The 66,135-nt window shown below is 42.3% G+C and overlaps 1 protein-coding gene across 2 annotated transcripts; it reads left to right on the top strand.

Annotated features, from left to right (window-relative positions):
• Positions 1-14,239: 14,239 nt before the first annotated feature.
• Positions 14,240-63,670, top strand: LOC146972758 (collagen alpha-6(VI) chain-like). Of its 2 annotated transcripts, XM_085803170.1 has the most exons (39): positions 14,240-14,333; positions 17,882-17,986; positions 18,434-19,003; positions 19,365-19,925; positions 21,210-21,824; positions 22,215-22,787; positions 24,952-25,503; positions 25,938-26,516; positions 28,955-29,524; positions 29,628-29,983; positions 30,413-30,488; positions 30,686-30,831; positions 31,020-31,112; positions 31,219-31,272; positions 32,515-32,586; positions 32,699-32,725; positions 32,821-32,865; positions 33,466-33,519; positions 33,650-33,712; positions 35,340-35,405; positions 35,510-35,563; positions 37,901-37,936; positions 38,021-38,083; positions 48,604-48,666; positions 52,330-52,392; positions 52,802-52,864; positions 52,951-53,001; positions 53,086-53,121; positions 53,377-53,439; positions 53,541-53,603; positions 54,315-54,350; positions 54,443-54,476; positions 56,455-56,963; positions 58,657-58,747; positions 59,858-60,502; positions 60,584-60,671; positions 62,441-62,556; positions 63,025-63,072; positions 63,149-63,670. In XM_085803170.1, exons 2-39 carry the CDS (start codon positions 17,896-17,898, stop codon positions 63,409-63,411), a joined length of 7,548 nt encoding a protein of 2,515 aa, XP_085659296.1. In that variant the 5' UTR covers positions 14,240-14,333; positions 17,882-17,895; the 3' UTR covers positions 63,412-63,670. The 2 variants fall into 2 exon arrangements, with proteins under 2 accessions (XP_085659296.1, XP_085659297.1); XM_085803171.1 differs by lacking the exon at positions 63,025-63,072.
• Positions 63,671-66,135: the final 2,465 nt, after the last annotated feature.

Here is a 66,135-nt window from a genome sequence, read left to right as displayed (position 1 = left end):
TATTATTTTAAAAAGAACGACTGAGCCTTTTACCGATACTAGTCCAACACCACGGACGGATTGGATTGTGTTTATTGATTCCGTTGTCATTTTTCGTACGTTTGACACAACTTCGTTTTAAACTTATTCCAAGATTGTGGGGTGCCTTCATGTGCTATGGTAATTATGGTAAATACCAAAAGGCGACGTGAAAAGTGCACATGAACACCCTCTCATGTGGTATTTTCCACTGGGCAACTCGTAGAATTTTTTGATGCCCGAGCTCCCGAGATGAGAATAACCTTTGACCTTTTCAACATGGCTGAGAACAATGCAAGATTCGTTAATGGTAAGCAAGGCAAGCCTTTAGAAAACAGTTAGCAGCTATTCACTTTATGTATGTGTGCATACACAGTAAAAAAAAAAAACGCTTTTAAAAAGCTAGCCAAATAGCCAGTGCTAAATCTCCATGAATATTAATATTTACCGTTTGAGTTTTGATAATTCATCTTCTTGCTGTAAGAGATGAACTAGGCAATCCAAGATTGTTTTACCCCATAGATATATACATGTAGATGCCGCACGTGTCATATATCTATGGTTTTACCCAAGTAACAAGTCCGAATCTGTGTGTCCACCATCTTTATTTTCTCTGTACAACAACAAAAGCACATGAACACAACGCACTGGTAAATACCAGGTCACCATCTGTACCATAGCACATGAAGGCGCATAACTACGAGTTTTAACCCGGAAAAAAGCCGTTTCCCTCCTCCCGCCATAAGGGGCGGCACTGCAGCCACCGCCTTCCTTCCTCCTCCTTCCTGCTGATGCTCCAACAAGATGGCGGAAACTCACCTGGACATCGTTCTCGCAGGTGAGGTTTAGGCCGCGTTAATTGGAGAGTTTTTAAGCCGTGTTTTTGCTTTACATGCGAAAATACTTAAAGGTGTTCAGAAATGGCTGTTGGTCCTGTTTGTCGCGCCTTCTTCCACGAGTTTCCAAGAGTTGCCGCACAAGTTTACCCAAGTTAGGAAAACAAAATTGACTGGGCTTTATCGAGCAGGCGGGATTTTCAATGTTTGGGGCGAGACTGAGTTCGGTGTGTGTATGACTGTGTGTGTGTGTGTGAGCTTGTTTAGCTAACGTAGCTAACTGTTAGCTAGTAGGCTGGCTACGTTATAGCTTGCTAACTATAGGCTAATAGTTAAAGGGACAACGAGGAGTTTCTCAGCAGAACGAAAAATTCCGCGACAATAAAAAAGTCTCATTAATGTGGATGAATCTACGTTACCCACACTTGTTTGGGCCCATTTTCGATATGGTTTTGTCTCTATGGTTATTTTGTTATTATTAGTGGTGGCGGAAATGCTGGGCGAGCCGACCAGCGTTTCCTTACTTTCGGTTTCGCGGACGCTGCCCGTGGTTCATGAGAATAACGCCACCGAATCGCCGTTTATGGTGGGAACTAGATTGGTATCTGATCGTCTTTGAACCTCTGACTTTAATTCTTGATGAATGAAAACATGAGTCTGTCTTGAGCCGGTCAAAGAATTTCACGGTGCGGAGGCTCATAAATGTAGTGTGAAAATGCTTCGCTTTTCCAAAACTCCTCGTTTTCCCTTTAATAAAGTTTTTAAAAAGTGGTTGCGCTGCTGCTCTTTTGCATAAAGTTGAGCCTCTGTCAACTTTTGTCGCTCAAGTCGCTCCCATCGCGTCGCTCCTGTCACTAGCGTACATTGAAAATGAATGGCAGCCGGTCGCTGCGGTCCCTCAAGTCGCTTTTGGTGTGAACGCACAGTAAGTCGTGCGTCTGCATTACTCAATGTGAAAAAAAAACTGCCCCCCCCCCCCCGGATATTCTCAAAAATAGAATTTTGCACATAGTTTGGGCTACATCGTCTGATAGACGAGTGATTACATTAATGTTAGGACCCATAGTGGGCTCAGATTCAATTTTCTTTTAAGAATACCTTTAACAAATGCCCTAAGAAATTAACATTGTTCACTGGAGTGTAACATAAGTACATAAAAAGTTATTAAAGCGTCCGGAAAACCGAAACTAGGAAATGCTGGGCATGTTGACCACTAAATAATAATATCAAAATAACTATAAAGACAAACCCACAAGACCCATTAAAGTCCCACTCCTGCGACCCTTTTTGGTCATTTTAAAACCAGCTAATTAGCCATGCACATTAGCAATGCACCTCTGGGGTGTCTCATGGTGCAAGCTAGCTGCTCTACCAGGTGAGCTATACCTGTTATACCTTGACAGCTACACCGAGCTGTCCAGCCTTTCAGCTCTGAGCCAGATGCAGAGCGGGGCGGGAGCTTGTAGCACTAGTGCCCTCCCCTGGAGCTGTGACACGTCAGCTCCAGTCTTCCAGTCTTCCTGAAACTGCCAGTTTGCGTCTGCCATTGGTTCACAGCAGTTTGAAGGCAGAAAAACTCAGAAATGCAATTTTGCACTTCCTTTTCTGCTGATATGTGCTCTAACACAAGAAAAATGCCACAGGAACATGTGAAAAGCTCAAAAAACACGATTTTCACGGGAGTGGGTCTTTAACAAGTGGGTAATGTAGATTCATCCACATTAATATGAGACTCTTTAGAACCAAAATCAAACTTCTCAGGGTTTAATACTGATACATAATTGTGTAGTTTGTTGGTGCAGCTGCTCTCAGTTTGTGCGGTCGTAATCAAACTTGAGGTTGAACCCCTCCACAGGGGCACCAGAGAGGGGTCATGTAGTAATGATTAATGATTACAGACCAGGAGAAACGCAAAGTACTGCTGCAGTAGGCTATTAGTTACAAATCTAATCAGTGTGTGTGTAGTGTTGTTTTCCTGTTTGTATTAAGGGGATGTCTCCATTTGGATGCTGCATTGTGTTTTCCATCCAAACATCTGGAAGTTTTAGAGCTGACAGCTACTTTAAAAAAAACATCTGAAATGCAGATTTCCAATGAACATATAATAATAATATTCCTCGGTGAAATAAAAGTATAACTATGTGAGTTATTTGGCGTAATTACTCTCCAAATACATGGTTTGGCTTAGACTTTTCTTTCTCTACCCACTGTTATTATAGAGATGGGGGATGATTGACATTTATGTGCTACAGTGCTAATTGTAAAATGAAAAATGGCTTTTGTTGTGTTAAAAAAGATAATGTGCTTGCAGCTGTGGCAGGATGTTAACTTACCGAGGAAGACACGTTACACATGTTCTTATTCCTGATAGATGACAGTTGGCAGACGACAGGAGTTCTCAGATAAAGAGCTTAAACGCCCGGCGAACAGCCCATAATGCTTTTCCTGTAGAAAATAAAGACAGTCACAGACACACACAGATTCCAACTGAGCGAGCCAATAAAGCTCAAGTGTTGGCTCGAGAGAAGATTAACAGTTAAGCCCACGGTAGGTCTACCAAGGAAATGAAAGAACCTCCCACACACAGATCCATCTGAGGCCGTTTAACAGTGGAGTAAAGTGTCTAAACCCTCACGGCACACAGTATAAAGTTAAGTGTTTTTCAGAAAGAGAGAAGTAACTTGAGAAAACATTTTGGATTTTTTAAAATATTGGTCGGCTAAATGTTCTTAAAATACATCTGTATTATATGAAACACGTGCTAACCACAAAAGTGCAACAGCTGCCAAACGCTGAAGCTATAAAAATCAATGCACCGTTTTATAAGCTGTCACTCTATATACTGTCTGTAACAAAAATACTGTGATATACTCTATGTTTTAGAGCCTCTTGGTAGATTAAACTTTTTTCTTTCTTTTTTCTTTTGGTTACAAGTGATCCATTTAATTTTGTGTGATTTGGATGCTGTTATTCTTGGCAATTTTATAAATCATAAAAAAAAAAGAAATATTCACTGTTGTATTGTGATGTTGAGGAAGCAGGAGTGTGCACAGTGTTAATTACAGACACACAAGCAAAAAAAAAAAAACCTTAAAGATCCTGTCAATCGGGGATAGGTAGGTTATTTCAAAAGGGATTTTGAGGGACACTGCAAATAGTAAAATAAAAAAACCTGAATTAAAAACATTTAAATAAAAAATGTATCCAAAATCCAGTTGATTAGACGGTGCCTATGTTGTCTACCAAGAAATCCTTTTACAAATTAGATAATATCAAAACAAATAAGAAGATGGAAAAAAATTGAATAAAATAAACTAAAATAATGGCTGCAGACCAGCTATCAGCTCATCATCCTTAGTATCACAAAACTAGAAGAAATAGAATTTGATTTCGATTTTATGACATTGAGATGGGTGCACCACATTTAGCACAGAGCTAATTTCAGTCCATAAAACATGTATGCATGTTTTGTACATTACCACACTCATCACGTAATATACACCATCCTACATATAGGCCTATGTATTTTAAAAAGAACTACTAATTGCATGTGCTAATAGCATCAAAATTTCACTGAAGAATAGTAGAGTAATTAAGATGTGTATGAAAGTTAAAATGTGACATAAATCATACAAAGTCCCTGTGTAATATGCATGTGCTATCTAACCTTCAACAGACAACATCAATTTACACAAAAACAAGAAGCACAAACAGGAGGATAAGACAAAACGTTAGTTAAAGACTAGCAACGTACACAAAAGGACAAGAAACAGACGGGAAAAAAAGTGTGTTGGTGTTGTGAAATGCTGAGATGGAACAGGAGGAGAGTTCACCACTAAAAGCCTCTTCAGCATTTTTCAGCTCCAAAAACAACTGGATCCACTGATAATTTATGAACCATCCTCCTCCTCCCAGATTCTCCACCTGAGTGGAGGGCGAGGCCGCGGCCGGAGAGGAACCAGGCAGTCGGCTGCTCGGGCTCTGCTGGGTGAAGGTTTTAAAGGGACAACGAGGAGTTTCTCCATCGGCAGAACGAAAAATTCTGCGACAATAAAAAAGTCTCATATTAATGTGGATGAATCTACGTTACCAGCACTTGTTAATGGTCCATTTTCTATAAATATATGGTTTTGTCTCTATGGTTATTTTGTTATTATTAGTGGTGGTGGAAATGCTGGGCGAGCCGACCAGCGTTTCTTTACTTTCGGTTTCGTGGCGAGTCATGAGAATAACGCCACCGAATGAATCTCCGTTTATGGTGGGAACTACGACGGTATGTGATCGTCTTCCAACCTCTGACTTTAATTCTTGATGAATGAAAACATGAGTCTGTCTTGCGCCGGTCAAAGAATTTCACGGTGCGGAGGCTCATAAATGTAGTGTGGAAACACTTTGCTTTAACAAAACTCCTTTTTAACCTTTAAGCCAGGAACACACTGGCCCGACCGTCGGGCATCGGAGACAGTCGGACGTCTGTTTGGTGTGTTCAGCTCCGTCGGGCCGGATTCGACATGCACAGTCGGGGAGCGTCAGCCATTGCGGGATTAGACTCGTCTTCAGGTACTCTGATTGGCTGTGTGCTAGCTTTGGCGATTCTGATTGGCGGTGCCCTACATAGACTGTAAAAAGAATGGACGTAGCGTCCGTGACGTCACCCATTGGTTTTGGGGAGTCGTTTTTGTGACTCCAACATGGCGGCCTGAACAGCGCCATGTTGGATTGGCCGGCCGAGAACCCGCCCACTGGCCTCGAAGCAGCTGTCCACGGAGCTGCTCGGACCTGTCACTCAACGTTTCCGCGCCCTAATTGGCCAGAGTTTTAACCTAATAACAGTAAAACGGTAGAGTTAAAAAAAACACCCCCCTCAGAGTGTGTGCGGGGGTAGAAACTATCGATTGAGACCAAAAAACGTTCTGACACCAGGCTTTGATCATGTTTATTGAGGATGTAAAGTCGGTGATTTTAACATGGGGGTCTATGGAGAATGCTGCTTTCTGACACCAGCCCCCAGAGGAAGCCGAGGGGATTGCAGTTTTTTGAACGTGGAACTGACCTTCACTTCTCAGACCCACAACTGCCCCCTTGGTGCCCTAGCGAAGTAAACAAACGGTGCGGTCTCTCCTTACTTTTTCAATCCTGCGATGTCTTCGGGCAGTAACGAGCCTGAGAGCAGACAACGCGACCATCAGCTCAGCCAAGGGCGATCATTTTGCTGCCGAGCTTTGTTTTCCAAAACGTCCAAAACGTCTTTTCAAAACTAATAACAAGCTAATGTTGTGTGCACTTTGTTTTTAATCTCCATGGTTTCTTCTGTGGTTTCTCCGTTACACCATTTCCTGTTTTCATGTTTCAGATTACTGGCACGAGACTAGCGCCGCCCGCTGTTAGCGACACTTTGCATGTCGCGCAAACGCAGAACATACAGGCTGCTGTGTGGTCGGCAGTAGGCAAGGCGGTGAGTTTCACTGCTTCCTTTCTCTGTGTCCGACGAGAGGCGACGTAGTCGTCGGATTAAGACCATCGGAGCGGAGTGTGGGGGCCTTTAGCATGACAGCGATGGGGAACATGCTAACCCTCCTCTCCTCCATGTGCATTTGTTTTCAACGACGCCGGTGAGACATCAATCCATGGAGCGGTGGATAACGTTATTTATACCATCATCCTGACGCTGGAGTCTGTGAACACACAAACGGTAAGAAGTGCACTGGCCTTCTGAAATAATAGTTTGTGTCACATAACATTTAAGCCGTCACCTCACCTCCCTTCACTGTTCAACTATCAAGATTGAGAGGTATTAAATAGTCCGCTTTTTATCGCCGACGAGAGATATTAAAGAGTCCGCTCAGCCTCTTATTGTGAAAAACGTATGATTTTAACGGTAAAAAGAACATAAAAGTATTAGTAATTGATTTAATACTTATTTATTTCGTAAGTGACCATAAGCGGGATAATGCCCTTCGAGATGTCAGATTGTCAGTAAATAATGGACTTCGTGGGAGTTCCAGTGTAACTGGATTGCATCCTCAGTTATCGGTTTCTTGATTTAAACTCACTAGTCAGTGATCGGCGACCCCAGACATCCTGATCGTGTGAAGTCTCATATTTTTATTTAGTTAAATTTTACAGTGTGTTGTTTTATGCCTCATTTTTCAGTTGATATTTTTCTGCTTTACAGGATCTTGGGTGTCGCCAGAGAGGAAAGGTCACAGGGTCACTGTAATCTTTTTTTGAGAAGGAAGAAGACGTATACAAAACAAACTGGCAGTCGGAGCCAGATGTAGAAAATTCAACATTTCGCTGGACTTCATCCCATCTCCTCGTCCAAGAAAGATAAGAGGTTTTCTTGCAGCGTATCCCAGCAGACGGAGGTACAGTAACAACTCCATCCAGAACCAGCTGCCAGAACACACAGCGCAGGGCTCTTGTTAAATCAGCAGCATATGGTTGCTAGCCATCCTCCGTCTGAGAGTGTTACTATAAAATAAAAACGGTTTACTCTCTGTCTCTAAGTTTAGGCCCAGTAAATTCAGATCATTGATCCTCTTCCATTGATGCAGAAAGGGTTTTTCCAAAGCAGAGTTTTGTGTTTTGTGTTTCGCACTGGGCAGACAGCCCTGGGTTTTCAGCTTGCAGTGATTTGTAGCTCTGCAGAGCTCAAACCACATGTTGTAAAACCTGTATCAGTGTGTGAATAAAGAAGAGAAACAGGAGGTATGTGCAGAAAAAACAAGGGAAAGAGGAGGGGAGTGTTTCCAGCTCAGCTCAAACACAGTTTTTTTTTAAACTGGACGCACAATTTATCGTAACAAGCCAAATGAGGCGATAAAAGGGATAATTTAATGTTAACCCCAGAGCCAGGTAGTGTAAATTACTGGTAATTACCTGATTGTAAAACTCTGCATCGCTTTATTGACCACAGTGTTGTGATTCGGCTTCTGATAAAACTGCAAACTGGAGCCTGACAAGGTCTGAGTCCTTTCAGATTCAGATAGAAGAATAAGAGAAAGCTCCATACAGTATAAAGGTAGATGTTTGTGTTAAAGCTCCGTACAGTATAAAGGTAGATGTTTGTGTTAAAGCAGATATCATCGGCACGGCCGTTTCGGCTAATGCTGTGTTCAAGGCAGGCTTTTGAAACCGTAAGTTACAGCTTCAAGTCACAACTACGACTTGGTAGCGTTCCAGGTAACCCGTAGCTCGTGTTTTTACCGTCCTGTTGTCTGTGAAAGTTCCCTATAACGGCCACTCGTAACTTCCGACCCGTGAACTCGTACCAGATCGAACTGGTATGACTTCACAGGAAGGAAAAACACAAAGTACGAGTTTCCTTGAACGCACCATGAGTTAGCAGCCCCCGCCCTTGTCAGGCATCAATTGGTCCTCGTGCTACGTCACCACATTCACGCGCATCCCTTGGCTGCACACACAGCCCTTCATGCCGTTCTCTCCCCTCATTGGATAACACTTGTATCCCACAAGGAAAATTTTCTCCTCGGGTTACAGCAGAGCAGAGTGACGGAGAGACTCGTGTTTAGGCTGAAATACTTCATGTAAGTGATTGCTGACGGAAAATAGGACTATTTAGGACTTATATTAACAAAAACATTCCACTGATATCTGCTTTAAAGCTCCATACAGTATAAAGGTAGATGTCCATGTGTAGTGTGATTATAAAGCAGCTCTAGGTTCTATATTAACACTGTGAAAGTATCAAAGCCCAGTCCCTGCAGGATTTCGCGGGCTTTTTTTGTGATTGTTGCGGCCTAAAATGCCTGATTTTGCGGCCACATTTTGAAAAAATTGCGGTGCATGTTGCGATGTTTTAATCGCTTATGTTGCGATTAAATTGCAGGAGACAGCGAAAGTTGCTAAAAAAAAAGTTGCAGTTTTGTTCTGAATAATTAAAAATCAAAGGAAAATTGAAAATTTTGAAATGTCACAAAATAATATGAGGTCCTGTTATACCAGCAATTTCCCACTTGTTAAGAAAGGCACAGGAAAATTACATAGAGTTGAAAGTTGTTTTACTTTTAATTAAAATGTCTGTTTAAAAATCGTGGTAAAAGAACTGTTTTAAAATGCCATTAAAACAGTCCAGTCTTTGAATAAAAAGGGGAGGGTGGCTACTCAAGTCCAGGGCCAGGGCCTTAGGATGGGGGAGGGGGCACCTGGCCGCCGGCTGCTCCGCTCCGGCCCTGCAGTGGCGCACTCACTGGATTCCCCCTCGGCGAGTGCTGCGGGGTTGACACAGCCTCGGGTGGTCAACCAGGACAACTCACACACTCAACACGTTCAACTCAGCTTGTGTTCCTTTACTTATCACTTTGTGCACGTTGTATCAAGTTTCTTGCCGTCAGCCCAGCCACGCTGTTCCTCCGTGGACTCACTTTCAACCACCGCTCCGTCCAGACTCGCACTCTCTGCTGTGTAACTCGCGGAAAGCACCGACAATTGGTCCAATTTGCGGAAAGGTTGCGGTGATTGTACAAAATTGCAAGATCGCAAACATTTGCGGGGATTGGCTGAATTTGCGTTAATTGTTGCGATCGCAACATCGCGAATTCCTGGAGGGACTGAAAGCCTCAGTCCACAGAGAAACGCACACAGCCTGTATTCAGAAACTGAGCCTTAAAACCACCGTCAGGACTTCCTGTCACTTTGTGATGTCACAACAAAGCCCCGCCCCCTCACCACCTGGACAACACCATCCATCCAATAACAACTTTGCAGAATTTGGTTTCTCTGAGTGTTTTATTCTGAAATCTGCTCTATTTTTTTTTAAGTTGAGCAACTTTACTGACTGTTTTCTGAGTGATCTGAGTTCACAGCAGTGACCTGTGGATAGTGGAGGATAAACAACGGCAAACTAGAGGCTTCTTCATGGAGAAGGAGAAAGTCTGTAGTCGGTTGTTTGAACTCCACTCCTCCACATTCGATATGTTTCTACTCTTGGCCCTTAAATCTGTTCTTCCCGCTGTGATCTTGAAGCTTCTGGAAGTCGACACGAGCTCCGCTGCCTTTGTGACCGGGCCAACATCCACTGCAGCTCTGACAGTGCAGGACTCAATACACAACATCATCATCGTCATCGTCGTCGCCGTCTGCGCCCCGGGCAGTGACTATAGGAAAACTTGGCCGGAGCATCACAGATGTTTTGTCAGTGATGTAAGAAGAAACCTCTGGCTCTGACTCTGAACTCTGTGGGAAATCTCCCCTCAACTTCACTGGAAATCAGAACCACACGGGTCTACAGCAGGTCACAGATTCCTCCAGAGCAGACTGCGATTTTTATACTCTGCTGCGAAGAGTTGCACATACAGGAGAACGAGCTCCTCGCCGCTCTGGGATATCATACCACCGTGCTGTGGTTCATTTCATATTCAATTCATGGTTTTCATGCATTAGCCTACATAATTGCACACATTACATAACACGATAAATGGAAAAGGAGCAGGATGAAGAAAAACGTATGATACCTTCCCCTTTCTATTGTTATAAATGCATTGGCTTAGATACCAAGTGTAGTGACCTTTCTCCTCCTCAAAGCAACGAAAGAAAGTCACTCACTGTTGCTGATGTTTAGCTTAATTGACGCGTGCATGGTGCGATCAAACCAACTGCCAAAACTAAGGTTTACCATAAAAAAGGGATTTATTTGTACAAAAACAATACAACAATACCTTCCTGGCACGGCACACTTGTCACGGTCAAAGAATTGTTTGCTTCCAATCAGCAACACCTGCCGATAGCTCAGCTCAGTTTAAATAAGCCCCCGTGATCCTATGCCCCACCTCACTTCCTGTGTGAGCGGAAGTTACAAAATAAAACACTAAAATACATACCAAAATAAAAGCCCAGAATGGCTCCTACACCAAGCATTAACACCAAAACCACACACTATTTCAGAGAATTAAAGATGAGTAAACGTATAATAATAGCAACAAGAAAAACAAACAAAAAAGTAGCAGTGAACACAACTCGTCTATCTATCTTTTCTTTTGTTTCCCTTTTCTTTCTCTTTCTTCTTTTTCATAGGCACTTAGTTTTTCTTCTTAAACTGAGATCTGCTTGTACAACTTTCCAGTTCCTTGCTTTGTGAATGACACAGTTTTACACCTGCAACAGAAATACAGATTTGTTTTAAAGTTAGCCTAGCAAATGCATGTTTTAAAATCAAGCTTTAATCAGTTATCCCCTTCCTCCAGCTTGAACATGTTCTGCAAAATGTTGTGGTGAAGTCTGACGATCTATTAGCTAGATCTTTAGCTGATATACTGTAAAGTTAGCCGTCTCATTTAGCTTGTAAACATGCTGAGGATAATTAGAGCTAAACACAAACACATCTAGTGCGAACTAGATAATGAAAATAACCGACATTGGTAGTGTAGCCCAGGGGTTCCTAAACCTCTCAGCCTGCGACCACCAAAGTAACAGAGCAAATAAATGATATAAAACAAACATATTAAAACAAAGGAGAGAGAGATAAAATACATTCTGTACAGTTATGTGCTAAATTCTTTCAAGAATAATTATTATGATATGAATTAAAATATCTTTATTATGATTTTTCACAACCATGTCTGGTCAAGTTTATAAAAGTAAACTTATAAAAAGTTCTATACATATTTTGTTCCCCTATTTATTGTCCACATTAGTGTTGACGTATAGTATTATATTGACAGCCTTTTGCATGGATATATTTATATAACATAAACATACATGTTTGTATGGGCAGAGACATGTCAATATGTAGAATTGTTCCAGATTCAATGTATTTTATTATTTTGCCTTTATTTAACCACGTAAATAAAATAAAAACTCGTTGAGATTTAAAGACCTCTTTTATAAGAGCGACCTGGCTAAGAGAGCAGCGCACAAACAACTCTAGATTTACACAAACAACATAAGAATTACAATTAACAGATTACATTGGGCAAATTACAAATTATATTGGGCAATCACAATCACAAGAGTCGATGGATCTCCTTTCTGAATTCCCCAAGGCTACTGAAATCAGTCAGGTAAGTATATATTTCATACTTTTTATACTGTATGTCAGTATATGTCCATGTGTCCATGTGAGTGAGGGAAAACGCTGAGTGTGTGTTGTAATCTTATAGTCCAGTTAAGTAATTGCCGACAGTGCAGCGACTTTGGTTAAAAATAACTTGATTATCTTGATGGTTGCAGTGGAGAAGTCAAGTAAAAGGAGACATCTGAGAAGCTGTGGCACTGCAGCAGAGTTTGCACCGTCATTGTTAAACTATGTTTTGTGGCAGGAGGAGTTGTTTGGGTTGAGCCGCTTCCAGACGTCCAATAGTCTACACTGTTTCATATGTTTCAGTGTAAATGGAGGGGGTGGGGGGCTCATGGGAGTTTCAGATCCAGCACTGAGGTGTTATCAAGTTTAAAATCATCTCCTTGAACAATGCAGACAGTTTGGCTGAATCTGTAGAGAGTCAATGCGGCTATTACTATAACTATTGTTTCAGTGTGTGGGTTTATTTCTCCAACATGTTCAGTGCGACAGCAGAGCTGAATGTGCAGCTGACAGCGTGCAGCTCTCTGTTATTCATGTTGCTGGGTGGAGTTTTACAACAAGCAAACTGAGTGGTCTGGTCAATGTTGTAAATGTTCAGCGATAATTAACAACGAGCCAATAAAGTCTGTGTGTGATGGGTGATGAAATGTACAAGAAGTTCTGTTGCTGCTCGATGAAGAACACTGAGGAGAGAGCAGAGATGTTCAAGATGTTCAACACTGAAAATGCTCACACATTGAAGATGGTCTTCACAGTGAAGATATTCAAACCACTGACAATGTTCTACTCTGAAAATGTTCAACACTGTGAAGATGTTCTTCACCGTGAAGATGCTCTACATCTTCACCATGATGATGCTCTACACTGTGAAGACGTTCATCACCGTGAAGATGCTCTACACTGTGAAGATGTTCTTCACCGTGAAGATGCTCTACACTGTGAAGATGTTCTTCACCGTGAAGATGCTCTAAACTGTGAAGACGTTCTTCACCGTGACGATGCTCTACACTGTGAAGATGTTCTTCACCATGAATATGCTCTACACTGCGAATATGCTCTACATCTTCACTGTGAATATGCTCTACAATCTAATCTACATCTTCACCATAAAGATTCTGTACACTGTGAAGATGTTCATCACCGTGAAGATGCTCTAAACTGTGAAGATGCTCTAAACTGTGAAGATGCTCTACACTGTGAAGATATTCTTCACCATGAAGATGCTCTACACTGCGAATATGCTCTACATCTTCACCATAAAGATGCTCTACACTGTGAAGATGTTCATCACCGCGACGATGCTCTACACTGTGAAGATGTTAATCACCGTGAAGATGCTCTAGGCAAGGCAAGGTAAGGCAAGCCATTTTTACGAACAGTTTGTCTCAAAGGGCTTTAGCATCATAACAACAGCTTCTAACCTTAGACCCTCACAAAAACTTCCAAGAAAACCCTTTTAACAAGGAAAAAAGTAGAGTGTAGATGTTCTAGAAGTTCTACACAGTGAAGGTGATGCTGATGTAAGATCTACACTTTTGCACTTTTATCAGTTTGTTGAATCTTGGCCCAAAACTATAAAAGGAAGAAGAAACCATTAGATTGTGGAGAACTTCTCCACGGAGACAAGTTTGACTGACGACAAATCTCACGCTTGTCTGACTTTTGAGAGAATTTCCAGAAAAGGTTCCTCCCTCTCTCCTCGGACTGAGCTGCTGCCACACACTTACATAAACCTTTTTCCTAAGAAATCACTGGGATTCCAGTGTTCTGAGGCCAAACTGAGCTCCTTCCAACAGAAAGCCCTGTGTCCATCTTCACACACACTCTCATAGATTTGTGCAGAGCCACAGCTCAACATCTGGTTTAGTCCTTCAACCCAGAGTTGAAGGTGGAGGATGCCAGCACATTTACATCATTACACATTTACAGTTCTTTGGAATTATTTTATGAGACAATAAAACGTGTTGTACATGAGTGTAGTACTATCCATGCTGTCATTTAACTCCCACTGTCCCCAGAACACCCAGTTTAGGTATTTTAGGTAACACCTCAGAGATGATTGACACCTCAAACATGAGGCCAAATTAAAACTGAGAGATGTTAACTGATTGAAAGTCGGCAGCCAGCTATAAAAGGACAAAGGCTTCTGGTCCAGAGCCCTGAGATGGTGAGAAAAGTCTGCTCTAGTGCACTAATAAAAAAAAGAAAAAGTGATGGATTACAGTTCATCAGCCTCTCCTGCAGAATGTGGTGGGAGGAGGAGGAGGAGTTCGATGGCCGGGTCTCCTTCCCCCTCCTCCTCCTCCTCCACTTCTTATCATCCTCCTTTTCTTTATCATCGTCCAGAGGGAAACCTGCACTCGCTCTGTCACATAGCGACTCGTGTGTTTGGATGCAGAGGGAGCTGATGCAGCAGCAGCAGCAGCAGCAGCAGATCTGTAAGTTACTCTGAACATCTCTTCACTTATGCAGAGTTTAACAGTTTAACATTTCAATGTGCACGGTTCAGGCAGCATGCAGATGTCTTTTAAAGTGCAGCAATGTTTTTTGGGGATGACACAAAGTGTGACAGGAATGTCTCGGCACTGAGGTTAGTTTGCAGCCAAACAGCTGATCTGCACATGTTACCAATTCAAAACCTTTTTCCCACAACCAGCCAGTTCTTCCCCAGAAAACCTGAACCCCCTCACTGTTGCTCGGTGTCTTCACTCGGCAACAGATCACAGGACATGTAGATGGATGTACATTTGTTTCCAGCAACCTTAAACTCTTTAAAGAGGAATGCAGGATTTCCATCTTAACTCTGCTCCATCTTTCCCTTAATGAAGCAGCTCCAGAGTCCTAGTGCTGGTTAAATCAATGACTTGTAACTAGTTCCAGCGAGAATGGAGGCTCTCTGCCTTCCACCTAGCGTCTCTTGGCTGAAAACCAACCTTGTAAGATCAGAGCCGCCACACTAACGTAACGCGCCCTGTAACCCGTAATCTCTTGTTGATGACAGATAAGACTACACAAATATACACACTGTAACATTAAACAAATGCTCACGGCCGGGAGGAGGGAGAGCAAAACTGAGGAAAAGAGACTGGACTTGTAATAGTTCCCCTTTATTTCTTCCAGTGATCTTAGTAACTGACCCGCAGAAACATTATATATGAAATACACGTTTCTATATCCAGTGTTGCAGTGTTTGTTACCCATATTATTATAACTTATCGAATATAAACATCCTCTGGATATATGAGTATCTGCAGATGTTGTAAACATATACTACGTTAACAATATATTCAATACTTTGTGAATTGTTCCACTTTCTAACAGGTTCAATGTTGAAATTTCAAATATATGATTTTATTTTAAATATGTCATACAGAGATTTTTAATATACATATACATGTCCTACAAAATAAAAGCATGAAATGGCCCAAAAATAACAGTAAAATGTACAAGTATGTAATTTACCCACTTGGCATCACAGGTTAATGTCAGTCAGTCGGTCGGTCGGTCTGTATTGCACAGTGTTAAGGCCTGTGTCCCAAATGTGAACTAACCAGGTCGTTACCACACACCCTCGGCTCAGTGTAATAATGTTTTGGATCTGTTCATGCATCTTTAATGATTCTACCTACCAACAGTAGTCACAGCCGTGTCAACAATATATAAAAACATATCTGTTCCTTTGGAAAATCTACCTACCTACCTATCTAAAGTTGCCTGTGTCACAGACTGTAAATGTGATTGTGCTGTGATCAACCAGTGGGTGGATCAATAGTGTCAAATAAAGTACCAACAGCTGAGCATGAGCAGCTTTTTATAATCCATACACCACTATGGTTTTATTTGTCTTTAGATGTGTTTTGGTTATGTATTTGGTTTAGAATATGCAAAAAGACGCTGTTTCTCCTAGACCGGAAGACAAACATGAACAACAGGGGTTAGATAATTTCCTTGCTGTGATTGTGAAACAGTTTCAGTTCACGCTCTATTGTGATCACATCAACAAAATCAAACTCAGATTAAAGCCACGGGGGCTGTGAGGCGAGGCCAGAGCTCAGACTTTACTGTAATTCATGGCTCATATAATCTGCTACAGTGATTGATAGGAGTCATTAATATCAGCTGTATCACACCCAAAAACAATACAGGTCTCCAAATGGATGAAACACCTCAATTTAACCATTCACAAAAAGAAAACACAATGGGCACACAGTACAGTTATGAAGTAAACTGGTGTCCGGTAACATATTGGCAGAACAGCAGGGGATAGACATTAAGAAACGATGCTCCACACAGAGTGTTGGACAGCCTGGAGCTGAGTGAACATCTCAGTCATTTTCTTTTTATTCCTATTAATGCAATGTCATGTTTTATATTCTGTGGTTTTTCAGTCTGCTTCCTGTATGTCCTTAAAGCAGAAGTAAGTGATATATTTGTGTTAATATAAGTCTTAAATAGTTATATCTTCCAACAGCAATCACTTACATAGAGTGTTTGGACTGAAACACGGGTCTGTCAGTCACTCTGCTCTGCTCTGAGCCCAGGAGAAAACATTTATCGTATCCTACAGTTTTTATCCAATGAGGAGAGAGGACGGCATGCAGGGCTGTGTGTGCAGCCAAGGGACGCCGTGAATGTGGCGACGTAGGGACGAGGACTGTTATGGTGCGTTCAAGGAAACTCGTATTTTTCCGACCGTGAAGTCGTACCAGTTCGATCTGGTACGACTTCACCGGTCGCCCGGTCAGAAGTTACGAGTGGCCGTTATAGTGACTTTCACCGGTAAAACAGGTCGGAAAAACAAGAGTGGGTTGCCTGGAACGCTACAAAGTCGTAAGTTGTGACTTGAAGCTGTAATTTACGATTTCAAAAGCCTGACCGGACCACTTACTTCTGCTTTAATACAAAAGCACCATTAGAGTTTGATTTTTTGCATGAGGACAATAAAGATCTCCAGGTCTTGCACATGAGCTTGATTCGGCTCAGTGTTTCTTTAAATCATTTATTTCTTTGGTCTTTAAGTGAAGTTTTGTCCAAATTCAACAGCAAATCCCAAATTACTCTGCGCTTGTTTTGATGGTTGATTTGACCATGAACCACCCAGGTGCCCTCACTGAACTCTGGGAAACAGCTTGTAGTGTTTTTCTCATGTCCAACTGTTTACAAATGTTCTTGGTTGAGGATTTTTTTTTTGTTGTTATGGTAAAATGGTTCACTTAGGAAATGGTGGTAATTATCAGGGCTTTAGCAGTGTTTTTTGCAAATGTCCACTTTTATTTCATGCCAAGTGTTAGCTACAGTGATGTTCAGCGTGGAAAATAAGTATTGAACACATCTTGCATGGTGAGTGTGTGCATGGTGGTTGAGTCGTTCCTCATTGTTTACCTGCTGATTTCAGGTAGGTCTAAAGCTCTCTGTGAGGACAACTCTTGTGTTTTCTTTGGAAGCTGTCAGAAATCTTGCAGCAGCACCTGGTTGGGGACGCTTTATGGTCAAAAGATGTTTCCCTTTTCACTTCTGGCCCCAACGGTGCATTCAGGGGTATAGAAACATGTCTGTAACCTGTAACACCATCAGTCAGTGTGTTTTCATCAACATGAGGTTGTGAAGATCTGGAGAGAGCTCTTTGCTCTGAGTCACGATGATGCTTCTGTGATGAGAAACCTTTTTATAGGCATTGATTAGGACTAATTGATGGACTGCTTTATTTTCTTTCATTCCTTTTTGCACCTCCACCTTTTCCTTTTCATGCGTTCAATACTTATTCAATTTATTCCACATCACTTCACATATGGACATATATGTTTGGATTTCTTTGTATGCATGGATTACTTGGGCTGTTACTGATATCTGGTGAAAATTCCATGCCAACAGCCCAATACATTTACTGAAGAAAATGGTGATGCGTTCAGTACTCAATTTCCCTGCTGTACATGATGGGGACTTATAGATGACAGGCTTCAACCCAGCTCTTACGTCTGTTTTACAGGAGAAGAGAAGCTGATGAACGTTTTCAGAATGAAGGGAAGCGCAGGTCTTCTCTTCAGCCTCATCGTAGCAGCGTGTTGCTATGGTGTCGCTGCTCAGATGAAAGGTAAGCTCTGCTTTATGAAATGAGACATGTACAAGTACACATTTCAACATAATGTTTATGAGTTAAAGAAGTAAATAAAACAAAGTATAAAATATGTTAAGAATTTTTTAAAATAATGTTTTTGCATTTTAGTGCACATTGCAGCCATGCTAAACAAACAGTTCAATTAGTTTTGTTTATTGTTTACACTTAAATAAAATATCACAAACAAGGAGTATAACACATGGAAGAAAGAAAATATACAATAGATATTATAAGATAAACTACAATGAAACAGTGCTGGAGAGGTTAGAAACCCTGGGAGGGCTTATCGTAGTCATAGTTTGGTCAGCCCATAGCAATTTTGGGAGGTTCTGACCAATAACGTTACTGTGGCTGTTTCTAACATTTCTTCCAGAATGCTATTGTGGGATATGTGATGCTGACGTTTTTTCTTCTATCATCCAGATTGTGAAAATGCAACTGTGGCCGACATCGTCTTCCTTGTCGATGGCTCCGGCAGCATTTCAGCCGAAAACTTTCAGCAGGTCAAGACTTTTCTCCACAACGTCATCCGGGCCCTAGACATTGGCCCCAATAAAGTTCGGATCGGCGTAGCGCAGTACAGTAATGATCCTCAAATGGAGTTCCTCCTGAAGGCTCACCCTGATAGGAAGTCACTGGTGGGTGCAGTGGACAAAATCATCCAAAAAGATGGGGGGACAGAAACGGGCAAGGCCATCAACTTCATCCGGACAGAGTTCTTCACCCTTGCAGCAGGGAGCCGATTCCTCCAGGGAGTTCCTCAGATTGCTGTGGTCATCACCGATGGGGAGTCAACAGACGACGTGATTAAACCAGCACAGGAACTGAGGGATCAGGGAGTCATTGTGTTTGCTATCGGTGTGGGAGAAGCAAAAGAGAAACAGCTCCAGGACATCGCCAACCTCCACGAATATGTGGTCCACGTCACGGATTTCACTGCTCTGGAGGCCATGAGGGGGACGCTGCTGCAAAGTGTCTGCAAATCTGTGGAGGGTTAGGAACCAGTTTGGCAATTTCCCCATTAAATATGAAAATGACCATGTCTGCAGATGTGTAGAAAAGAATGAGTGAGAGCATTTGAGGTTACTAGTAAGATTTCTGTAATGTCGTCTGTGTTTGTTAGTCCTACAAGATTTTTAATAAAATTCAGATTTGCAGTCCTCCTGCAGTTATTTAGTGAAATAGTTCAACTGATTACTGTAATATTAGATTGGTTTGCAGGCATGTAGATCTATGAGTTGAAAAGCTGAATTCTGCTGAGCACTCTGCCTTTGTTTGAAGCAGATTAATCACCCTTAGCATGATAACCATATCATACTACACGATAATAAAATGCAATATTTTTCTTTTCCAGCTTTGGCGGACAAGTTTGCAGATATTTTCTTCTTGGTGGACGGCGAAATGGCCCAAGGACCATACTCCATGTTTAGATCAGAGCTCCTCAAATTGATCAAGCAAATGAACGTTGGACCGTCTGCCTTCCGTATTGGTTTGGCTCAGTATGTTGAAGAAACCAAGGTTGAATTCTTTCTCAATTCCTCTTATACCAAGCAAGCAACATCCAATGCTGTTCAACGTTTCCGTCTACGACCGCAACCTGGCAGACAACATAACCTGGCTGGAGCTCTTGAGTATGCAAGGACTCACTTTTTCACCAAAGAGGCAGGGGGTCGTGCACACCAGGGCTCACGACAGTTCCTGGTTGTCGTGCCTGGAGGAGACTCAGTCGGTCCTGTGGATAGGGAGGCTTATTCGATCTATGCAGACGGGATACAGCTTGTGGCAATGAGTGCAGGTGCAGATAGGAGTCTTATGGATGATCTTGCCAGCTATTCTGTATATGCATTTGATAGTCCCAAAGTAAGTCTTCTGAAACAATTCCTTGTGACTCCACCAAAGAAGAACGTTACTGAAGGTAAGAAAGTTTTTACTGACTCTTCTATATCAACAGTATCTCTTTTTCTGCATCAGTTATTGTTTTCTTTTTATACAGTGACTAGTATGCTATTACTATTTCAAACAAGGCAGACTATGAAGGAGCTCTACATTATAATTATTATAATTATAATTATGACGACATGCCCTGACGCCAGCTCTGCACTTAACATGTCAATCTGATACAACAATAATCACTTCCACAGAGGAATAATTCATAATCTGTAATTCATGTGAAATGTGTTTAGCTGGGCTCAGAAGTTGCTTCCTACATTTTACCCAGCTAACACAAATGTTTAACAAATACCACATTTTGCATTTCCCAGTACATCATATAAAATACAGACAAATATATTCACCATTTCATTTAATTTGTAAACAAAAAGACAACTGTTATGTTTTACAGAGGTTACCATCATCTACCACCAAACGAGTTGGTTTCTTGTTTTGCTTGTCTTCCTTTAGTGTCTGAAGGTCCACTCCAAAACTTTATAAATGATATTCTAGCTATTCCATTTAAGTCCCTCTAATTAAAGCAGAAGTAAGCGATATTTTTGTGTTAATATAAGTCTTAAATAGTTATATCTTCCGACAGCAATCACTTACATAGAGTGTTTGGACCGAAACACGGGTCTGTAGGTCACTCTGCTGTGCTCTGAGCCCAGGAGAAAACTTTTCTCGTACCCTACAAGTTTAGTTTTAAGGGATGCACGTGAATGTGGTGACGTAGGGACGAGGACCAATAGATCCATGACGAGGGCGGGGGCTGCTAACTCCATCGGCTGACAAGACGTTATGGTGCATTCAAGGCAACTCGTAACTCGTGTTTTTCTGACCTGTGAAGTCGTACCAGTTCGATCTGGTACGAGTTCATGGGTCAGAAGTTACGAGTGGCCGTTATAGTGACTTTCACAGGTAAAACAGGTCGGAGAAACACGAGTGGGTTGCCTGGAACGCTACAAAGTCGTAAGTGGTGACTTGAAGCTGTAATTTACGGTTTCAAAAGCCTGCCTGGAACGCAGCATTAGCCAAAACGACCGGATCACTTACTTCTGATTTAATACCACAATTTAAGTTATAAAACCTGTTGACCAAAGTGGACAAGAGATTGGCTGGATCCACCTCATAGCACCACTAACATCGAGTATGGTGGTCTGTTAGCAAACAAAAATGAATCTTAGTCACCACTGTTGCTTGGTGAGGTGCTTGTGTTGTTTGTTGTTGGTTTTCTCGCTCAAGTTAACCAATTTTGCTTCTTTCACAGATTGCAAAGGGGCCAATGTGGCAGACGTTGTGTTCATTGTTGATGAGTCAGGGAGCATTAAAACCCCCAACTTCCAGCTGGTACGAACTTTCCTGCACTCAATCATCAGTGGCCTGGACGTCAGTCGGAAATCGGTCCGAGTTGGCATTGTTACATACCATGACAGTCCCACAGCACACATCTACCTCGACACAACCAAAAGCAAAGTTGACATCCTGCAGTCTGTCAGCGTCCTGCCGTACCGTGGTGGTGGTACAAAAACTGGAGCTGCCCTAAACTTCACACGGGACTATGTCTTCACTGAGAAACGGGGCAAAAGGAAAAATGTTCAGCAGGTGGCAGTGTTGATCACAGACGGTGAATCGGACGATGCTGTGAGCGAAGCAGCAATTAGTCTTCGTCGGGCTGGTGTCACCATTTACGCTGTAGGAATCAGAGGCGCCAGTATATCCGAACTGGAGAAGATGGCATCTCATCCCAGCGATAAATATGTTTACAATGTGGACCACTTCACTGACCTGAAACCCCTGAAGCAGGGCCTGCAGAAAGCCCTGTGCAGCGACATCATTGATAAAGTGACTACAGGCATCTCAACCGAAACTGACAACAAACAAGGTCTGAACAATTGTTTTTTTTTAATAGACTTTTGGTCATAGTCCAAGTTTTAGGATTCTATGGGCATTTATGTGGCAACACAATATAAAATTTTTATGAAGATAAAATAAAGATGAGAATTGGACATGACTTATAAGTACCTCTGACCCTAAAAGCTAAAGAAAAAATATCAAGATTTGGTTCCCATAATGAACAATGGTCAGTTTCCAGTAAGTTATAAATCAACAAGTCAGGGCTATGGGGGTGCGAAACGCGAATTTTGTGTCTTGAATAGCTGTTGAATTTGGCATTCATTCAAACATTTACTAGTGTATAAATGTCAATTTATTAACCTCCTCCTCTTTGTCTGGATAAAAATAATTAACTCGTGTTCTTGGTTTTCCCCTCTAGCATGTAAACAAAAGGATGACGCAGATATCTTTTTCCTGATGGATGACTCAGGAAGCATTCAAAACGAAGACTTCAAAGACATGCAGAAGTTCATCATTGGGATTATTGAGTCCTTCCAAATTGGGGAAAGCCATGTCCGCGTAGGGCTCATGAAATACTCTAAATCTGAAACTGTGATATTTGAGCCAACAACTTACTCAGATTCTGCAAGTATGGTGACAGCCGTGCAGAATATACACCATGCAGGCGGCGGGACAAACACAGGAAGAGCACTGGAAGCCATGGGGAAAGTAATTAGGGAAGCAAAGGAGAGTCGGGGTTACAAAGTTCCAGAATATCTGATTGTCATCACAGATGGAGAATCACAAGATAAAGTCAAAGTTTCTGCAGAAGATATAAGGGCACTGGGAGTCACCATCTTTGCTGTTGGAGTGAAAGGAGAAAAAGAAGGAGCAAACCAGGATGAGCTGGAAGAAATTGCTGGTGTCGCTAAGAATACTTTCTTAATCACCAATTTTGACGCTCTGAAGTCCCTTAAAGATGACATTGTCAGAGAAATCTGTTCTCCAGATGGTAAGTAAAACCGGTCGGAGCATTGCTTAAAATTGCAGTTCAGTTAATACCAGAACTAATGTGTCCTGTTTGAAGAAGTAAGAAAGCCTTTATATAGCAAAAATTACAGCCTCGATTTAAGGAGAGTCTAGCAGTATAGTGACTTTTCTGAATGGAGATGTTTATAAATGCACAAAAATGAAAAAAACACACACATCCTCGTACTCAGTTTAGGGAAGGGTTGCTGGACCAAAAAAATTGCATGTCGAATAAGTTGAGTCCACACACCAAAGAGGCTCCAATATGAGTGCAATTTTTTGAAGCATGACGTTTCAAGCTAGTCGGCTCTACCTCAGATGCTTACACATAAAAATGAATGGGCAGAGAGACGCCATCTTTAAAAAAATGTGTGATTTTAATGTTATGTTTACCCAGTTGTCCCCATTGAATTAGGAAAAGTCATCAAATATGAAGCAAAAAAAATGACGTCAATCACTTTTTTTTTAGAAACGTTAAACATTAAATGGGGTCAAGGATAGGTGGGTTAAAATGTCCTGTACACATGCTGTACGCATCACTGTTTTAGCTGCATAAGAAATAACAAGATTTTACAGACGTTTGTTTTGGTTGTTTTGGATGATATTGAGGTCAGTAAAACATGCAACTTTGTAATCTTCAAAAAGTTTTAGGGCCCTAAAATACAATAGCCAAAATTGTAAGCGCGAGAACCACCAATGACATCATTCTTGCGAGAACTTTGACATTTCAAATGCTGTGGGGGTGAGAAATTACGGTTCTCCTGGAGAAATTGATAGTTTACACAACATAGGGATGGAGCAAACATAAAAACATGCACAGCAGCCTTCTAAACCATTTCTCTTGGTGCTATGTGTGCTCTGTCTCTCTTTCCACTTTTAGGTCAATCAATGAGATTTTATTGAGAACTGCATATTGCTCTATAGTCACATAACAGGTGTTCTTGATGTAAAAGAGGAATTTTTATTTAAAGGGCTATTAACTCATTGAGTGCCAGCCCTTTTATAAAATGGTCAATGTGCCAGCGTTTCGGGGCATTTTGAGTAATATTTCAAGCCCCAGAGAATATTTTGTACTATGACTCTGAAAACACCAAATAGCTCAAAGGAAAGAGGAGACTCTCTATTTAACTAGGGAAAAAAACATTTGTTTGTACCTTGTTCCATTCTTGATTTATCTTAAGTTGAATAGAGCCTGGTTGCACCAAAAAGACCACTTTTTTTCTAGAAAGCTGAGAAAAATGCATTTTTGTGAAAGAGAGTCTCTCAAGAAAAACAGTGATTTATCCGTTTTAATTTTGGCTTCAAAAACATGTAAGACATCTGAAAATTTTATTTCACATGTTTTTTCATTGTACAAAAAAAAACAAAAGAGTCCTACTCTGCAGAGTAATGCCTGCTCTCCTACTTCTCCTGCAGTTGCTGCCCCCTCACCCTCTCTTACAGACAGCGCCCCCATTTACCAGCAGCAGAAAACTGCGTTTGACGTACATGTACGTCATTTGCACTCAACCGTTGGATTTTGATTGACGTATATACGTCATTGGCATTGGCACTCAATGAGTTAGGGTAGTAAACAAACAAACATAAGGTTCCTGACACATAAACTTGGGTAACAAATGTTAATTATAATCATTTTTTGGAGGTTTTAAATTACTTCGTCTTATTGACCCCAAGGATAAAAGGTGCAAGTAAATTTAAATGTGACAGGAGGGTTAAAGGTCCCATGCATAGGTCACGTGACATAGCATGCCAGTTGTGCACTTACATCAAACCAATAACAATAAAGAAACCTTTCAAAAATAGTTCTAGATACATACATGCAGTACATAAATAGAATTCATGTTTCCCAAAAGGACTCAGGCTGTAAAGGCTGTCATATTACATAAACAAACTATTCGTAATTAATACCAAATATAAGGTCAGTAATACTCATAGGAAATACTCAAAATTCTTGGAGACAACCAGATCACATAAAGGAGATAGACCCAGAAGCCAACCTATATATTTTTGTCTGTTTGTTGTTTTTTTACACAATTTCTTGCTTATCCATCGCCTGTAGTGTAAGGGATATTCAATAACAGGGCTAGAAGCGAGAAAAGGGTAAGACGAGAAAATCCTGCTAATGTTTCTGTATTCTTTGTCCACAGCTTGCAAAGACGTACCGATTGATATCATTTTCTTAGTTGATAGCTCTGGGAGCATCTCTGATCAAGGCTATCAGAAAATGAAAGATTTCATAAAATCCATCATTAGAAAGTCTGCCATCGGGGAAAACCAGGTGCATATTGGTGTCATGCAGTACAGCACTCAACGAAAATTGGAGTTTGACCTGACCGACATCTACAGCAAAGACAGTATGTTGGAAGCCATCGACAATATGAAGCATATGAAAGGAGGCACTCACACAGGAGGGGCCATCACAGAGGTGTCACAGCATTTTCTTGAAGTCAGTGGAGGGCGTCCTAATGTGGGACAGAGGCTGGTCATTATAACAGATGGCAAGTCCCAAGATGCAGTTGGAGTCCCTGCTAAAGCTCTGCGAGACAAGAATGTAGTGATCTATGCCATTGGAGTGGACCGGGCTGACACCACACAGCTGAGAGAGCTTAGTGGTTCAGCGGACAACGTCTTTTATGTGGGCAGGTTTGATTCTCTGGAGAAACTGGAGAGCCAGTTGGTTTTGAAACTCTGCGATGAAGGTAAGAGCAGCATTGATTTATGAACTAGATTTTGTGGAAGGTGTCATGATGTTAATCTTTCTTTTTCAATGTTCACACACCTCAAATGAGAATGAGTTGTCAGGTTTACACGTTGTACAGTTGAATATAAAACACCTGCAAACCTGAACAAAGCACATATTTCACTGATTTTTAAAAAGCACATCCCACACCAGTTGTAAACTAAACTAAAAATGAGACTCTCTTTGGATGGTTATGGAGTCAACTCGAAGAGAGAGCATTTTAGCCACTAGAAAAAGCCAGAGTATTTTTTATTTCTTGAGATAAAATAATACATTTTTTACATAAACCCCTAGATTGGGTTGATTTTATTTGCTCAATATATTTTCTTTTTGCAGTAATTAAGATCTTTTTGGATTGATTAAGTTTCAATTTTGTTTTTTTTCCTAAATCAGAATGCAAGAAGACTGACAAAGCTGATATTTTGTTCCTGGTGGATGGCTCCACAAGCATAAATGAAACAGAGTTTATAAGCATGAAAACATTCATGCAGTCAATGGTGAACAAGACCACAGTTGGCTTGGACCACTCTCGTTTTGGGATCGTTGTCTACTCCAATGAACCAACAACTGATTTTTTTCTAAAGAATAGTAACTCCAAACAAACTGTTCTTAATGCAATTACAAACATGAAGCAACCAACGGGAGATACCTACACAAGCAAAGCCTTGACATTTTGCTTACCATTCTTTGGTGCTGAATATGGCGGCCGCAAAGCTCTCAAGGTACCTCAGATCCTCATGGTTATCACAGACGGGGATGCTACCGACCACCATGGTCTGAAGCTGGCATCTGATGAACTACGAACAAACAGGATCACTGTCTTTAGTATTGGAATAAGGGACGCAATCAGGGAACAGCTGGAAACCATGGCTGGCGGCGACAAATCCAAAGTCTTCTATGTGGACAGTTTTGATGGCCTGAAAAATCTGCACAAGGAAATTTCACCAGAGCTCTGCAATTCCACTAAGCCAGGTAAGAGTAGTAGTAGTAGTAGTAGTAGTAGTAGTATTTTATTGTGGCAATGGTTTTCTACATTTCAATGTATGTAACTTCACGCTATTCTATGCTTCACCTCATTGGTATCTAAAACTCACATGTTCTATTAATTATGAAAAGTAATGAATTCTGAGATTAATTAATTGCTACCTTGATACAGAGCCTGGTAGATGTTATGGGGAATTTTTCAATAAAAAAATAGAATTATTAATTAATTTGAATGTTTTTTATCAAAACCATTATCCTTGTTATCCTGTACTTTATTTTTATCCATGTCAATGTTGTTGAATGAAGGTGGCACCATAAGGTGAAGGGACGTCATATTTTTGTTCATTTACAAAGCATTTTTACAAAAAAGCACCTTCTTGCTCTTGTTTGATCAAATGCACCAAATCCACCTAATGGGATGAGTGATCAGAAGGGGAAGTAGAAAAGGCACATTTTGGTCACATTTTGCTAATTTAAAATAATAAAGAATTTAGAGGCCAAGTCATTGCTTGGTACAGGTCAAATGTATATCCCCAAGATCCACACGCTATAAGTGCCTTTAAAGGGCATTCCCAGTTGTAATCAATGTTTGCCTCTGATATCAGGTCACCCATGATCAGTTCATTTCATACCATCCATACTCCCAACTGCAGCGTGTGGACGTTTATATTCGTTTTTGTTCAAGAATCCATCGCTTTTTTCAGTGTTCATTAATGGGCTCCTGACTAATTTTAAAATTGTTCTGTGGTCGCAAGTAACGTCCTTTTGACCATCATTGACATTTTTTAATTTGCTTTACAATTAAATAAAATAAAAATTTGGACGTACCGCAGCTTCCGCATCGTTCCTTTCCAGGTCAGAGAACACAACAGTAGAGGCACTCTCATATATATGTATGAGGGACATATTCTCTGAGTCGTAAAGGAACAATGTCCAAATTTTGATTTAACGCTGCAGTTGGGAGTATGGTAGCCTGACTCTCGCCAGACCCTTGTAGTTCCGCAAAGCTACGCTGAGCTCCGCACAAGGGTCTGGGACTGCTCCATAGGCGATTCATTTCAGAAGGCGGGGGCTTGTAAAAAAAATCTTGTATGTGATTGGATAAACCACTTGTCCGTTATCTTGAATGACGTGCTACTTCAGCCACTCACTGCGAGCCGCCATTGTTGTTTGACTCAAACAGTCGCTTCAGCGCTACGTCACACCTCAGAAAGTCCCGCCCGGCGATCCTGATTGGTTCATTATTTTTTGCTACGGGGAAGAAGTTTGCATTGGCCTCGAGTCCAGACCCTTGTGCGAAGCTGAGCGTAGCGCCTCTGGCGTAGCTTTGCGGAACTACAAGGGTCTGGCGAGAGCCAGGCTAGGAGTATGGATGGTATGAAATGAACTGATCATAGGTGACCTGATATCTGAGGTAAACATTGATTACGACTGAAAATGCCCTTTATTGAGTAGGTATCACTAGTACAGCAAACACCCCTCTTTGGTTTTTGACCAGTTGTCATTTGAAAACAGTGTTTCCTCTACATTCATTTAGAAGTGGCGGCCTGCCATTCCTAAATCCTAGCCGCCGCTCCTCCAAATTTCTTTCTTTTTTTTTAAAATTGTCGCAAATACACCACCGCCACATGTCGTCACCTTCACAGCAGAGTCCTGCACTGCACCTCGCGAGTACTAAGGTAAACCACTACAGATAACTATCTTGCTCAGCATCTACTCTTTGCACCTCGTCTGCACCTCGATGACGGACCACAGCGTGTTTTTCCGCAGCATCATTTAACTCAGGTGACAGAAAAACAATAGTCTCAGTACAGATCAGTGGTCGCTGCCGGTGTGTTTTTAAAATTAGCGGGTTTGATTCTGCTGTCGGAGGTAGCGCTTGAGCGCTAGTGGAAAAGCAAAAAAACAAAAAAAGTGTGTGTCAGTCCGCTGGGCTTATAAATTAACAACACTGATGATTAACAGGACATACTGCGCTGTAACGTAAACGTGCGAACCCCCCCTCCACGGCCGTCCATGGGTGTCGCGGGGTGGGGTGGGGGGGACAGCAGAACGATCCTGTGTACGAGCTGTCCATGGTTACTTAACCAAAAGTCTCTTGAAGTATCAAACAATGAGAAATATGGACTGTGGAAGTTTGAATAGTCAAAATACAGAAGTTAAAAAAAAAAGATGTTGATTCGGTGGAAACCCGGCTTTAAAGGTGGGGGGTATGCGGGGGGCAATCACGGGGGGGGGGGGTTGCCACTCCGCCACTCTTTTAAAAAGTCCTGGAGGAAACACTGGAAAAGACCTCAGGCAATTGTTAACTGGGCATCTGAGGGTGTAGTGTGTAGTGTGTCTAACCCTAAATTCTAATAATAATTTGATAGTAGTTGTTCATCAGTGATGTGGACTAATGTCTTTCTCTTGCTTTGCTTTGGCAGTTTGTGAAAAGGAGCTGGCAGATGTTGTCTTTCTACTTGATCGATCAGGTAGTATCGAAGATAAAAATTACGAAGCCATGCTAAACTTCACCAGAGACATAGTGAACAGCCTTGAAGTCAGTAAAGGGCTCATACATGTTGGACTTGCTCAGTTCAGTAACGACCCTCATGATGAGTTTTTCCTTACCGATTTCACCAACAAGGAGGACATGATCGCACACATTGAGAAGATGGAGTACACCGGTGGAAACACCTATCTTGGAAAGGCCTTACGTCACATTAAGGGGTACTTTCATGCATCAAAGGGCAGCCGTGGGTTTGTCCCCAAGAACCTGGTGTTGGTCTCAGATGGTAATTCTCATGATGATGTGGAGGATGCAGCTGATGATCTCAGGAATTTGGGAATAGAGGTGTTTGCCGTTGGCGTAGGAGATGTCTACGACCTACAACTCCTACAGATCACTGGCACCCCAGAGAGGCTGTTCAATGTGCGCAACTTCGAAAGCTTGGTAAAGATCAAGCAAAAGGTGGTTGACGCTTTGTGCAAACCTCAAAACATTGAAAGTAAAGGTGAGTTTAAAAATGTTGTCTGTCACAGTGTCTCAATGTCTTTCCCACTGTTCCTTAACATCCAAGACTGCCCAAGGTAAAGACACGTTTCCCTTTGCTGCAGGCTGCACCATTGATGTCGCCATGGGATTTGATATTACTCAAAGGACTAGTGCACCTGGTCAGATGCTGATCAGTGGTCACACCAAGCTACAAACCTTCCTGCCACAAATCGCTCTTTATCTCTCCTCAGCACACAGCCTATGCTGTGTTGCACAGAAAGATGTGGAAACCAAAATCTCCTACCATCTGATCGGTGGTGATGGACAGTCTTTGTATGACACAAATTTTGAAGTTTACAGTGAAGATGTAGTGAAGAAAGTCATGAGCCATCAAGTGTCACAACCAACCTACTTAAACTCCGCCCAGCTGAGGGCCTTCAATGAGCTGTTCCAAGCCAAGTCCAAGGCTAATGTCAAGGTAAGAATGATGATCCTCAAAGTCATCATGAAATTATGCCAGAGTGACAAAATGCTTCCTCGTTCTGTGGCTGCAGTGTGTTTTCAGCAGCTAATGTGACAGGGCGGCTTGTGTGATGGAGAAGTCATTAGTCAAAGCTCTGGAAAGTATCGTCAACCTAATAACCACAGGTAACATTGAGTATGTTCTTATAATAGTTGGGGGTCTGAAAACCAACAAATCCGAGTCTTATGGTGTTACCATTTATCCTCTGTTTACCCCAGCAGGATCATCTGTACAAAATGTTATGTTACCCATCTAATAGTTGTTGACATATCTCAGTCTGAACCAAACCACTGAACCGGTTCAGAACATACACAGACAAAATGTGAGACTACGCCATGAAGGCCTGTCAACAAGCTAACATATGATTGACCTTATCTTTTGTAGGTGCTGGTGATCTTCTCAGACGGAGTTGATGATATGATGAACCTGCAGGAGGAATCGGAGCGGCTGAGACAGTCGGGTAAAAAGTTGTTTCCAATGTTCTAATGAGAAGAAATGTTGATGAATGTCCTTCACTTCAGTGCACCACTGAACTCTCTGATGTGGATTTAGCTCATTAAAGAGGGTTCATCTCTGTGGCTTTTTCCATTTATTTTTGGCTTTGTCTACCGTTAAAGCCAGTCAACGACACTTTGCTGTTCTGTGTTGTGTCTGCAGGGGTCAGCGCTCTGCTGATCGTGGCTCTGGAGGGAGTGCGGGACACCGCCCGGCTGCAGATGTTGGAGTTTGGCCGTGGATTCACCTACCAACGCCCCCTGACCATCGGCATGCCGAACGTAGCCAGCACCATCTTCAACCAGATTGTAAGTGCTGTGTGTGTGTGTGTGTGTGTTGCTGGTGCATCACCTCGCGGCCTCCGTCTGCTGCTAGGAAATGAGTTGGTGTGATGTGACTGTGGCCACAGTGTGAGCCAGAGTCAGACAGCGAAACCCCCTGCTGTAGGTTTTTGTATATTTTATGACCTGTTGTTGTTTTCTTCTCCTATCTGCAGAATATGGTGTCGGACATGAAGTGCTGCAATGTCTCATGCAAATGTTCAGGACACGAGGGCCCCCGTGGTTCTCCAGGTGGACCAGGGTCAAAGGTCAGCACAGTGCATTACATGTTAACTTTATACATTCTTCAGAAAATAATAGAAGGAGTGGTCAGTGGTCAACCTGTTTCTGAAACTGTTTATCGATTATAAACAGGGTCCTGGTGGACAGAAGGGTCAGCAAGGCTTCCCAGGAGACGAGGGAGTCAGTGTAAGTGTTTCAATCAATGTTCATAGAAATGTATAAGTAAAACAAGTATGATCCAAATGTAATTGTTATATATTTGTATGTTGTTTTGATAAACCTGCGTCAGATAAATACTATAAGGTTGCAACAATCTTATAGTATTTCCAATCCAAATAAATAAAAATTCATTTATTTTTATTTTTATTATATATACTGTATCTGCATGTTCAAATTTGTCTATGCATATATGAACTTGTATCCTCATTTATCCAGAGGTTTAGGAAGGTATGTGTCACAATTATGACATCATCACCTGATCACAAATATTTAGTATGGTTTCCATTAATCGGTATAAAAACATCTGGATGATGAAACTGACAGAAATGTCATATTTCATCACTGTTTCCTCATCATTTTCCAGCGTGTGAGGTTTGACTAATCTTCTTTTAATGACATCATCTTCTTCTTTTGTGGTTTAATAACACATGAGTGGAACAACAAACTGTTTATTACTAATATACAACAAGCATCTATTGACATTCGCACCATGGAGTTAGTGTCTAAGCCTGAAGTCAAACAGAAATGCAGTTTTTATTTCAATGTTCCAATGTTTAAGACCAATTAATGGGTCTTCTTCTTGTGTATGTGTATTATTAAAGTGTGCTTAGGAAAAGACCATTAAATCGTGACTCGTGTGTATGGCAATTAATCGTCAACTTGAAATGTCATGATGTCATGTAAGGTGAGACACTACAGGCAAGTTTACAGGCAAGCGGTTTGTTGATATATCATCCGCAGCCTAATTTATACAACATTTTATCCCTAAAAACATGGAGACATTTGTTTTGGTTCGTTTTTTTTTTTAGGGCTGGTGAAAGTATTTTCTCATTTACAGAGTGATAAGAAGAGATCCCCTCTGTAAAAACGTTTGACTTTAATATATCAACAAAATAAAACAAGAATTTTAAAAGTACCTTTGTGCATTGTTCAGATTTCTGTTCTAGAAATGCATGCAAATTAGATATGCCTCATTTACACATTTAAAGTTTCATGTTGATATCTGTCAGTTAATTTTTTTTTTTGTTTGTTTATTCCACCTGTAGTGTCTCACCTTAAAATGATCTGAGGTCAGAAAACTGTCACATTTGGAGAAACTCAGAACTCCTTTTTTCCTCCGTTCCTTCTTTCCTGTTTTTAATGTTCATTCATTCATAGTAAACATTGTAAAAGACATTGCACTTGTTGACTCTCTGTCTGTTGCTGCAGGGCGATCGAGGGCCCCCCGGACCGAGCGGACCCCAGGGCCTGCAGGGCTGTCCTGGAGTCAGTGGACAGAAGGTCGGGTACAGAACCGTCTGCACGTGCAAAACAACACAGCTCATTTTACATCAACTGGTAACAGTGACATGAAACACGATGGTGTGTTTGACTTGTTGTCTTGTGTGTGCAGGGCTCTCGAGGCGTCTCAGGCAACAGGGTGAGTCAAAGAACAAGGAACAGGAAGTGCAGCGAGTAGACAAGTTTAGTTCAGACAGAGTCGCACTAACACACAACTGTTGTCCAACGCTACAGGGGGAGATCGGAGAGGACGGGCTGGACGGGATCAACGGAGAACAGGTACAAACTTCAACATCTGATATGCTCCTCTCAGTATGTTATATTTATAATATGTTAAAGCTCCATACAGTATAAAGGTAGATGTTTGTGTTAAAGCTCCATACAGTATAAAGGTAGATGTTTGTGTTAAAGCTCCATACAGTATAAAGGTAGATGTTTGTGTTAAAGCTCCATACAGTATAAAGGTAGATGTCCATGTGTAGTGTGATTATAAAGCAGCTCTAGGTTCTATATTAATACTGTGAAAGTATCAAAGCCTCAGTCCACAGAGAAATGCACACAGCCTGGATTCAGAAACTGAGCCTGAAAACCAGCCGTCAGGACTTCCTGTCACTTTGTGATGTCACAACTAAGCCCCGCCCCCTCACCACCTGGACAACACCATCCAACAACTTTGCAGGATTTGGTTTCTGCAGGTGTTTTATTCTGAAATCTGCTCTGTTTTTATTGCCTCACTTTGGAAATCAGTCAACATTTCAGATAAAACGCAGGAGAAGAGGAAACATGGAGCGAGTTTAGGTTTTCTAATGACCTGTGATAATTAGCAGCAGGTTTTTTAGTCTCTGAGTTTGATCTGTTTCTGTTGTTGTGTTTTTTCAGGGAGTGACGGGACTAGACGGAGAGAAAGGAGAGAGAGGACACCCAGGAAACCCAGTAAAAAAAAAAAAAAAAGATTTATATGTTGATGATCATTTTATTTGTGTTGAGTTACTTTAAGTTGAATACTTTAGTCACAGTCGGAGGCTTTGACCTCTGACCGCTCTGGCTGATCTGTCGTCCTCAGGGTATCCCAGGCATCACAGGGGAACCGGGGCTGAAAGGAGAGCGAGGGCTGAGAGGAGATCCGGTGAGTATGATCCCTAACTGGCTTCCCACTTCACCACGCTGCATGATAATAAGAGAACGTTACCAGACAGAGTTGTTTTAGAGGGAAATTCATTCAAAAACAGCTGATGCGCAATCCGCCCCCTAAAGACTCAGGCCCTGAACCCTCACTGACTTAAGTGACGTCCGCTCTAACTGACAGAGTGTGAGAGTCTGTGAGGGTCCAGATGCTGTAAACATGAATGGAACAGCACTTACCCACTCTCACAACACGTTACCTTGACAACAAAATGTTGCTGACTCCGGTCTTGGACCGATAATTTACCGTACTTTCAACACGCACAAGGTGTGTGAGGGGGACGGACTCAAAACAAAATGTTCCTGGATCAGATCTGATCAAATCATCATTAATAATCACAAACTGCACGTTAATACTGACAGTAAACTTTTTTTTCTTTCTTTTTTTGTTGTTGCTCCTGTCCATTAACAATAAAGAGACCAGCGGAGCTCTCTCTGTCCTCATGTGTTAATTTACTTTTCTTTTTTTTTTACTCTCGCGTTCCGACGTAAGCATCGGTGCTGACTTACGGTAAGGGGGCAGTAAGGGCTCATTCACTGACTCACTGACTTGATGATCTGACAACGGAACAGCCCTCACACACTCACGGACTTCCCGTGAACGCGCCTCTAAGTCAGTGAGTCCGTGAGGGGTCGGATTGGAATTGGGCCAGTTTTTCATCAACAGTCTCTGTATTTCTCTCTACAACAACTCTGTGTGGTAACGTTGTGTTATTATCTCATAGCGTGGTGAATGTGCAGCTCACAACTTGTCCACCAGAGCATTGTGGAGTTGTTGGATTGTGTATTTGATGAGTTTGATGAGAGGAAACCAAGAAATCCCATGAGCCTCCGTAGCGTAGCTCTGAGCAGCTCACGGCTCTGCTCCGCCGTTCTAAAAATAGCTTGCACCGACGATGGCAATTATGGCAATGGGCCAGTTTGCCAAAATGTTGAATTATCCCTTTAAGGCAACGTAAATAGAAAATCCCCCCCCCAAAAAAACGGGTCTTTGGGAGCAACATTAGCTCCAACTCACCAAGAGTGAGCCGTCAGTAAACTCTTAATCCTGCAGATCAGAGACGGCTCCTTCAGGAACCTCTTCAGAAAATCAGATAAAACAGAAACAAAGCGACCTTCTTCTTCTTCTATTTGCTTACAGTCTCTCTGCGGTGACGTCACACTCCCCAGCTTTTTATAAAAAACAAAAAACAAAAAAAACAACCACATTTAAATTTAGCATCTGCTTTGTCCTGTGTGTGAAAGCGGTCACAGCTGGAGCACATGGCTGGAAGCTCGTGAAAGGAATTCTCCTTTTGAACAATCGCGTACAGGATGTGATGAATTAATCACAACAACACTTTCATTTATGTAAGTGTGTGGTGAGAAGATACGATAAGGACGAGTCCCAGAATGCTTTGCTGTGTTTACAAGCAGGCAATTTGATGGAGATGGTTTTAATACGACAACTGCCTCAGGAATCAGAAACTTTATTGAAACGAGGGAGTTACAGTCGCTCCCCCTGCAAAGACAAGAGGCAACGAAGTGGAGAAAGATCCAAAATAAAGATTTGTTTGTGTTCTGGGCTACAGGGTGAATCCGGTGCTGACAACATTCGCCCTGGACCCAAAGGAGAACCGGGGAACCCAGGGCAACCGGTAAGAAACAACCTCACAGAACAGAACGGAACAAGTTTTTGCTGATTGATGATTATAGATTATAGATACGTGTTCACTGTGTGTGTTGTCATCATCATCCACAGGGTCGGCCTGGAGAAGATGGGAAGGAAGGTGGAGACGGAGTCATCGGGAACCCGGTAAGATTCCTGACCGGGGATTTTATGTTTATTCTTCTTTGTTACATTTACATCTTGTATATTTCTTCTAATACAATATATTCTTATATTTATATTTCACTTTTAAGGCCTTTGCACACCAGGTCCGTTTTTTTCGTCCGAAATTGCCGCACGTCAAAAAATAAATTCGACCTCATGTTGTGTCGATCATGTTTACACACCGAGTCCCAAACTTTCGTCCGTCATGAAAGTTTTCGGAACAGGTTCGATTTAATGCGTTTTTCGCATCCGTGAAAAGTCTCTGACCAATCACATCAGAGTTTCGAGGCTGGAGAGGGAGAGGGAGGTAGGGGTAGGGGGGTGGGGGGGGGTCACCGCTGAGTGGGTGTCTGTGTGTGTGTGTGTGTGTGTGTGTGTGTGTGCACCAGCCGCTGTTCACTGCTGAGTGTGTGTGTGTGTCTGTGTGTGTGTGTGTGCGCCAGCTGCTGTTCAGGATCATGGAAATTGTCCGTCTTCTGTTTACTGTGTGAGCTAATAATCAATATCTATCAAACTGGACCACTGACATCCTGAAATAAACTGATGAAGTGATCATGATAGTTCCACTGCTCATTTACAAGCAGCAGATTGGCTCCTCTCAGGATGGACATATTTTCTCTTTCATTTCTCAACAAGTGAGAGAACCACAAAGTGCATCACTGCGTGACGATTTTGTCTCCCTCTCCGAAATTTGGAACACAAAATAAAAACGCATGCGAATAAAACGCAACGGACTCAGTGTGCAAGGAGCCTGTGCGTAATGTTTTTTGTCGGATGACGGATACGAAAAACGCATGCGAAAAAAACGGACTCAGTGTGCAAAGACCTTTAGCCTCATGTTGGTTCTCTCATTTTTGTCTTGTGTTACTGTAAATTTGGAGCAACCTCGTATCGTATCGAGTTGTGCATTTACTTCTTTTCTTATGTTTTGTTTGTTTTAATCTCATGCACCAAAAGGCCAGAGGATAAATTCCTCATGTGTGGAAACCCCCAACCTAAATTAGCTTTGTGACAGATGCCAAGCTAAGTGCTGAAGGTCCAGTCACTAAACATCAAAGTGACGTTTTTTTTAACTCATGAATAAAGTCGCTGCTGTTTGGTTAAATACTGGATTACATTTAACTATCTGTATGTTATGCTAAGCTAACCTCAGCATTACCAGCTGTAAAAAAATATGTATTCAGGATGATAATTAATAGCCCCCGGGATGCAGTCGGGACAAAGAGGGTTTTTTTGCACTGAAAATGTGCAATTTTTTTTTTTTTCCATTTAACCTTTATTTAACCAGGAATAATCCCATTGAGATCTCTTTTGCAAGGGGGTCCTGGCCAAGAGAGCAGCACAGTAGGTCCATATAAAGTACACACTTGGACAACATCAACAAAACAAACATAAAGACAGCTAAACAGTTTGGCAAATCACATCATTACAGTATAATCACCAGCTGCGTTCGGTGAGAAAACATGTGCATGCAGTAGTCAAATAGTCCTTGATCCTAGCTTTAAAATCTTCCATACTTGGGAGATTTTTTTTTTTTCAAAGGAGGTTAAATTGAAAGCAACTGGACTTAGTTATTTGTTTGTTTGTTTGTTTGTTTGTTTGTTTGTTTGTTTGTTTGTTTGTTTGTTAACTAAGTCCAGTTGCTTTCGATTTAACCTCCTTTGAAATACTATGACCTGGGCAAATGAGAATATGCACCGGCCATACTTGGGAGATAATCCAATTTGAGACGACTCTGTAATTTATACCAGGACGAGGGTGCGAATGCTTTGAAGGCACTTTTCTCAAAGACAGTCCGCGTACGAGGAATAGTGTACATTATCAATCTATCGTGCCTGAGACTACAGCTTCTGGTGTTAACTTTAGGAGCCAAGAGAGAACACAAATAAGGAGGCAAGTCACACAGGATGGCCTTATAAAGAAAACAATACCAGTGTTCCTATCTACGATTGTACAAAGAAGGCCAGCCAACACTCTCACTGCACAACTTCTTGAGACTGACGAGACTGACAATAGACCCTTGTATGCTGTTCAAAATAAATTGTATTAAATCAACATACACTTATTAATTTCTAATCCCCTGAGTAGCCATTTTATGGCAATAATTATAGATGACAAAGACAAAGTAAAGAATCGGGACACAGCTACAATTTTTTTGGGACGGTTCAAATTGTATTTGGGGACAATTTGGGACGGTGATCAAAAAAGTTAGTCTGGAGCCCTGGTTGTGAGTTGTGTGTCTCTTTTTTTATTTTTTTTTATTTTAACAAGCCATCTTGAAATCTCTTTGATATAATGTGTGTATTTGTTGTTGTTCAGGGACCAGATGGGAGGAGAGGCGCACCTGGAGGGAAGGTAGGAACTCTTTATCTAAGTTAATGTTTCTATCCTGTTACCTTGAAACACCCGTATTTTACTGTGTTTCTTTGCATTTTGCAGGGTGCACCAGGAGGTAAAGGGACTAAAGGAGAGCCCGGTAGCCCAGGTCCTGCTGGTCCACAGGTGAGTCATCTGAAGTCCACGCTCAGTCCTGCATCACTCCCTAAAAACTGAGAAGGCACATGATTTTTACATTTTGAGTTGTAGCAGAGAGAGAGATCAACAAACTGCAGCAAAGAGAAACAGACAAAACAGAGGAATGAGCTGCCCATGAACAATAACACCCGAGTCGAAACAGAAACTCATATGAAACACATCATCAAATAAAGTTACAACATAATAAAAGTTATTTTTTCCAGTGGAGGCCGGACCCTGACGACCATGAAGGTAATTAGTTAGAGGACAGTGTTAGCACTGTGTAGCCAGCATCTCCAGTAAATCTGGGAATTACAACAAAATTCTCTTTCACACTGTAGTTTTTTTTTTTAATTTTTTTTACTTTGACCTACTTTTATCACGACTGTGTTCATGTTGTTTGTTTTCCCTCTGTTTAATGTGTAAGAAACGTATGTCAGGTAAAACATAAAATAACCTAGTATGTCACCAGAGACTAAGGAATCATGTTAATCTGAAATAATGTGAAATAATGTAGTGCAGCCAGAATATCCACTTTGTTTTTAATACTTTATTGTAGGACTGCACAAATTATTGATTCACATTCCATTAGACATATTTCTTTTTAGAAATGAGAGTAATCCCACAAAATGTGTGTATTTTGTAGTGAAAAAGGAAAATGTTCATAATAACGGGTAAAGAAAGAAAATAAACAAATCAAAGTAAAAAAAAATAAAACAGTAAATCAGAGAAATAAACAGAAATATGTACTATATTAATATATTCTTCTTATCTCTTCAAAAGTCTACAGACAACTCAGATCTTCAGTATTATTTAATTTTCCATATATTCAGACATTCTGGTTCAAAATATTCACATTTAAACATCTTATTTGCAGCACGCAAATCACGTTTGTGGTTTGATTTTGTGTTTTGGCCTTTTGCGCCATCCACCACTCAATCTCCCAATCACAAAGTCAGTTTCAGCTTCCCGGTTGCCAGTTCCCACTGAATTTGAGGACAGATGCCAAAGTGGCTCATTTCTCCTGGACACACACCGAGCTTTTTACGCAATAATCTGTTTTCCCAGCACATGTTTATACAGCTTTATCTGCTTCATTTCCTTCTGTTACTACTACTGTTATCCTGACAAATTGCGCATCACAAGCTGCACCAATAATATGAAATGTTACAGCGATACTTCCTGTCTGTCACCCGTCCCCCCACCTCGTGTTGTGAACTTGTGTGTGAATTTATAAAAGTTGTCAGTAGACGAAAGTGAGCAGTTTATGTTTTCTCATGATAACATTAAATATTTACACAGCTAAGAGTCATTTAGCATTATGAACGTAAGTTAGCTCGGGCATTTCAGTTGACGTTACCAGGGAGATCTTTGTCCGGATCTGGTGAGAGTGTGTTGTTGATACAGAGACAGGTCATTTTCTCCTGATTTGTACATTTGTACATTTTGGTGTCAAAATGTTCAGAAGAGATGTGGTTTGTGAAAAATTAAGTGACTCTGGAGTGAAAGAAGGAATCGACCATAATGTGAGCTCATGTTTACACTCAAGATGCAATCAATGATTAAAAACGCTTCGAACACTATAAACCAGAGTTGCCACACGATTGATTGGCTTCACACGCTCTCACGCCACACCTCCAATTTCTCATGCACGGCTGCTGAAGACCCGACCCGAGTCGTTTGTACATATTCTCGGGCTGAACGCGGCTCGAAGAAAATATGATTATAGAAGGCTGAAAATCACAGGACATGTCTGTTCTGATTATTCAGCAGTGTAAAGCTCAAGCATACGGGAGCCTCCTTTCATACGTTAATATCTGACAGTACACCTATCAAGATACAGATGAGAATAGGGCAGAAGTGGTGGAACAGAAGATGTGTGGCCTGAGAGAGGTCCATGGTGAAACAGAGGAAACAGGTCCTTGAAAGGCTGGTCCAGGCCAAAACATTCAAAACAAAAAAAAAAAAACAGAGCAGCCACAGCTCCCCACTAGACCAGTTTCATACACTCCAGCCATTCTTGTCATTACAATGATAGAAACCTCAGTCAGTACTTGATATGCTTTTTTATCTAAAGCAAATGTTGTCTTTTGCATTTATTTTACAAATTCTTTAAATTCTTCTGGGGGGATCCGCTTACAGGTGTTTATTTTTTACACCTAATTCACCCTTTCTGAGTTTGCAGGTGTGTGTGAGAGAGAGAGAGACAAAAGGAGAAAAAACTACATTAAACAGTATTATTGAGAAGCTAAAACAGCTTTAGTGACCACCCCGCTTCCCCGGCCTCCAACAGAATCTCACTCCAGCCAGGGACCAAATGTTGGCAGCCCTGCTATATACAAATATGTAAACTGAACCGACTATATTCTAAACAATATAAGAATAACTATGAAGAGTGAGAGGCTTAGGTTTAAAATGTTAGTAACAAGCACTTTGAGAAAGTTTATAGCTGGACATAATCTCGTAAAGTGGAATTACGTCACACTACATTGTGCAAGTGGTCCATAGACTTAGGGTGTTTTCACACATGTTTAGTGCGCACCCTAGTGTAGCTCCAAATGTTAAGATGATACATTGTTTCATTTTTTAGTTAGTGCGGTTGCTTTCACGCCTGCTTTTTGTCACTCGGGACCAAACTTGGAGAGCGTCATGTCTCCATGACTACCGATTGAAATCTGGAAGCGCTGATTGATAAAACTTTCATGATGGAGACTCAATTACGCCGGTTGTTAGTAGCTCTGGTCATGTATTTCTATATTGTTTGTATGTATAACTCTTGGCAAACAATAGTTCCAATCTACTTTTCTAGTTTGGTACTTCCGGCGGGTTTCCGGTTGCGTTCACCCAGCTCGGTCCCGTTAGTTCCCGGTAAACAAGGGTGGACCTCTGCTGCTCGGTAATCAGCTGCTCCGCGGACACAAGGGACGGACCTGCCGACCTGTCCAGTGTCTGAGCGACTCAGCGGACACGCACCGACCGGCTGCCCCGCTGCTGCTGCTTCGTTTGTGGGGACAGAGCTGCGTAGGACCGGAGCACCGGACGGTCTCCCCGCTGCGTTAACCCGTTGTCAACGACTACGGGAGCACTTTTAGCTCAAACTTGTTGAGTTTGCCTGGCAGTTGGGTCGCACCAGAGTGCGGTTGCTTTCACACATCAACTAGTGCGCACTAGAGTTCGGCTGGAGCTGAACCGAGACGAGACGAGACCACCTCCTCAGGCCGCACTAGTTTTGGTGCTTTCACACTGACCCAAACGGGACCAAATTTAGGTCGATCTAAATTTAGATCAACCTAACACTGAAGGTGTGAAAGCACCCTTAAGACCTGCTGCTGCTGCTGGTCTCCTAAAGGGGGCGGAGTCATGGTCTTCTGGTCTCCTAAAGGGGGCGGAGTCACGGTCTACTGGTCCCCTGAAGGGGGCGGAGTCACGGTCTGCTGGTCCCCTGAAGGGGGCGGAGTCACGGTCCGCTGGTCCCACTAAAGGGGGCGGAGTCACGGTCTGCTGGTCTCCTAAAGGGGGCGGAGTCACGGTCTGCTGGTCTCCTAAAGGGGGCGGAGTCACGGCCTACTGGTCTCCTAAAGGGGGCGGAGTCACGGCCTACTGGTCTCCTAAAGGGGGCGGAGTCACTGTCTGTTGGTCTCCTAAAGGGGGCGGAGTCATGGAGAAACCCACAGGACACAGAGACAGGAAACTGACTCGTAGTGGAGCGTCTTGTTTCTAAAGCATCTTTGTTGAACCATATGACACTCTGGTGTGTTAGTGTTAACTCTGGTGGCCAAAAGCACATAGGCACACACCTTTATGGAGGTCATAAAGCTCCAAGTGTGTTTCTCTACCATAGACTGTAAACGTGTTGAGTCTATGGAGACTACCTTTACTGGTCAGGAGAGGAACTGCAGCTGCTGGTCTTAACACTGCAGTAGGTAAATTTACTTTATTAAAGGTCCAGTGTGTAATAATAGGCAAAATCTGAATATACTACCCGAGTGACTGATGATGAGGCCAAAATCAAGATGGCTCTCCTAAACGCCCGGTCACTATCCAACAAAACTTTTGTACTTCGTGACCTCTGTAACTCTCATGCCTTAGATTTAATGTTTATAACTGAGACGTGGTTGCGTGACGGGGAAGTTGCACCCCTGTTGGAACTTTGTCCTCCTGACTGTAGCTTTTTCAGCTCTCCTAGGCTGACTGGTAGAGGAGGGGGAATTGCCTCATTTTTTAATAATAGTTTTAAATGCAAATTGATTTCATATTGTGATCATGTCACTAGTTTTGAATTGCAGCTTTTCACGATAAATATACCATCTGTTGTTCTAATTGCTGTGATTTACCGTCCACCGAAGTACAACGATAAGTTTATCTCGGAGTTTGCTGACTTTTTATCCAGATTTATTTTACATTATGAAAAGATACTGATCGTTGGTGATCGACTTAAATATTCATGTTTGTTGTAACGACAAGCCTCTGGTTAGAGACTTTTTAAATGTTATTGAGTCTTTTGACCTCATACAGTTTGTTTCTGGACCAACACATCAGCATGGACACACATTAGATCTGGTTCTAGGCTATGGGGTGTCTGTGTCAATTAATGAAATTTCTGTCTTGCCAATTTTAGATCACTCAGTGTTACTTTTTGATATTATGATTCCTAATTTATTTTCCTCTCAAAAAACATCCCCAAATATGAAGTTGTCTCGTTATATAGGACCTGGGGCCCTGAATGATCTTAACCTTAGACTGCCATCAACAGTTGACTCAGTTTTCACCAAATCCCTTTCAGTGGACAGTCTTACTGAAAATTTTAATAGTGCACTCCAGGGATTGTTGGATCTGGTGGCACCGGCAAAGTCTCGGAAGTGCTCTCAGAAAAATCCCATGCCCTGGCTAAATGAGGATTTGTTAAGTCTCAGGAAAAGCTGCAGAAAACAGGAGCGCCAGTGGCGTCACTCTAAACTGGAGGGTCATTATCAAACATGGCAAAACAGCTTGACCACTTACCAGTCCAGAATGTCTGCCGCGAAGGCAGCCTACTATTCTAATCTGATTTTGAACAATAAGCACAATCCAAGGCTTTTATTTGACACTGTCTCTAAGTTGACACAAGATCGACAGCTAGTCATCAGCACTGACCTCTCAGCACAGGACTTTATGGAACATTTTAATAATAGAGTCGAGGACATCAGATCCAGAGTAACGCATTCTCTTGCTGGGGGATCAGACTCTGTTGTCAATATATGTAGCTCTGTAAAACAAGTTCTTTCTGTTTTCGAACCTACCTCTTTGGCCACACTAACTAAGATTGCTATGGCCGCAAGAAGCACGACCTGCCCTCTTGATTCTCTCCCGGCATGGGTTGTAAAGGAGCTTTGGCCAACGCTAGGTCTATATATTTTAGATATCCTTAATCTCTCGCTAGCCACTGGAGTGTTTCCATCATGTTTTAAGACCGCTGTTGTTAAACCCTTAATGAAGAAACCTAATCTGGATGCAAACTCCTTAGCTAATTATAGACCAGTCTCAAATCTAGCTTTTTTATCCAAAGTCTTTGAGAAAGTGGTTTCACACCAACTTTTACAGTACCTGTCTTCAAATGATCTATTTGAGCCATTACAGTCTGCTTTTCGTGCTAATCACTCTACAGAAACAGCACTCACAAAAGTGGTAAACGATTTATTATTGGCCCTGGATTCAGAGACAACATCTGTCTTGCTATTGTTAGACCTTAGCGCTGCGTTTGATACTGTGGATCACAATATACTTCTGGACAGGCTCGAAAACTATTTTGGCATCTCAGGCCAGGTACTTAAATGGTTAAGATCTTACCTGTCAGATCGATCTCATTGTGTTCTCTATAACAATACATTTTCTGAGTCTTGCCCTGTTAGGTACGGGGTTCCTCAAGGCTCTGTCCTTGGTCCATTACTGTTCTCATTATACTTGGCACCACTTGGTCTGATTATGCGTTCCTTTGGAATTGTTTTTCACTGTTATGCAGATGATTTGCAAATATATATGCCAGTTGTTGCAGAAAATGGGTCCTGCTCTGATAAACTTACAGCCTGTTTGGCCACTGTGAGGACCTGGCTATCAACAAACTTTCTGCTGCTTAATGCAGCGAAGACCGAAATGATAGCTATCGGACCAGCAAAGTTATGCCACCGGTTTGATCACTTTACTGTATCTCTGGATGAATGTGTTATTCACTGCAAGGACAAGGTAAAAAATCTTGGAGTGCTCTTTGACCAGACCCTCTCTTTTGAGTCACATTTAAAGGAGGTGACTAAAATTGCATTTTTTCACCTCAGAAAAATCGCTAAGATAAGATCTATCCTTTCTTTGAAAGACGCAGAGACTCTTATTCATGCCTTTGTAACTTCAAGGTTAGATTATTGTAATGTACTTTTATCTGGACTGCCCAAAAAGAGCCTTCGTGGTCTGCAGTTAGTCCAAAATGCAGCAGCCCGTTTGCTGACCGGATCATCCCGTTATGAACATGTCAGCCCTGTATTGGCCTCTCTTCATTGGCTCCCTGTTCGGGTTAGAGCCGATTTCAAGGTGCTGTTGTTGACGTATAAAATTTTAAATGGTCTTGCTCCGATCTATATGTCAGATCTTGTTTACACTTATGTACCTGTACGACCTTTGCGCTCCCAGGCGAGTGATTACCTGAGTGTCCCTAAGGTGAATAAAAAGACAGCAGGTGAGCGGGCTTTTTCCTTCCGCGCACCTACGTTGTGGAACAGTCTACCCTTGGACATCAGGCAGTCATGTTCAGTTGAGGTTTTCAAAGCTAAGCTTAAGACCCACTTGTATACTGTCACGTATGAGTAGGTGTTTTTGCCTTCTCTGTCATCCATGTTTGAACTGTTGTTTTATTGTTGTGTCTGTTTTCACGTGTTTTTAAACGTTCTGTAACTGTACAGCACTTTGATGGAAAGTGCTCTATAAATAAAATTATTATTATTATTATTATTACCCATGAATATGTTTGTATAAGCGTATAATCACTATAAAATAAAAGTTCATTAATAATTTTTCATTATTATCTTCACATGTTACGGCCACAGACCCCACCACCCCCGTCGTCTTGATCTTTTTCATCTTAACTCTTTCCATATTGTGTGTTGATATAGGACAATGTGTCAGACAGTTGAGCAAAAATTGTGGCACCATAAAGGTTTAATAAGTTTTACAGTTTTTGAAAAAACAGAGTGATGTACTCTGGATAATTTGCATTGAGTTTAAATGTACAAAAGATTCTAAAGTACGGGTGACATTTTGGTGAAAGTTGCAAAACTGGTTGGTCTGATAGGGAATGGTGACATGTACTTACATCTGAGCAAATCTGGCATGGGACCGGACCTTTGTGCAGTGTTTGGTGATTTCTCATGTATGGGAAGTAGGATTTTTAGGAAGAAGAAGAAGAAACTGGCGAAAACAATAGGGCTTAGTCTGCCTGACCCCTGCTAAAGAACAAATACGCTGCTTTATCTCAACGTGACGTCTGTGTTTGGTCTGAGAATAAGCTCCAATAAAAACAGCACGGCTATGATGAAACGACCAGCAGAGACCATTTAGCTTGGAAAAAGAAAAATAGTGTCGTTTAAGGAATCTGCGTCAATGTCAACGACTTTGACAGCTTTATTATGAATTTAACTTCAAATACGTTTCAGGTTAAATGTTATAAATAGTTGGAGGGGGAAAAAAAATAATGATTTTGTTTTGTGGTTTGACAAATTACATTTAACTTCACAGTTGGAGCAAAAGTCAGGAACCATTAACTGTTAGCAGGGTGAATTATCTTCAGACTGCAACTCTGTAACAGGATGAGTTATAATCATGCATTAAAGAATAAAATAAAACGATTATAAAATACCTCCACAACAGTCTAAAGATGTGCAAATTATGTCGATTGGTGACTCTTAATTGATTGCTGATTATTGTTGATTGATTACTGTCAGTGTTGAACATGTGAGGACAGAGTTCACTTCACTGAACCACCGTTTGATAGTTAAAGCAGAAGTAAGCGATCCGGTGGTTTTGGAGTTAGCAGTTCCCGCCCTCGTCCCTACGTCACCACATTCAGGCGCATCCCTTGGCTGCACACACAGAGAGGACCGCCCCTTTATGCCGTTCTCTCTCCTCATTGGATAAAGGTTGTAGGATACAAGGAAAGTTTTCTCCTGGGCTCAGAGCAGAGCAGAGTGACTGACAGACCCGTGTTTCAGACCAAACACTCTATAGAAGTGATTGCTGTCGGAAGATACAACTATTTAAGACTTATATTAACACAAAAAATCTGCTTACTTCTGCTTTAAGACACTGAGGCTGTTTTTAAACCCACAACACTGAACCCCTGTGGTTGGTCAGACACACACACACGCGGATTCATTTACAGCAGCTGCAAACAGTTCCTGCGTTGCCAAACACATATTCACTGAGGACCACGGCTCATTGAGAGGAGTGAATGTGCAGCCATCAGGTCAGAGTGGGGGGGTAGTATCTGTCCCATCAGCGCGTGGTGCTGGGAGGAGGAGGAGGAGGAGGAGGAGGATGATGAAGCCAAGAGAAATGACAGATCTTCCCTCTGGTTTCCAGTCATTCAATGAGTCCACTCGTACATGTGTGTGTGTGTGTGTGTGTGTGTGTGTTAACACTTCTGTGGAAAATGACCACAAACTGTGAGACTGACTCATGCGTTCACATGTCAGAAACACTGTAGATACTGGGTTCAGCATCTTCCTTTACCGTCTTACCTTGCTGCTAAGTAGCACTGGGCTGTGTTACACCTGAGGCCTGTCACCTGTGTTGTTCAAGATTCAACAGAGTGTATTTGTCACATACATGCGTTTATGGAATAGGATACCAGGACTAAATCCTAACAGGATTGCAAGAAAAATCTTTGAGTGGGACACTCTGACCAATGGGGCATGGGACAGGGAAATATATGACATCCAGCTGAGAGCTGGATATGAAGACTGTTATTATAACAAAGAGAAAGTTGAGATGAATGTATTAAAAGAAATTATTTTCCAACAAAGTAAAGATAGATGGGCATTAGATACTTGGGGTAAACCAAAGCTGCGTACTTACTGTGAAATAAAACAGGCATTTGGCCCAGAAAACTATGTCTTATATAATTTGTGTGCTCAATTGAGAGCTGGTATTCTTGGTCTTCATATTGAGACAGGCAGATATGTCGGCACAGCAGAAGACGATAGAATTTGTAACTTATGTGACATCCAAGAGGTGGAGAATGAAATTAATTTTGTGTTCTACTGTCCTTTCTATGACTCTATAAGACAAAAATTGTTTAGTAAGGTAGATCCAAATAATGAATTTGTGTGGTTAGACGATGCTGAGAAGATAAAGCATCTTTTTCAGTCGAATATATTTGCATTTTCTTTATTTCTTGAAAAGGCTTGGGTAATGAGAAGAAGAGCGATATATAGTTAAGTAATCTTAAATAGTTTATTTATGTCACACCTGTGTGGCAGGTAACACCAACAGGAAGGACTGTCTAGCCTTTTTTTGTATTTGTCATTAAATGTGTCTTGTAATCTCATATGGGATGGACCACAGTGGTGGCATGACACGAAAATAAAATATCATTCATTCATTCATTCATTCATTCATTCATTCATACAATAATACAAGATCATTGCAGTGAAATGATGTGTGCATACACTCCAGTGACTGTGCAGTTAAACAACATGACAGGACAACAACATTAATCTGACTGAAAAGAAAACTAAGAAATGCTAAATCACGTTGATATATTCTAAACTAAGTAACACACACTTAACAACAGACAACAACCAACATTCATCAATCCAAACTGACTGTACTGTGCAAAGTGATGATAAAAAAAAGTTTTACATCTTCTCTCCAGGTTCCTCCCACTCTAGTCCAAACACATGCACACTATCTAATCTAAACCATTTTATATTATATGATATTTATGTAATATAAATACGCAACTTTAAAAAAAAAAAACAATATCGTGATTCAATATATTAATTTTAGGCTTTTGGAATATCCACATTTACTGATGTATACATTTTTGTTGTCAGTTAGGCTTTTATTTTGATAGGACAGGAAACAACATTCACCCACTTAGTTCCATGTTGTAATAGATTTAATCTTTACATGTATGTTTTTATGTTCATGAGCTCTAACATAGCAGTGTGACGTAGTGACGGTGACCGACCTGTCTGTACGTTAGTGAGGTTAGATTCAACTTTATTCATCCCCAAGGGAACATTCATTCACCACAGCAGCATGTTATGAGAGAAACAAGACTTTATGAATTATAAATAAATCATGAACTACATAAAATGTACATAATATATAATACATAATCCAACTTAAACACACTCTGCTCTCTGCTAAAAGGCTAAACGAGCTGGGTGGTGAACAAAGCAGCTGACTGGCTTCATGCAGAACGTTCTTCAGGTGTGTTTCTGCAGCACTGTCCTTAAACCCGGTCCATGTCTTCTCTGCAGGGGAGCCGAGGGCCCAACGGGGAACCGGGACCGAAAGGGATCTCTGGATTTCCTGGACCTCAGGTCAGTACGCCTCCTGTCCTCGCCGTCGTCTACGATCACAGCCGCCGAAGTCCCTCAGAGCAAACAGAGACGTGTCAGCCTTCATTTAGCTGACATGTTGGACCAGAACCCTGCTGGATCACTCAGAGCTTCACTGTCAGACGATCAAACCTCAATAGGGACGTTTCCGCTGCAGGAACTTCAGGGTAACAGAGGAACCAGCTGAACCAGGTTCTGGAGGCTCAGACGGCCTCAGTGATACAGTCGCTGCCTGTTCTGGACCTTAAGTGGATGTAAAGAGATTTAAAGGGACAATGAGGAGTTTTGGAAAAGTGAAGTGTTTCCTCACTACATTTATGAGCCTCCGCACCGTGAAATTCTTTGACCGGCGCAAGACAGACTCATGTTTTCATTCATCAAGAATTAAAGTCAGAGGTTGGAAGACGATCACATACCGTCGTAGTTCCCACCATAAACGGAGATTCGGCGGCGTTATTCTCATGACTCGCCACGAAACCGAAAGTAAAGAAACGCTGGTTGGCTCGCCCAGCATTTCCACCACCACTAATAATAACAAAATAACCATAGAGACAAAACCATATATTTATCGAAAATGGGCCCATTAACAAGTGGTAACGTAGATTCATCCACATTAATATGAGACTTTTTTTATTGTCGCGGAATTTTTCGTTCTACCGCTGAAGAAACTCCTCGTTGTCCCTTTAAAGAGAAACTCAGCTCCATGTGTCCCTTGTCTCCAGCTCCAGAGTCCTAGTTCTGGTTAAATCAATGCCTTTTAACTAGTTCCAGGGAGAATGGAGCGTCTCTTGGCCGCCACACAAACGTAACGCGCTAACCCGTAACCCATAATCTCTTGTTGATGACAGATAAGACTACACAGATATACACATGGTAACGTGGTAGATGATAAATAACCTTATCCACCGCTCCATGGATTGGTTTCTCACCGGCTTCGTTGTCGGAAACAAATGATGCACATGGAGGAGAGGAGGGTTAGAGACACAGAGGAGGAGACACCAGACCTGGAGAGTTCAGGTTTTTAAATCTCCCTGAGCAGCAGGACCAGATTGGAATTGGACCTTGTACCACTCACTGCAAAAACTCAAAACTTTCCAAGAATATTTGTCTTATTTTTTTTGTCAAAATGTCTCATTTCTAGTCAAAACTAATCTCTTTCCACTTAAAATAAGACTCATCACCTAAAAATGTACTTGTTTTGAAATAATTTTCACTTGTTTCCAAACAAATTTTCACTTAGTATAAAAATCTGCCAGTGAAAGCAAGTTGTTTGTGCTTGGAATAAGAAAGAAAAACTTGTTCCACTATCAGATTTTTCTACTTATTTCAAGTCTTTCAATCTGCTTGAAAGAAGTAAAATGTGTCTAAAAACAAGCTACTTTTTAATGTGATGAGTCGTATTTTAAGTATAATGAGATTTGTTTTGACTAGAAATGACATTTTATAAAATATAAATAAAAAAATAAGACAAATATTCTTGGTAAGATTTTGAGTTTTTGCAGTGCTTAGACCTGTTATTGTTGCTGCTGCGGTCCAGTGGTTCTGGACCTGGAGCTGGACTAGACGCCTCATTAACAGAACCAGACGATCACAGAGGTTGAACAAGAGAGAGACCAGAGACCAGAGGAGGTGGTGCAGGGGTTTGGGTGTGAATCCCTGCTGGTAGGACCTGAGTACATGGTGTTGTCTCTGCACAGTGACCCACTGGACCACAGCAGCAGCAGCAGCAGCAGCCGGACTCTCTCACTGTCTCTGTGTCTGGTCTTAATCACACCAGTGAACCTGAGTTCACTTCATGAAAACATTCCTCGTTATAAGATCATTTATTTCACTTCCTCACGTTTTCTTCCTCTTCTTCTTCTGCTGTGTTTACTTTAAAAGAATAGTTCACCCAAAACTCAAATTGCACTCATGATCTCCTCCCCCTCATGTGGACTAAGGGCTGGGAGAAGTTTCAGAGTCCTCCGTGGCTTCTCTGAGTTACAGGGGGTCTCGGCGTAGCAGTGCATGTCCATATAACGGTTGCAAATGGATACCAACTGTCTTCGTAACAAAAAGACACACCAAAAGACGTCCAAATACCTCCATGCTGCTCGTATGTAATGTCCCGTCTTGTATTGAAGCCCCGACATGAGAAATTGTCCCGAAAAAATTAAATAAGTCTATATTTCAAGCTTGTTTTGTAGTGGAAGCTCCTCGAAGCTCCTCTTCCCGGTTCGTCAAATTTGGACGAACTGGGAAGAGGACGGACCCTGGTTCGTCCAAATTTGACGAACCGGGAAGAGGAGCTTCCGCTACAAACAAACTTGAAATATAGATTTGTTTAATTTTTTCGGGACAATTTCGCATTTCGGGGCTTCAATACAAGAGGGACATTACATACGAGCAGCATGGAGGTATTTGGATGTTTTTTGGTGTGTCTTTTTGTTACGAAGACAGTTGGTATCCATTTGCAACCGTCATATGGACATGCACTGCTACGCCGAGACCCCCTGTAACTCAGAGAAGCCACGGAGGACTCTGAAACTTCTCCCAGCCCTTAGTCCACATGAGGGGGAGGAGATCATGAGTGAAATTTCAATTTTGGGTGAACTATCCCTTTAAGAACTAACACCGCCTCAGTTGTGGTTCTTATCTCATCTTGATTCACTCTCGCTCATTTATTAAACAAACTTTAAGTGGTGGTGACTGATCTCTTATCAGATTCATAAATTCTTGCCCATACATCAGCGCTTGTCTACGGTGGCCGGGAGGTTCAAACCAACATTACAAAATGTGAAACACTTTTACAAAGCTTGAGACAAATTTACAAATGACATCAACCGGGAAGGGAACGTTCCAAATCCAGGATTGACCCCGAAGTGATAACAGGAGCAGCCAATTCAAGTTGTTGTTGTCAATCGAGTTCATTGTGATGTTTTATATCGCAAAAAGGATTACTCCTCTATTACAGTACTCCCTTATAAAACGGAAAGGTGAAATCTCACAATCTGATTGGTTGTTAACCGTGGTATAATGAGCATATACCACGGCTACTATTCTAAAGCCTTATCACAGCGTAGGCTATCACTCCGCCTCAGGCACGTATGACTGGTATGAATGGAAGTTGTTGTATCCATGACAACGGACTGCAAAAGAAAGTTGATGTTTTTACGATGTTAAAAAATGGACTAAAGTAGTTGAATTCACATGTTGAAGGTGAACTTTCACCTCCAGAGGGTTAACAATGGTAGAGGGGACTGAGCAGTGACAGAGCTACTAGGAGCTAACGTCTGGAGAGGTGGGACTAGTTTTTTCACAGTGAGGCTATTTTATTGGATAATATGTATTTCTGGTTGAATAAAACTACATGAAATTGATTGCGTATCCCTCTTTCATATTGTCATTATTGGTAACCGTTTCATAAAAGCAATATATCACGACAGGCCGTGGTCTATGCTCATTATACGCCGTGCTTAAATAATTAGTACCACCAGACCAGATCCCATTGATCGCTGTCCATCGGGTCACCAGGAACTCGATTGGCGACAACAACAATAAATGTGCAATGGTAATGTAGTTTTCTTCAGTTCACTGTGACCCTGACCCTCAGGTCCAGATGAGCTGTTTGGTTCTGTTCTAACTCTGCCGGTGTGTTTGATGCAGGGGGCGCACGGACAGCCTGGACCCCCCGGAACCGGTGGACGTCGAGGAGCGAACGGACAGAAGGTTTGTGACATCACTTCCTGTCCCGTCAGTCGTACTGAGAGCAGACAAAGTTAGATGATCTGTGTCTGAGCAAAGTCTGAATCTGGTTCTGAAAGTATTTGATCACAACCCAGAGTCATCAGAATTCATCATTAACAAATAAGATCAGAAGGATTCATCACTTCATGAGGATCCAGGTGTGTGTGGAGACGTCTGGTGTGTGTGGCCAATAGAAACAAGATAAAGTAAAAGTCATAAAACATCGAGACTTCAATGGAGGAAATTAAATCTTGGAAACAGATCACAGAGTTCAGTCGACAAAAGAATGAAAAAAGTCTTTTGTCTGTGCAGCGTTCAGACTAATGATGTTTTTATAAATCCTGAGTTGAGTCTGGAGAAGAAGGTTTTGAACTCTGATTTGTTGTTTCAGGGTCAACCAGGAGATCCAGGTGTGAAGGGAGCTCCAGGGTCTGAGGGACCCAGAGGAGCGCCGGTACGAAGCTGAACATTAACTACAGTTCAATATGAAGTGTGTGTGTGTGTGTTAATATGAGACTGAGCAGCCCGGTTCTGTTCCAGGGTCTGGACGGGAGAGACGGCCATGGACCTCCAGGACCTAAAGGTGCCAAGGTAAAAAGAAATATCTAAAGGTTTAGTCCAAGTTAGACCTCGTCATCCTAAACCACAGACTGACCTCTGACTTTCTCTGTACAGGGAGATTCTGGTTTTCCTGGATACCCTGGAGGATCGGTGAGTCAGAACCGAACCCTGATATATAACTTGGATTAGAGAGTTGTACGTATATCTGTTTTAGGCTCAAGGTGTAAAAACTAAACGTCTTGGACAAGGAGCTGCAGAGAAACCACAAATCTCTTTGGCACCGGCTGCAGGAATCAGTATTTATTTATTCATAGTTCTTAGATAGTTTGAGCTGTTTTCATTTGCATTATTGTGCTGACCTGTGCAGCTTAGTTTCCTCTCTGAGAAGCTGCTGTTGTGTTTCAGGGCGACCCCGGTGACAAGGGAACCAGAGGATATCCAGGTGGTGACGGGAACGACGGCCGAGATGTGAGTGAAGCAGCAACTCTTTGTTTGTTGCCTTGGAATTAATCTTAACTGGGGTTTTTATCCCTCGTGTGTGACTTTTCTTTGTGGTCCGACCCACCCAGGGGAACTCAGGCAGTCCAGGAGATCCAGGCACACCTGGAGATCCGGGTTATACAGGACACAGGGTAAGACAGGGATTGAACGGTTGGGGTGTATTCAGACCTGGGGTTTGTTTGCTTTGTTCTGATTAGCGGCTATAACAATACAGTTGTTGTGTTTTTCTTTTGGGCCGTTTGTGTTCACAAGGTAATGGTCCTAAATGGTCCAAAGGTGGTCCATGGTCCATGTACAAACCAACTGTTCTCATTGGTCAGAAATCTTACCTGGAAGGAGGAGGAGGAAGTTACCCAGGAAAAAAACAAAAAACATGGAATAGAGGTCTCAAATAGCCTGAAAATTAAAATCCAACCCAGTCCAAACTGCGGTTGAAGCCTGACCCGACCAGATCTGAGTCATTTGTGTATATTTTCGGCCCAAACCCAACCCGAACACAACCAAAAAAATGCATATTGTATTGTAATTGTTGAACCAGCACATCTGGTTGTTGACAACCATGGACCATCAGCAGTGTGTTGTGTGTTGTGTCAGTTGCTGAATCAGTTACGTTCTCACTGCAAACGAACGACTCCAGGGCTCGAATGGAAACGAGCTGAGATGAGACCAGCCTTTTTTGGGGATCTCGGCCTGCTTGTTTTATTCCACATCCGAACCAAACGAACCGATCTTTGGGGTGAAATGCTCCCTGTTCCAGAACAACTGCTCCAAACAAGCCAGGTCTGAATACACTTTGGAATAATGAATGAGCAGAGTTGATGTTGTGTGTTTCCTCTGTCCAGGGTCTCAAAGGTCCTCCTGGAACCAGAGGATATACAGTGAGTCCACCTTAAATCCACCTTAAATCCACCACACCTACACTTCACACTGTGTTCTGTGTCTAACACTGTCTCCCGTGTGTGTGTATCAGGACTGTCAGCTGGTCACCCTCATCAAAAACAACTGTGGTGAGTGATGGAAACACAAACACACACACACACATACAAACATGTTACAATATCAAAAAATCAAAAAGTTCTGACCCGTTTCTCTGTCTCTCCGGTCCACAGCCTGTTCTGCGGGTGAGTACCTCTCTGTGTTGTGTATCTGTGGTAGTGGTGAGTATGGTCACATGATCCACTGCTGACGAGCTGCCAAACCACTGAAAGTATCAGATAAACATCTACACCTCTCACCCCCTCCCTCTCTGGTCTTATGTGTGTGGAGTTGATTTTGGACTCAAGTTGTTGGTGAGATCAGACTCAAGAGTTGATGATGATGAACGACTGAGGTCCAAGTTCAGTGAGTCACAGACAGAAGAGATGAGCTGAACAGATAAACAAATAAGTTTGACAAAAAAGAGTGAAGCAAGGGAATCATTAAAAGAAACAGGGGAGACATTAGAGACAAAAATGTTGAAATGGTTGTAGTAGTTTTTTCCATTGCATGCACTCGGAATTTAAAAAAAAAAGTCAAAAAACGAAATAACACATACAACAATCAGGCCTAACATGAATCATGGCTCCTGCAGGTGAACATAGTGTCTCTGAGTTGATGTGTTGAAAGCAGGAAAAATGGTTCAAGTGTCAGGATTTGAGCTTTGAGTTTGACAACAAGGTCCAAACTGTGATGTCGTCTAGACAACAGGGTCAGAACATCTCAAGAGCTGCAGCTCTTGTGGGGTGTTCCTGGTCTGCAGCGTACAGATCCCTGCGGGTCTATCAAAAGTTGGTCCAAAGGAAGGAACAGTGGTGAACTACAGGGCCACAAAGGTCAATGGTCAGGGGTCAGGGCTCATTCATCCAACAGACCAGCTACTGCTACTCAAACCACTGAAGAAGATCATGCTGGTTCTGAAGTTTGTTGTGTAGACTTGGAGTCCATCCATTCCATTCAACCATCTTCATCTGCTTATCCAAGACTGGGTCGTGGAGGCAGCAGATCCACCAGACTTCCCTTTCCCTGGCTACAACATCCAGCTCTGACTAGGGGATTCTAAGGCATTCCCAGACCAGGTTGGAGATATGTGCTGTGTCTCAATTCAAATCTTTAGAAAAAAGCTCCCGAATAATGAGGAGAAACTTCGGGATCAAAGCATTATTTGTGTACCTCCAAATAACGTATTTGGGTTTGGGTACATCCCTATCGAGAGCTTTGCCTTTTGGCTCGGCTCTCTTTTTGTCATAACAGTGCGGTACAATCATTGCTGTACTGCTCCTGCCATGCCAATTCTCCAGCCAATGTCACACTCCAGTGTTATTTGAACTCCTTCACTTGGGGCAGAGACTCATTCCCTACCTAACAGTGTTGTAGTCAAGATCACCAAACCCAAGATCGAGACAAGACTAAGACCAGAGCATGCCTAGGCCAAGACAAGACCAAGATTTTGAGGGGGTCGAGACTGAATCAAATGTAGTAAATTCTGAGACAATACCAAGACCTCTATCTTGACTATGACCTTGACCCTCGCCTTGACCTTGACTCTGGTCTTGACCAAGACCAAGACCGGTCTCGAGTACCACAACACTACTTCCCAGAGTAGGCAGTCGACTTGTTTCCTGCTGAGAACCATGGCTTCAGACTTAGAGGTTCTGATCCTCGGCTTGGCTGTGATCGGGTCCAGTGAGTGATGAAGGTCACAGGCCAATAGTGCCATCAGGACCACATCATGGTCTGCAAGTAGCAGCCAAGTGATCCTTACCCCACCGAACTCGATAATCTGTCTGTTTGTGTGAGTCCAAATGTCATCAAACAATCCAGATGTGCAGATCACGTGACTGTTGCTATGCAGAGGGTGTGGTTATTCTACACCAGATAAATTGTTGTTGCATCGTCCTCAGACTCTCGGAAACAGCTCGTTTCTCTTTGAGAGTCTTTGTGATTCAGTGCTGTAGGAACCTCTTCCTGCTCACGCTAAGGATTCTGGGATTTATCTGACTGCAGCTTTACCTCCTCCAGGAATGTCTGCCTGCCCGGCCTTCCCCACGGAGCTTGTCTTCGGTCTGGACATGTCCAAGAACGTGACCCCAGCCGCCTTTGAGAGGCAGCGCTCTGCCCTCTTGTCCCTGCTGGATGACATCACTGTCTCTGAGAGCAACTGTCCCACGGGCGCCCGGGTGGTGGTGGTGGGCTACAACACCAACGTCCGGTACCTGATCCGTTTCCAGGACTACCACAGCAAGAAGCAGCTGCTGGAGTCCGTGAGGAACATCGCCCTGGAGCGCACCAGTTCCCAACGCCAACTCGCCGCCGCCATGCGCTTCGTGGGTCAGAATGTCTTCAAGCGCGTCCGAGCAGGGATGATGATGAGGAAGGTGGCCGTGTTCTTCTCTGGTGGACCGACCCAGGACGTCAACGACATGGTCACCTCCGTCATGGAGTACCGGGCCCTCAACATTTTCCCTGCAATCATCTCCCTGGAGAACACGCCTGCGATTGCTCGTGCCATGGAGGTAGGTCCCTCTTTTCTTTTCTTTTCTTTTCTTTTCTTTTCCTCCTCCACTTCAGTGTCTTGTGCACATCAACTCCTCTGGCCCAACCAGTCCGAAGATTTAATACTTGAAACTCCCTCTGATAATGAACAGGAGGAGGATCAATAAGTACAATGCAGGATATTCTTCCTGTCAAAATTTTAGGTGAGGAGATCACGTCAACTCTTGCTGTGACCGGTGTTGGAAGTTAGCGAAGGCCATGACCCATTTGGCCCATGACCCATATGACCCATTTTGTATGGTATGTCTGTCCGTCTTTAAATATGAGGACTACGGATGGAAATTAGCTTTGAGCTTAATCCAGCATATTTACATGATGTGATGTGCGCATCACAAATTGTTCATTAATGTGCACTGTCCTTGTCAAATAAACAATAAAAAATTTAGCCAAGAATGCCCCCAAATACCATGTTCCAAGGGCCGAAATTGCCCCCAAGTTTTCAAAACAGCTATATATATAATAGGCCGTAAATTCTCCAGTTTGCTTCAACTGCCAAACTGACCCGACTTATATTAGAGACAGGCATCTATATGGGACAGGGTTTTATTTATTTTAGAACAAATCTTATTCTCAGCAAAGATGGAAAATCCTCTCGAATGGTTCTGTTGTTACTGTTTAACAGAATGAGAACAAAAGGAAAGAGTCAGATCCAGAGCAGCATTGATTTACAAGTTTAATCAGTACCCATTAAACTCCTAATAAATAAATATGTGCTCCAGCCACAGACTGTATATCGACTCCGCCTCGTTCCTTGGGTCAGTCAGAGTTCTCCACGGGCCAAACAGCACGACCAGACGCACCAAGTTCAGGTCAAAAACATGTACAAATAACTTGGGTCGGACCACGGGTGTCCCTTTTTTTTTGGCTGCATTCAGGAATTAATGTTCATGAGTCCTGCTGCGTTGGGTCCTAGCTTCAACACTTGCGGGTCAGAAGCTTAGAAACCGCTCAAACGGGCGATCGTGGGCTTTGAGAGGTTCTGTACATTTACAAGAACTTGCAGGAAATGGAAACAGGCCCGGCTTCGATTTGAGACTTGGCTTTTATTTGAGAATTTACAGTGTGTAATATATGTATTCGGTATGTACTGAGAATATGTTATTAGTATGCTTTCCATTTAGGGTCAAGGTGTCAACGACTTTATGCATTTTCATCTATTTAAAATAACTTAAAGCTCTAATTACATTTTTTTTGATGGTCCCCAAACATTGCCCCAGTGGCCTCATTTTTTAGACCGTGGAGGCCAGAATTCCTTAATTTCATCCCCTGGCTGTGATTTGGATCAGGAAGAGGCATGAATGTGCTCTTGGACTTCAGCCCAAAATGACCAAAGCCTGAAGAACTCTCTGAGCTCCTGATCATCAGTTGTAGAAGTTGTTGAACCAGACGAGAGAGATCAGAAAAAAAAAAAAGATTTTTTGTTTAGTTTGGTGAGTGAGTTTGGAGACAACCCAGACCTTCAGCAGTTTGTCTTAGAGGATAAATAATGGATTCTTGTGCTTAACGACTGTTTTGACTCCATATTAGAGCAAGATCAGTGAAACAAAGAGAGGGGAGTTCTTCTCTCAGAGCCAGACACTGAGCTCCCTGTCTTTCTAATGTTTCCTCTGGGTTTATCCACTCTGAGTGATGACAGCCTCTGTTTCATCTCAGGTTGATGACACAAAACACTACGTCCTCACAGTGCTGAGGAGGGACATGGATGCCGACTTGAGAAATGTGAAGAACTGTGCCATTTGTTACGGTACGTCAACTTCATCCCAGGCCCCAGATCAGATCAAATCTTGAAAATGGGTTGTTTCAAAACTAAAAACAGATTCTGAGATCAGATTAGATCATGTCATCCAGTCTTGGTTTTAATCTGGATCAAACCCTCAGCTGGTCAAATAAACAACATTTATCATGTAGTATATTTATTGATTTATATTTTGCCCCTGATTTCTTATCCATCGCTGTGACTGTCACTTTTTATTATTCCACAAATTAAGAACTTGTCCCTAACTACTGGATAATCAAATTTGAAGTTTGAAGTTTGAATTTGAAATACATGGAAAAATATACACAATGTATTCGACTAATTGTATATTTGCTTTTTTTTAGTTTATTTAAACAGCCAAGATGTTCCCTAAATCAGTAGTTCTGAAATTTTTTTAGCTCAAGGACCCCTAAACTGACACAAATTAGACCCCCATTGGACAAAATTTTGAAACAAACACCAGAAATACACAAATATTTGTTTTTAGTGAATGTACATTCAAATTAGGGCCATTGGCATTTCTCAATTTTTTATTTTTTTTATTTCTATGGTAAAAACGGTAAAATGTCTCAAAAAATTAAGTAAAAAAAATCAATCAAAATTATGTTTAAAAAATCAAAAAGAAAAAATTGTGAAATTTATCAAAATAAGTTTTCAAAAATTGACCCCCCCGCCCCTCCAGACTAGCCTCGTAAACCAGCCTCTCACGGAAATGCATTTCATTTCATTTCTCAGAGAGTCTGGCCTCATTCCCCCTGTAAGCGTTTGGGGGGGCGGGAGCTGGGCGGGAGTAGTAGCGTTGACAGACAACCCCATTCAGCCAATCAGCAAGTTGGTGTAGTGACGGGGCTTTGCACCAGTCGGTCCCTGATTGGCCAACGTGCTGTGTCAATCACAGCGGCGACGCTGATTGGCTCGGCCTTCTGAGGGTTACAGGCCAAACGCTTACAACGGGGATGAGGCCAGACTCTCCCTCAGAAATGAAATGAAATGCATTTCCGCGAGAGGCTGGTTTACGAGGCTAGACCCAGACCACACTGCCCTAAATGCCTCAGATATGCACTATTCAGTTTACTGATGTTTGACTCCGGTGCTCAGACCCCTGCACACACCCGGACCGATGCTCCTTCAGCCACGAGCTGCAGCCGCAGCAGGTGGACGTGGACCTGGCCGTGCTGCTGGACGGCTCCAGGGAGATGCAGGCTGACGAGTTCGCCGGTGCTCAGCAGCTCCTGGGTTCAGTGGTGGAGCAGCTGGTGGTGAGCCAGCAGCCTCGACAGGCCTCCACCCAGGCCCGGGTGGCCGTGGTCCAGCAGAGCGGCGCCCAGACCCCCCAGCTGGAGTTCGGATTCGCCACGTACCAGAACCGGGACTCGATGCGGAGCCACCTGGTCCAGAGGATGCAGCAGCGGGGCGGCTCCTCGGCGCTGGGCCACACGCTGCAGTACACCCTGAGGGAGGTGCTGCGAGGCCCGGCCCGCAGGAAGAAGGTGCTGCTGGCCGTGGTGGGCACCGAGACGTCCTCGGCCGACCGCGCCCTGCTGCAGCGCGTCTCCCAGAAGGCCCAGTGCGAGGGCGTGGCGCTGTTCGTGGTGACGGTGGGCGACCGCTACAGCCGCACGCAGGCGGAGCAGCTGGCCAGCGCTCCGGTCCAGCAGCACCTGATCCACGTGGACCGGCTGAAGGCGGACGAGCAGGGCTACGTCCAGCGCTTCTTCAGGGTCTTCCTCAACGCCGTCCACAGTGAGGCCACGACCCGGCACATCGGCAACATCTGGACTCTGCTGTGACGCTGCACTGACACATCTGTCCTGTTTGTTTCAGAGGGGATCAACAGGTACCCCCCTCCCTCTCTGAGGCAGACCTGCAGTCGACTCCCCGGCCGAGGCGACAGCGACTTACTCAGTCGGGGGTGAGTCGCTGGGCCTTTAACACATGTGACCAGGAATGAACCAAAGAATCAGGATCAAACATTGTATTTAAAACTAGAAACAGCATTTCCTAACGGAAAATGCGTGTGAATGCTGAAAGCCATTGCTGAACCATGCTGAATTAGCAGAATAAATTGACAAAGACATGCGGAATGACATGCAAGAAACATGTCTAAGGCAGGTATTGAACCCACAACGTCATGAGTGGTAACCTAACACAATAACCATATGGCCACAGAGGACCTGAGTTACAATGAGCTTTATACTATCAGGAATCAAAGACTGTCCAATGACAGCTGAATAGTTGGAATCAAAAGTCAAGCAGTGATGTGACATGATTGAGGCAGGAATCGAACTCATGACCTCATGATCACTAAACCTCTATTCTGCCGCTAGGCCACAGAGAGGACACCATTTTTAAGACTGTTGTCATTCATTGTAATGTGATGATGTGCTGCAAACTGTGGTACGAGTAATCAATGAGATAACGAACACCCGTAACCAATTGAAGGCGGGGGAGGGGAGGTTAATTTTGCCTGTCACATCCATCAGAGGGCAGCGCAGGACAAGAAATGATGAATACAAATCATTCAAGAGCTTTGCTTTTCTCTGCTGCGTTCTTGGTTTTCAAAGTTCCAGTGCAAATCAATCTTAGTGCAGTGGTATAAACAAGAGACATGTTAACACAAACCAAGATTGAAAGAGGTAAAAAGAATAGGTGGGGGGGCATATGCATTATCAAGTTTGCTCATGCAACCAGACTATGTGGTATTGGTTAATGTTCAAAGTGGCCGACACACTAACAAGACTGCGCAGCTGGGACTCGAACCACTGACCTTAGGGTTGGCATTGCAGCCACATTAACCACTGGACTACAGAAACAGTTGAGCAAAACAGAGGTTGGGACTTAAATGAATGTGAGATATTCAATGATGCTTTAAAAAAAAAAGAATAGAGTAGAAGTGAGCAACATCAAGTAAGTAGAGGACTTTTTTGTGAGATGTGACTGTTTTTTGGTGAATTCAAACAAAGTATAATGCCCATTCCAGTGAATTACAAAGTTGAGCTCCTTCTACTCTGCTGTGAAAAAATTTGTATTGGGGTGAATGGCAGAGAGAGAGCACCCAGGCTGCATTTAAAAAATATTCAAAATGATTCTCTAAATCTCTTTGCATTTTTGACCAGATTGTTAGCCAGAAGACAAGTGTGGCTACAAACTGTGGCAAATTCTTGTGTGTAGAGTGTCATTTGTAGCTTTGCTGGCAGCTTAAGAAGAAAAGTTCCAGTCGTTTTTTTGGATCTCCTTCACTCTGACGATGATGTCACTCACTCTAGCCAACGCAATACACACTCATTGAAAAGTGTGAAATTTGTCAGAAATGCACATGTGCTTTTAAAGGATTTATCTCAAAAATGGTACAAGCTATGAAGAAGTTGTACACAGGTTGAATACATTAGAAGTTTGTCTACAGATCAGAATTTGAATGAAGTCTGTAGGTGAAAGTATGTGGAAGCAAATGAGGTTCAAAGTAGGACCAGAAGTTTCAGATTTTGACTTAATTTTGACAAGACATGGCTCCAAATGTTTTTCACAACATAAGTTTGCTTCTTTCTGCCCCTGTTCATACAGGAGTTGCATTTTTTTTATATATATATTTTTGCATTAAACTGTTTTTATTTTTTTTTACAAAATGAATGATACAAAATAAAAGAACTAAACTAAGATGACCTCTGTGACCTCTGTGTGCAGTCAGGGGTCGGCCGAGCCTGAACCGTTGATGGCTGACGAGCCACCGCTGATGATGGAGGAGGAGGAGGAGGAGGAGACCAGAGACCTCAGTCAGAGTCCAGTGACCTACGTCAATGGTAACACACACACACACACACACACACACACTGTATCTGAGCACCACACGTTCATGTAGAAACAAAACAACAACACAGAGACTGGTTCAGTAACACTTTAATTTACGTAATGTCTAGAAACAGCCTAGAAATAACAGCCAGTTTAATAGTAATGTCATGTTTTTCATAATGGTAAAAGATTATGCTTTTCATGCTTTGAATTTTTAGGGAAAGGCCAGAATTTTTCTCCACCAAATCAATTGACCATTATTTCTTCTTCTTCTTATTATTATTATTATGTTATTTGAATAGAAAATGTCTGATGCAGGAAGCATAACGTGTTTGTCTTTTTTTTCTTTTTTCAAAGCTTTTAACAGTTACAGGAAGTTTTACTTTGAAAATTCTGAGTCTATATAGATGGAAGTGGTCGTCCTGTATTTTACAGACCAAAGCCTAACTGTGTGTGTGTGTCACCGTGATTCCCAACAGTTTCGAACATCCCGGAGATACCGAAACTGATCCGTTTGGCTGCTAAAGGTACACACACTCTTGCACACACACTCATTTACTAACACACACACACACACTTACACACTCTCTCCCTCTGGTCCAGATGTTTGCTGGCTCCCTCGTGAGCGCGGCAGCTGCAGCTCCTTCAGCATCATGTGGTTCTTCAGCAGCGAGCACCGCCGCTGTCTGCCCTTCAGGTACGGCGGCTGCGGCGGGAACGCCAACCGCTTCGCCACGCAGAGGGAGTGTATGAACCTGTGTGCCATGAAGACCGTGGGAGGAAGAGGAAGAAGAGGAAGCAGAGGAGGAAGAGTAGAACGAGGAGAAGGAGGAGTCGTGGCCCAACCCCAGCTCACGCTCGGCTGAAGCGCAGCCGGGACTAAATGGACTCATGGACGTTTTAAAGGAACAATGGTGCAATTGGTGCTCCTGGTCCCGCCGCCACCGGACCAACTCGTTTCCATGTTTCCATAGCAACATGAGATGTTTTTGTTTTTGTTTTTGTACTGATCCAGTTTTTTATTTTTTTATACTGTAATTATTATTAAAAGTTACGTGACAGGAATCCACCAGAGCTCAGCATCGTCTGTCAGTGTCTCAGCCCGGATCTTTAAAGGGATAGTTCACCCAAAATTGAAATTTCACTCATTATCTACTCACCCTCATGTGGACTAAGGGCTGGGAGAAGTTTCAGAGTCCTCCGTGGCTTCTCTGAGTTACAGCGGGGCTCCGTGCAGCACTGCATGTCCATATGACGGTTGCGAACGGAGCTCACTTTTCTTCGTCCAAAAAGACACACCAAAAAACATCCAAATACCTCCATGCTGCTCGTCTGTAATGTCCCTCTTGTATTGAAGCCCCAACATGAGAAATTGTTCCGAAAAAAATTAAATAAGTCTATATTTTAAGCTTGTTTGTAGCGGAAGCTCCCAGTGTTGCTCTGCCGGAATCTCGCGCGATTTGCGGAGCCGTGAACTGGTTGTCAATGCAAATCGCGCAAGATTTGGACAGACGGCTGGGAACTTCCTCTACAAACAAGCTTAAAATATAGACTTATTTAAGTCTATTATCCCTTTAAATCCCTTGTTTTTCCCATCAAAGATCAATAATCAATAACCCATCTTTACTTTTATCCCAGTTGGATTGGATCAGTCTGATCCAGAAACAAACTTTTCTAGATGACCAGATCCAGATAAAGAGTGTTTTTAAATGTGACTGTGTATCATACTGTACTGAAGGATAGCCCATGCTGCTAACAGCAGAATGGGATGTTTGTGTTGTTTTCTGTGCTGTTGTTTGTTTCTTCAATGTCTTTTAAACAGCCAGATGTGATCTGAGCCACAGCAAATTCATACAATAAAGCAAATACAGTACATTAGTCTAGTCAAATACACTGTGAATATTTTTTTCATGTGATTCAAACTTCAAAATTGAAACTTAAAATATCCAGTAGTTGGGGAAAAGTTCCTAATTTGTGGAATAATCAAAAGTTTACTTTATTTACTATATCACTATACTGGTTTAAAGATTAGGTGCAAAACATAAATTAATTATAAATGTTGTTATTTGACCAGTTTGAATTGAATTTAAATCACATTTTGTTCCTGAATCCATCAAACTGCCGGAATCAGAATAATCCTGATGTTCTGAACAAGGGTTCCAGATTAAAACTAAAACTGGATTATATGATCTAATCTGATCTCAGAATCTGTTTTTTTGGTTTTGAAACAACCCATTTTCCAGATTATTTAGATACTTTTGAACAACTGGGCCCAGATGTTTCCAGCTGCAGCCTGCAGTACTCCCTGTCTGCCACAAGGTGGCGCCACATCACCTGATTATAAGTCTGGTGATGTGGTACAGTAAAGTACATTTACTGTGAGTGGTTCACACCTTTATCAATGTATTGACCAGAAGAGTCAATTTTGTTGGAAACAATCTTTTAATTTGAATTATTCATAGCTTCAGTTTGATTGGCTGTTTGTTGGTTTAGACAGAATCTATAAACTAAATAATCAATACAGAGGTTTGATCCACAATACTCTGATCATATTGATGCAGTTTCCTGTTATAATGTTTAAATATTGTAAGATGAAAGATAATAATGAAAATGAATACTGAATACAACTATTAGAAAGTCGTCCAAACCTTTAACAATTTACAACAAATTTGTTTTAAAATAAAGTGTGTGTTTGTCCAGAGACCAGCAGGGGGCGGCAGCAGCGTTAACGAGGCTGTTGGTCAATACAACAGTGACAGAAGTTACTGCAGGTTTTATTTTCAGGTGTGTGTGTGGACGTGTGGACAGGAAGCTGCTGGCTGAGCCGAGGACGTCCTGGACCTGGACTCCACCTGAAGTTACGTCCTGACGCCTCACACAGTTTACACCAGTCTCACCTGTTTGTTTGTTTTTTACATCAGCTTCTGTTTCCTCCTGTTACAGGTGCAGCAGCACGTGAGGTCACCTGACCTTTAACACCTGTAACAGCTGTTTGAGACCACAAGGCCCCATCAGGACTGAGGACCGGTACTGTCCTGGTTCTGACCCGGTTCTGACCTGGTTCTAGTTGCTACAGTGACTGATACAAAGAGCAGTGAGGCGTTTATGGTTCTACAGAGATTCTCTTGGTCTCAGGTGCATTCTAACAGGTGTGTTCTGTCCTGACATTTTGAGGACCATTCCAATGAATTTCCTATGGGACAAAAAAATCTGAAAAAGTTTAATATTTGAAAAAAATATTGTTTAATGTCCAGAAGAAGCTGCACAATTTGATGTTTTAATTGTTGAAGTAGCAGAAAGTATACAGGACTAGTCGGACTGCAAAAAATGCCGGAAGATGTGAGAATTACTAGAAAGAGCATTTCTATAAGGAAAATGCGTGTGAATGCTGAAAGCCATAGCTGAAGCCATGCTGAATTAGCAGAAGAAATTGACAAATACCCCTTTCCCACTGGTCAAAAAACCCGCTAACAATCGGCTTTTGGTGGCAGTGGGAAAGGCACACCAAGCACGACTCGGCAAGCGACGTGGGTTAAAATCGGCTTTAATCGGCTCGGCTCCGATCGGCTTGCAGTGGGAACGCCAGACCC

This window comes from Trachurus japonicus, chromosome 16 (genome assembly GCF_045865225.1).
Source record: "Trachurus japonicus isolate A0001 chromosome 16, Traja_1.0".
NCBI lineage: Eukaryota > Metazoa > Chordata > Actinopteri > Carangiformes > Carangidae > Trachurus > Trachurus japonicus.
This window is presented reverse-complemented; position numbering and strand designations above follow the sequence as displayed.

What these genes read in the sequence shown, in the direction of transcription:
- LOC146972758 (XM_085803170.1), top strand. Translation starts at nt 17,896, where the DNA reads ATGAACGTTTTCAGAATGAAGGGAAGCGCAGGTCTTCTCTTCAGCCTC. An exon ending in AAAGAAGAACGTTACTGAAG is followed by an intron (nt 19,926 to 21,209) that starts GTAAGAAAGTTT and finishes CTTCTTTCACAG; the next exon opens with ATTGCAAAGGGGCCAATGTG. An exon ending in CTGGATACCCTGGAGGATCG is followed by an intron (nt 53,122 to 53,376) that starts GTGAGTCAGAAC and finishes GTTGTGTTTCAG; the next exon opens with GGCGACCCCGGTGACAAGGG.